The sequence below is a fragment of the Lactuca saligna genome, chromosome 5, assembly GCF_052625555.1.
Source record: "Lactuca saligna cultivar CGN05327 chromosome 5, ASM5262555v1, whole genome shotgun sequence".
NCBI lineage: Eukaryota > Viridiplantae > Streptophyta > Magnoliopsida > Asterales > Asteraceae > Lactuca > Lactuca saligna.
Window position 1 is genome coordinate 27,325,197 of NC_136421.1, and position 72,089 is coordinate 27,397,285.

At 40.4% G+C, this 72,089-nt stretch overlaps 1 protein-coding gene across 1 annotated transcript; it reads left to right on the top strand.

Moving 5' to 3' along the window:
- Positions 1-22,188: 22,188 nt before the first annotated feature.
- On the top strand, positions 22,189-23,982 carry LOC144997434 (uncharacterized). Its single transcript, XM_078957345.1, has 2 exons — positions 22,189-22,415; positions 23,277-23,982. The coding sequence occupies exons 1-2, from the start codon at positions 22,254-22,256 to the stop codon at positions 23,850-23,852; spliced, it is 738 nt and encodes a 245-aa protein (XP_078813471.1). The 5' UTR covers positions 22,189-22,253; the 3' UTR covers positions 23,853-23,982.
- Positions 23,983-72,089: the final 48,107 nt, after the last annotated feature.

Consider the following 72,089-nt stretch of genomic DNA (forward strand, 5'->3'; position numbering starts at 1 on the left):
CGGTCAAACCCTAAAAGTCAACCACTTCGTGTCATAAGTCAATGTCATTATTTCTTATTTTTAAGAAAAATAATGTTCGTTTGATTATTTTAATATTATTTTTAAGCGAACGGGTGTAAGAAAGTGTCGTCTCGGGTTTTGATTCTTGAAAACCACAAACACTTCGCGTATTAGAAACACCCGACCAAACATTTATGTTTGGGTCGAAAAATCATCCAAAAATCCGTAAACTCATGCTTATACATGAGTTTACTCCTCATTTGTGTTTACTCCCCAAAAGTGAAAAAGAGTAAACTCCAAGTTTTCTCTCAAGTATCATCCAAGATTTAATTCCAAATCTTTAATCTAGTAAGTGTTTCTAGCCTTTCAATTTGGTATATCACTTAATCTAGTGATTGTACATCCTTTAATCCATTCATTTATGTGTTTTGATTAGTTTTTCCAAAACACCAAGAACACCAAGAGCACACACTAAGTGTTCCTGGCATTTTAGCTCAATTCAAGCTTCCCAATGCAAGTACTTCTATCCTAGAGTCATTTTAAGCTAGCTATGCATGTTTATACCAAGGAAATATGTCAAGAACACAAGGATATGAGTGTTCACGGTCCAAGAATGTTCTTGGGCCGTAAACACCCTAAAATGCACCAAAGTGTGCATAAGTCCCAAATCTAAGCCCTAGTTGATGTATAGAACATCCTTGACATGTTTAAACCCTTCCTTCTTGTGTTTAAGCCTTGAAAAAGCACCAAAACCCCCCAATTATATGTGTTTACGGTTTAGGGATGTTCCAAAACCGTAAACACCCCAAAAAGTGGGTAAATGTCCATTTAAAGTCCCATACTTGGTTCTTATGGCTAAATCTAACCTAGACTAGTGCCATCATTGAACTAAGGACTTGAAAACCCCAAATACCATAAACTTAGGAGTTTAAGGTAGTAAACTCATGAGTTTAAGGTAGTAAACTCATGAGAAATGGTCCTTAGACCGTAAACTCCATTTAGGAGTGTTTTGATGCCACACAACACTTCGGTAACAGCCCGGAATTTCAGGTATTGTTATAATTATGTTTTTGGGGTGTTTTAAGAGGGGACTCGGCGAGTTGCAGCCAGACTCGCCGAGTAGGACCGCAGACTTGGTCGCGGGTTTGCGACTGGACTCGACGAGTCCAGATATGGACTCGGTGAGTCTGCGCTGTTCAGCGGAAACCCTAGCCGTTTGGTTTTGGGACGTATAAAATGACTTATAGGCCGTCATTGTCCGTTTTTGCCTACTGAGAAGAACCCTAAATCGGTTGTGTGCATCTAGAGCAAGATTGAAGGTCGTTGGTGACCTTGAAGAAGTTGTTGTGCAAGGAAGAGAAGGGTTTTGGCTAAAGGAACAGCAAGGGAGTCACGTTCTGAAGATTGGGGACACAGAGAGTGCATTATTCAGGTAATAATTCGGTTCATTTTCTGATATGTTGATGTGTGCATGGATTTAGGGTTTATGGAACCCTTTTGTGGCTAGATTGGATGTTACCCTTGTTCCCCAAGCGATTGTAGCCCTGTATTAGGACCTTTAGAGGTCCAGAATGTCCCATGCTTGTATATTTCGGGAATCAATAGAGGTTTTGGATTGGAATCCTTATGCCTTAAGTTAAAATGTAAATTATAAGTCTTGGGGTGTAGCATGAGCACCTAAATGAAGGCCTTAAGTGATGGACCAGCTTAGGAGGACCAGACCTATGAATGGTCGGGACAATACTAATCTCAGGAAGCAGTTTGATCGACTGCATGGCATGGACTCGCCGAGTCCAATGAACAGACTCGACGAGTAGCCTGGAGATTAACTGGGACTCGTCGAGCTGTTCTTCAGACTCGGCGAGTGGAGTCAGGGTGGCCCCGCAATTCTTCCACGAGGAACTCATCAAGTCAAGAGAGATACTCGACAAGTAGAAAGGGAACATCAGGAAGTTATGAGGACGTCTAGACTCGCCGAGTCGCCATAGCACTCGCCGAGTCCGGTCAAGTTGACCGTTGACTGTTGATCGTTGACCGTTGACCAGGGTTGACCTACATGTGATTTCTTAGGGTCAGTTGTCTTGCAAGATAAAAGTGTTAACAAGGGATATATGATATTATAGGGAGTTTGTAGCTCGGCGGATCGAGTACGAGTGATTTCAGGGGTTGCTAGCTTTCGATATTTACGAGGTGAGTCTTCTCACTATACTGTACCCGGAAGGGTTTGACTGTGTGACCGGAAGGTCGGATATGATATGTGTTATACGTGCTATAAATGTTAAGATAATTGCTATGCGTGCTATGTATGTTTATATGGGCCGGAAGGCAATATGTTATGTGATCGGAAGTCGAATATGATATATGATATATGTGCTATATGTGGTAAGCTAAATGTATTATGTGCTGTGTATGTGTATGGGCCGGAAGGCAATATGTTATGGGCCGGAAAGCAATATGTTACGGGCCGGAAGGCGAATATGTTATGGGCCGGAAGGCGATTATGTTATGGGCCGGAAGGCGTTGTGATGTGGACCGGAAGGTCAGGGCCTGGAAAGGCGTATATGTGTAAGTGGTATATTGGGGAACTCACTAAGCATTTATGCTTACAGTTGTTATGTATGTGTTTCAGGTACTAGTGAGGACCGTGGGAAGGCGTCGGTGTGATGCGTACACACTGTTCGATATTTTGAGATCTTGGGGATTTTATGATTGTATTTTGACATAAAACTTGGAATAATTATATTTAATTGAATAAAGTCACTTTATTTGAAATGAAAATTTTGTTTGAAAATTTGCATTGTTACAATTGGTATCAGAGCCTTTGAAACAACCCAAAAATACGACCCAAAAATTTCGTTTTTCGATATAATCAAAACCATAATCAGTGTGTCATATAATAAAACCATACGTGATGCATTCCAACATAATAGAAAACACTGTGCGGAAACTGTATCATACTACGGCAAATCAAAACAAACTAAATCAATCCCAGGCTAAAAGCTAAAGCTGTGGTGTGTGCGATGCCGTCACCCCGAGCTCTTCCCTTTGCTTGCGGAAGTACCTGAAACCAAAACTGAAACTGTAAGCACGAAGCTTAGTGAGCTCCCCCAAACTACCACATACCATACAATAACATATAAACACATATTGGGCCTTGCCCACTGCATCGGGCCGAAGCCCGGAAACTGCATCGGACCGAAGTCCGGAACTGACCGGGACCTTGTCCCCTGCATCGGACCGAAGTCCGGAACTAACTGCATCGGACCGAAGTTCGGAACTGACTGGGACCTTGTCCCCTGCATCGGACCGAAGTCCGGAACTAACTGCATCAGACCGAAGTCCGGAACTAACTGCATCGGACCAATGTCTGGAACTAACTGCATCGGACCGAAGTCCGGAACCGACTGCATCGGACCAATGTCCGGAACTAACTGCATCGGACCGAAGTCCGGAACTGACTGACTGAACATGGCATAGCATAACACATCAACTAGCATAAACACATATACGACATACTACATCGGGCCGTAGCCCGGAACACATAATACTTAACGCATAAAACATAGCACACAAATCATGTTCGAGCCACGAAGGCATCGAACATACTAGCTACTGCATCGGACCTAAATCCGGAAATTAGGGTTTCATGATATTAGGGTTTTCCAAACCCTAATTAGGGGTTCCAACCCAATCACAACCCAATAGGCCAAAAATCTAAGTCCTTAGATCCATTAGGGTTTCATTAGGCCCACTAGGGTTTCATTAGGCCCACAAGGGTTTCATTAGTCAGGCACCACCCACTACCATCTCGGGTAGTGGTGGTCAACGACAGCTCACGGCGGCAGCCACCACCTCACGATGATGGTTATGGTTCTAGTCCATTTTTTTCCAAGCATCCCATAAGCAACTAAGCATAAGCAAAAGCACACCGCCACCCAACACGGAGGCTGGTGGCAACACGAGGCGGCAGCCACCACCTCACGGTGGTAGTTATGAGATTTCTTTATTATTCTGGTCACTAATTACAATTTACAATGCTTTAACCCAAAAATAAACACACACAAAAATAGATAAACACACACACAACCACTCTTATGGTGGTCGGTGGTGGTAGATGGTGGCAGCCACCACCTCACGATGGTGGTGGTGGCTTTCTTGGTTTTTCGGCCACACAAAACACACTCTATCTGTTCACAAAATGACCCTAGCCACCCACCTGGTGGTGTAAGGCGACAGCGGAGACCCAAGAAAATGGACAGCAGCAGTACTAACGTTGACAGCAACGGCTAACGACAATAGCGGCTAATTGGAAAGAAAAGGAGAAGGACGGTGGTGTAGCAGCAACAAACCATAGAATAGAGAGGTTTTGCTACGATATCAACCACATTCCAGCTCCTCCAGCCTCTCTCAACGGCCACAATGATCCTTCCCGTCGGCTCTTGTTCTTCGCCGGCAACGGATGTAACGATGGCAGTCCTCGAATTTGTGGCTTTCGGCTTCGTCGGGGGCGGCGATACAACAACGACACTGTAACACCCATAAAATTCAAGCCATTTTTAAACTTTTCAAAAACATTTAAAACTAATAGTTATTACAATTTTTTTTTCTAAATAGTATATATCAGAGTTTTCCCATAAATTATAACAAAATATGAGGAGTTGTACGATCACGCCTTCGCTGAAACAATAACTGAAACTATAAGCCCGAAAGCTTACAGATCTCCCCCAAAATACCCATACTCACAGTAATACACATAGAACCATATACATCATACTATAGGTCCAGTCAACCATTGGGTTGGAATATCCCAGGACCACAACCAACATGTTGGAATGCCAACATACTATGGGTCCAATCATCCTCGAGATGGAACACCCCAGGCCCACAACCAACAGGTTAGAATTCCCACATACTATGAGTCAATTAATCCTCAGGATGGAATACTCACGGTTCACAACCAACAGGTTAGAATGCCCAGGTCTATTGGCCTCCGCACAAACCAGGTAAGCCTCAACCGCCAAACAAACATGTGCATATATATATATATATATATATATATATATATATATATATATATATATATATATATATATATATATGCACATGTTTGTTTGGCGGTTGAGGCTTACCTGGTTTGTACGAAGGCCAATAGACCTGGGCATTCTAACCTGTTGGTTGTGACAACAACTGGTCTAACGGATCATACCACATAACACATAATACCATCCTAGCTACCAGGATACCGATCTAACAGATCATACCATATACTGCATAATATTATCCTACCCTCTAGGATACCGATATAATAGATTATACCACATACCACATAATATTATCCTACTCTCTAGGATACTGATCTACCAGATCATACTAGCATAACATACCAGATGACAATCCAAAGGGCCGACCTTGGTGCCTTAGACCCTTAAGTATAGTGAGGATAACTCACATTGCAACTGTCGACTGGAAATAGAAAGTTCAACTCTCGAATCACTGTCACGAACTTCACTACCTATATCCAACACATCACAAGGTTTATAAATTCCCAGATACCGCCAGAAGTCAACTAGTCAACCCTTGGTCAAAGTCAAAGTAAACTGCGAGGGTCAACAGTCCATTTTGACCTGACTCGTCGAGTGCAACCGGCTACTCGTCGAGTTCTTACATAACTCGTCCGTTCGCCGAGTCACTAGAGTGACTTGTCGAGTTCCTAAGGTTCACGGTCGAGACTCCTTGGCTACTCGTCGAGTTTTCCCCTTGCAACTCGACAAGTTCACACGCATCCAACGGTTGGGAAAAACCCTAACTGACTCGCCGAGTCAGCCTACTGACTCGCCGAGTCTACAAAAATCTTCATCGGACTCGCCGAGTTGTTTATCCAACTCGTCGAGTTTAGGACCATCTTCATATGACTCGCCGAGTTGAGCATGCGACTCGCCGAGTCCCTTAAATCCTTCATCCATACAAATGCTTTTTAGGTCATGCAAAGGTTCCATACTGCTGATCTAAGCTCTTAGGGCATGTTTATCACGTAAAGTTGAGATCTTTACGTGCATGCAAGATGATAATGGCCGAAAATAAGCTAAAGGTGTGGCTTAAGGTAAGGCAAAGGTCATAGCTTGACAAAGACTGAAACTTTATGACAAAAATGGGCTAAAGGAGTCAAGATCTGAGGTTGCAACCTTAGATCTTGACCCAAATCGGAGAACCACCGCACAAAACCTTAAAAAGGGCCCCAAACCCATAAATGAAGAGATCTACCTAAAAGAGAGCCAAGGTAACAACTTGTTACCTGCAAAATGATGTCAAGGTAGAGAAGAATCCGGATCTACAATAGCCCCTTGCTCCAAACTTCTTGAACTCCAAGCTTTGTACTCCAAAAATCCTTCTTCCAATATAAGAAGCATACAAATATAGGGAGAAAACACGAATTAGGGTTTCTGAACTCAAGGGAGGTAGTAAGAGAGGCTAAGGGGGGATAAGTGGTCCTTAAATAGGGTGCAAAACCCCAGAAACTAGGGTTTCATCCTCCAGCTCCTACTCGTCGAGTCCCTTTTTGAACTCGACGAGTAGGTCACTAAAACACGCGGACCAACCCGTTGCTACTCGACGAGTAGGGCAGCCAACTCATTGAGTAGACCTTGAAATTAATACAATTCTCACATAAACCAATACCTGAAAACCGGTGCATTACAGGCACAATCGAGTTGGGCTCGGTCGACGGCGTCCTCGTCTTTAGTGGAAATGGTGGATGGAGGTGGAAACAGTCGCACACCGCCATCATAAGTCCCGGAGCTTTTCCCCTAGGACCGTTAGTACACGTCCGGTCGTAGGGTTCATGAGGTTGTTGGCTTCGGTGGTTAACGATGGGTGTTCTAGTTTCAGCAGGCAAGGGGCGGCGGCGGTCGGTAGTGGGAGGCATAAGGGTCACCGGCGGCTGGAAGGGGAATGAGAGGTATAAGGTTGGCGGCTGAGAATAGTTCCCTAGGGTTAGGGTTTGTATTTCTTAAATACCCGGTGCCCTATCAAACTTCATTCCATAATGGCAGGAATGGTCCCTCTACATAAAAATCTTTTCAAACCAAGGCCTATAATTTACTCTTCATACCCCTACTCCAACAATTATTTTCATATTAAGTCCAACAGTTACAAAACAACCCATCCTCTACAAATTATTCTCAAATGGAGTCCATATGTTACCATTCAGCCCCTTAGCCTCCGAAATGTCTTCAAATTAAGTCACGATAATTTACCAAGTAGTCCATGCCTTCATAATTATTTACGAAACCAATCCGAAACTTAAAATTTTAACCCAAACGACTTCTAAAATTGTGACAGTTAGCTCCTCAAGACCAACAATTATTGATTTTAGGGTTATTATTCATTCATAAATTTATTTATTTATTTAATTATTTAATAAACAAGGTGTTACAATAATTTTTTTAATAAAATGAAACAAGAAATTAAAAAGGCAGATTAGTCTTTTAAGTTTAACATGGACCAATTTTACAATCAAACTATATGAAATTTACAACCAATCTAAAAAGGTTGAGGTTTAGATGAAAATCCAAAAAAAATAAATACATATCATTTTTTTGGAGTTTTGTGAAAAAAAATTACCCATACAAAATTTGAATGTAGCAACTCTCCAGTTTTATAGTATAATAATTAAATGGTGGTTCTTTTTAACCCAGTAGTGTATGGTATCCTTACGTGTTAAGTTTCTTTATGAACGTAGGAAAGCATAATTACTTAGAACATCTCTTTCTTTTATAGAAATGTGTTTCCCATGCTACTTAAGTATTTCATGCATTCATTTCTCTGCTTTCGTTTCAAAATATAAAGTAATTGTACCTAAAATAAATAAGAGACAGAGAAAGGAAAGTAGTCTTGTAGGTGGCTTTATCATTATCTTCTAAATTCAATAAATTCCGTTGAGAGTATAAAATGAGAACATAGTGTCGGCCTTTTTGATTAAAAAAGTTCGGAAAAACTATATATCGTAGCTTGATAGTTGCTAGTTATTGGAAAGACATCACTAAAAGCGAGCTAGAAGAATGACGAGGTTTGATGCAACTATTGAGAAAATTAGTTTTAGTGGTTTAAAGGATCCTCCGAAAGAAAGATAAAGGCCTCTTTGATGCCTATTCTCTGTGTCGATCTAAATCACAAATGGATACATCAATTACTTGAGAGTTAATTGGATAAATACTTCACCCCCCCCCCCCCCCCCCCCCCCCAAAAAAAAAAAAAAATAATAATAAAATAAAATAAAATAAATAAATAAATAAATAATAATAATAATAATAATAATAATAATAATAATAATAATAATAATAATAATAATAATAATAAAATAAAAAATTGCAATAATAAAAATGCAATGATCATAATATTAAATGAAAATTGAACTTGGTCATAAATTACCATTATTCCAACAATAGTTTATAAACAAAAACAAATAGTTCCTTACTCATTTCTAACATCCGTTAACTAGATCTCATCATTTTATTTAAATATTAGTATATTCACTAGTTTAAACTACTATTACATAAAGATTTACTAATTCGACTATCCAAAAGGCTCTTCGATTGGTTCTTTGACGAAAGTAAAAACTATTTGTGGAGGGTATTTTTCTTTTCAAAACCGTATTGGTGTATACAGAGAACATGAGAAAACTGATTAAGTGCAACTTTCTATATATATTTCACAAAATTATTACTCAATCTTTCTTTTCGATGTTTGCATAGAAGCAATAAGCTTTAAATTAATTAGTCTGGTGATTTTAATGTCATTATGCATTTTAAATGCAATTAGATTTAATATGAGTGCCAAAAGGAATTATTAACTGTACTATAATGTAAGTTGGATGGTGTGCAGTGCATAATTATTAGGGATGAGTATAAAACCGTATAAATCATCTGCACCACACCAAACTGCACCGCATAACGCGGTTTAGAATTTTAGTGGTGTGGTTTGTTGTTTCAAATTTTATTAAACCGCACTTTGTGGTGCCGTTTGGGATTTATAATTACAAGATTGCGGTCCAAACCGTATAGCATGTGTGTATATATATATATATTCAGAAACACATAACTAGATAACCAAATGATTATTATAGTTTATTCTTATATATCTTTAAATTTTCATTTGTTATGATTTGCATCATTGAATATAAAATCATTGAATATAAAGAACTCCACCTCTTATGTATATGTTTTTTGATTCAATGTCACAGTAAGTATTATCTATGGATTTTAATTATTGTTATTATGATATTAATTAATTCTTAATAATATTATTTTTAAAGACCCCGTATAATTATAGATCTTTTTAAAAGTGACACTATTAGTCAGATATATAAATTATACAAATGGATATTGTATCGTCGTATTAATAAACAGAGATATAAACTATATATAAAATGTTGTATGAAACTTAATTTTCCACATGTAAATCATAATGAAATGCGAGAATATCATTTTATAATTACGTATTTAAGATTAATAATATATTACATCATGTAGGCGATTTTTTCAAACCACAAAAACCGTAAAACCGTACAAAACCGTCAGCATCAAACCACACCGCATAACACGATTTATAGCTTTCGCGGTGCCGTTTGTGGTTTCCGATAAACTCAAATTGCATGTGCGTTACGGTTTGTGGCTTGGGTATAAACCGCACAAACCATACCACGCACACCCCTAATAATTATATAAGATTAGTTTGATCCCGAGATGACAATGACAAGAGTCTAGGGTTTCATGCCCGTTTGCAGAGTCTTAAGAGTTTAGTGCAACGCCATAACACGTCTTTAAAATTGAGTTCAAATTGTTGTAGGAGAACATGTTTAATGGGCGAGTTATGGTAGTTTCGTAAGTTTTGAAAACCATTGAAGTCCTATTTAAAATCATTAAATGACTAAAATTAATTCAAATATAACCCTCAATTTTGTCAAAATATATATTACCTTTCTGAAAGGAATGCAAAAGGACATCACTTGAGCATTTGTTTTCTAAACATTCATCATTATCTTTAATAAATTGGTTTTTGTTTCTGTACCTAGAATAAAAAGTGTCTTTGTGGATCGACCTATGTTGAATTTTGTGATGTGTTGTCGAACTATCAATTCGGAAAACAAACTTACACAATCAACAAACAATCTAGATTTTCATACCACCTTACCCTGTTTGTCTGTGTGCACCTACTCCAACAATTGAGTTTGTTAGTTGGGTATTTAGCAACACATCTTGTTGTCTATTTGACATCTCACTTGTTGTATAATGATAATTAATTTAATCAAAAAAATATTGTCAACACGTTGTTAGTTTAATAAAATCCTTTATGATTTAAAAGAAAAGGATCAAGTAAGTGAGTAATCATGATAACCATGTTTAAAACGGAGTTAATAAAACCACGTTGAATGTGGATTCTCTTCCACAAAACACTGAAGTTGTCTTTTAGAGCACTCGTGATTTGTTTATCTTTGACTCCATGCCACTGTACGAGTAGTAAAAACGCATTTCGTATTGTTATCCTCAAATTTAGAATTCTCTTTTAAACCAACTACAAACTTTTTAAGTCGACTAACGAATTCGTTTGGATTTTTGAGCATAGGTGAAAATGAAAGAAGTTAAATAAGAAAGGTATATTGATACGCAACTACCAATGTAACAACCAACCATTATCATTTGATTCATTTCAATAAATGGATGAGTTGATAAAATGAAATAACGATTTAAATATATAATTTCTATACATAGATAAGCATTTAAATAAATTTTGATTGATAGCCAACAGACCAATTAGCCTCTAATGGCCATAAAATCTTTTTCCAATTAAAACAAGTGGTTATTATTTTTCTATTAGCTTAGATAGTAATTAATAAGAATATTTTACCACCAATAGATATCTAAAATGTTTTTAATAAATATTTTACGTTATTAAAAATTAAAAATAATACTTTTATTACATTTTAATTACAAAATAAATTTGTCATTTGTTGAATGTATTTGCAGGATGAATTGTATTTGTAGGATGCCACTTTCTCATCGTGGTGGTGGTTGATGAAGCCCACTTTTGGGTACGCTTCTATTGAATTTTTTACAAAAAACAAAAGTTTACGTTTATTGAAAGACTTTAATAAAAGCTAAAAAAAAAAAGATACACGTTTTGCTGTTTAAAATATGAAACGACGGAATCGCAAAACTCAAGAACATAGCAATTGTGTTTTTGAAGATTTTTTTTTCTCAAAAAAAAACTTATTATAGATCTTAAAACCGAATAAGTTATAATTATTTATATTAAAGATTCTTACATTTTGATAGCCTAGCAGTATCCGGTGTTGCCCTCCCTGCTTGAAGTCGAATATATATATATATATATAAAAGAGTTATATGGAAAATGAATGATTACGGCAACACATATTTGAAACAATAAAAAAATGACAACACATCACTTCCACAATAACTTCCAAAATACATTACTTGTGAAGAAAAAAATGGATACGTGTCATTTGATTATTGGTTCCGATAGATGTTGCCCTAATTATTTGTTTTCCATAGAACTCATTCATATATATATATATATATATATATATATATATATATATATATATATATATATATATATATATATATATATATATATATATATATATATATATATATATATATATATATATATATATATATAAACTTTTTTTATTTAAAAAAACATCATTTTTTAATTTTATTTTTGTTTTTGTGAAGGTTAGCAGTAATCTTTCCATTGGAATTGAAGACATTTTGTTTTTCCGAAGAAACCCAACATTTGACAATCTTTTTTTCGTTTTGACTCATAATGTCTATGTTTTTGTTTTTGTTGGCACTTATGGTGTTCTTGATGAGGAGGATAGAGGTTTGATTGTACATGAGTTTGCTAATTCAGAAACTAAAAGTTTTGTATCTACTAACTTAGGATGGAATATCACAAATAGCTTTGTGTATATGCTAATTTGATGATTCAAGATTCTGTTTGAGTTATTGGTGAAATGCGCTTATAGTTTGATTTCTGTATCACGCATTGCATATTTGTACACTGTTTTTATTGATGTTTAGATATTATGATGTCATAAGACGATACTCTTGTCTTTTGCAATGTTTCCCTGGATGTTTGAAGCTTGGTGTTTAATGAGTTTTAAAAAAAGAATAGTCAATAGAGTTATGTCCTTTTAGTTAAACGTATTGGTTTCTTTTTGTTTAACATTAATATTTACAATATTGTCTAACACTCTAACCCACTATTTTAAAATGTGCTTAGGTTGGTAGCATTTACTTAGTGACCGTGAAGATTGAGAATCATACGTATATTTAGAAGACCTTCATATAATTATTCTTGAAATAGAAACTAACATTTAGCGATTACATTATTTCTTGAGTTAAATATTATAATCATCATACAAACTTTTTAACAACATACATTTTTTTGTTAAGACAATTTTAAGATTGAGATTTTTTTTCCGCAAATTGTTTACTCAGTTGATACCTAAAAATCATTTTATAAGTATTTCTACCATTCTATTTCAAACTGCTCATACAATGTGAGTGATTCATAAAATTAAATAAAAACTAACTTTTTGTATGTCAGTGGAAGCAACGGTTATCAAATCAAGAACTTCTACATAACCATTATCAACTAGTGTCATACTGGTCCGGTGAACAGGTAGACAAAATATGATTGAAAGTTAATTGCTTAATCTATTAAGCATTTTAATGGGTTCAAAATATGATTGAAAGTGTGGTTCACACAAGATACAACAACATGAAAACATTTCAATACAAATGGGGGAGGGGTAAAATGATCCGAAATCATTAATATCAATTAGGAATTTATTATAATTGTAAAAAAGTAATACATATATTTTGCTTTTTAAAGAACATTGTTAATTATGGTAATAAAAGGACGGGTTATTAAAGATAAATCAAGAACTAATAAAATAAATGAATCCTCTGGTTTTATTCTATTATTGCGTTTGGATGAGAAGGGTAAGAATGAATCGGTTATATAAGTACTTTTATAACTCAATGTACCACATCTGTATTTTTTATAAAGATAAAATAATTAACTATTTAAGCATTGTACTTTCGAATATAGCATCATATTTTAAAAAAATTATGTTTTTTTTTCTTATTCATATTTTCTTTGGCAACAGATAAGCATTTCAATACAAAGGGGGGAGGGGGGAGGGGGGAAGGGGGAGGAGGGGTAAAGTGGTCCAAAATCATAGATGATGCAGGAGGGGTAAGTGGGTAGATATGAGTATATACCTTAATGGATAGTTTTTTCACTTAATGTGAAAGGGATAAAATTGTTGTCATATAGAGTGATACTTCTCTTTGGTCTGTATCAAAGCCACAATAAAGTAGAAAAAGGGTAAAATAGTATTTTTATAACAAAACTTTAATTTAAAGAACCAAAAAGCAGAAGTACATCTCCTCACCTGTAATATAATATAAATTCTCACAACATAACTTCAAACACTCGTAAATCTTGTTTCTCACATGGAATTGCAAGTTCAACAATAATTCTGCACTCAAATATTATAAATAATTAAAAAGAACAAATGATTAGCATGTAGGATTGAACAAATTAGTGCCAATGAAAACACAAGTTTTGCTAACAAAACCTGCAAAGCTACTTTTATTAGATATGCAAGTACTTTTATAAATCAATGTATCACGTATGTATTTTAAATAAAGGTAAAACAATTAACTATTTAAGCATTATACTTTCAAATATAGCAACATATTTAAAAAAAATTATGTTTTTTTCTTATTCATATTTTCTTTGGTAACAGATAAGCATTTCAATAAAAATGGGGAGAGAATGGGTAAAATGGTCTAAAATCATAAATGATGTATAAGGGGTAAAATGGTCCAAAATCATTAAAACGAATTAGGAATCTGTTATAATTTTAAATGGTGATTTGTAAAATCTACTTTTTTTTGTTTGTCTAATAATATATTTACCATTCATTTCTAAATCTTCATTTTTTTAATTTGTTGTTTTATTTTCTTATTTAACCATTGTACTTTGAAAGTACAATGGTTTAATAAGAAAAAAACATATATTTTTTTAAATATGAATTAAAATTAAAGTATGATGCTATATTTGAAAGTACAATGCTTAAATAAGAAAAAGTAACATAATTTTTATTGAAAATAAGCTAAATGCTATTATTTCCAACAAACAACTTTCATTACTAAGTGCTTAATATATTAAGCATTTTAATGGGTTCAAAATCTGATTGGAAGTGTGGATCAGAAAAGACAAAACTACACGAAAACATTTCAATACAAATGGAGGGAGGGGGGGGGGGGGGGAATGATCCAAAATCGAAAATGATGCAGCGGGGGTAAAATGGTCCAAAATCATTTTAGTAATTTGTTACAATTGTAAAAAAGTAATACATATATTTTGCTTTTTACAAGTTGTTGGTTAAGGTAATGAATCTGAATCAGCATCTGTTTTAAATTCCTTACTGGATTATTTGATTTTGGTTCAATATCTTCTAGATAAATTTAGTCTTTGGGTTTTTGATGCTTTGATGATGTTTTCAAGTTGGATGTTCGACTATGTCTTACAGGTGTATGATAAAACGCCTAAGAGGGATCATAATTTAAGGAAATCCTTATTCTGTTACAGAAATTTAAGTGTTTTTATTTTTATTTTTATTTTTAAGTTTAATTTCATTATATCTTTACTAAGGTAAAACAATTAACTATTTAAACATTGTACTTTCAAATATATCATCATATTTTCAAAAAAAATTATATTATTTTTCTTATTCATATTTTCTTTGGTAACAGATAAGCATTTCAGTAAAAATGTGGGGAGGAGGGGTAAAATGATCCAAAATCATAAATGATGTATGAGGGATAAAATGATCCAAAATCATTAAAATGAATTTGGAATCTATTATAATTTTAAATGGTGATTTGTAAAATCTACTTTTTTTTTGTTTGTCTAATAATATATTTAACATTCATATCTAAATCTTAATTTTTTGTTTTATTTTCTTATTTAACACTTTGAAAATACAATGATTTAATAAGAAAAAAAACATATATTTTTTAAATATGAATTAAAAATTAAAGTATGATGCTATATTTGAAAGTACAATGGTTAAATAATAAAATAACATAATTTTCTTAAAAATAATAACTAAAAATTAAAGTATGATGCTATATTTAAAAGTACAACGCTTAAATAAGAAAAAGTAATATAATTTTTATTGAAAATAAGTACAATGCTATTATTTCCACCAAACAAAATTCATAACTAAGTGCTTAAGCTAATAAGCATTTTAATGGGTTCAAAATATGATTGAAAGTGTGGACCAGACAAGATGCAACAACACGGAAAACATTTCAATACAAATTGGGGGGGGGGGGGGGGGGGGGGTAAAATTGTTTCTTAAATAATCAGAGAACAATAATGATCAAAATTATTTTAGCAAAATTAATTAAAAAAAGCATAACCAAACAACATGAATTTCATGAGGACACACACAAATAGTATCTAATAACTCCCTATATAAGAATTATGGGGAAAACCACACATTCTTTCATGAGGAAGTTAAAATTTGCTAGACATGGTATGGGTTATGACTTATGGGTATGAGATTCTGTAATTACCTTTTGAATATGCCATAAACAAACATGTTGAAGAACTTCAAATTGTAAGCCAATGGTCCACAATTGAATTTCATACTCTAGCTATGTTATTCATATCACCTGCATCAATAACCAACAATAAAAGAACCTAAAATCAAAAACAATTTCATGAAAAATTATAGAAAACTGAAAGCACAATCAAACATTTCTCTTAATCAGAGCACCATATCTACAATGTCGGTTTTTTCTAAATAAACAACCTCACCACATCAATTTCTTCTTCTATAGAAGTCGGCGTTTGACACTAAAATCCAGACGAACCTATAATCAAGAAGATATTAGACATTGAATGGGAGAGCTTCTGGCCTTTATAACATATACAAAAGTGCTCCCATTACATGTAACCTAAACTGCCTAATATAAACATTTTGCTTGATGCAAGATATACTTGTCCATTTATACACAAATCTCATGGTGCTTCTAGAGTTATTACAAAGGATTGAAGGCAAAATTTGTAGCAATGCATGTGTACATGACTTCTTAGATTATTAATAAACAATTAACTTTTCAGATTAACCAAAAGAAACATAGAGGCAATAATACAAACAGTTGGCATGCTTACTTATGAAAATTAAAAAAAAAAAACAAAAATGGAGGCTCAGATCTGTTGTAATGAAATTTGTTTTTCCTAAATCCCTCATGGCTGCAATCGCAGTTGCAATGGATGTCAATTTAGAGAGAGAAAACTCCAAAGACAAAAAAATGCCTTCCGGATTGCCCATGCTAGATTTCATCATCATTGCCTCATCGATCTGAAGTACAAATCAACATCAATAACAACAAAAAAAAAATTACACAAATGCCCTCAAATAGTGTAACATCCCAAAATACGACCCATAAATTTTTGTTTAATCATGACTAAATCATTATATCAATATCATTAAATAAAAACCCATACGTCAATATATTAAAACCATAATAAAGTATCATGAGAAAATTGTATCAAGACTGTATCAAAACATATCTACGAAAAGTTGAATCGACTCCCAGGATAAAAATTGAAGCGGTGGTGTATGCGATACCATCATCCCGAGATCTTCCTTTTACTTGTGGAAGTACCTTAAACCAAAACTGAAACTATAAGCACGAAGCTTAGTGAGCTCCCCCAAACTACCACATACCATACAATAACATATAAAGCACATACTGAGACTTACTCACTGCATCAGACCGAAATCTGATAACTGCATCGGACCGAAGTCCGGAACTAACCAGGGCCTTGCCCTTTGCATCGGACCGAAGTGCGAAAATTGCATCGGACTGAAGTCCGGAACTGACTGGGACCTTGTCCCTTGCATCGAACCGAAATCCGGAACTGACTGGGACCTTGTCCCCTACATCGGACTGAAGTCCGGAAACTGACTAAGCATAACATAGCATATCATAAACATATCAACTAGCATAAGCACATATACTGCATACTGCATCAGACCGAAGTCCGGAACACATAACACAAAACATGCTTGAATCAAAAAGACATCAAGAAATCTAACTACTGCATCAGATCGAGGTCCGGAACTACTGCTAACTAAACGGGCCGACATTATGGCCGTATACCCATTCCTACTGGAAGGAAACTCACCTCGTAACCTGGCTGTTGAATGAACTGCTCGGGAAACTGTCTGCTGCTATTCTGGTATCTCCTCGGCTACAATTTCCATAAGTACACTCAATCAAATACTGATAACTATACTGAGGATAAAATGACTATTTTACCCATGGTCAAAGTCAACCTCTTAGTCGAAGTCAACATACAGTTGACCTGACTCGCCGAGTTGGGCCACCAACTCGTCGAGTCCCTACTCTCATTTCTCGTTTCTGCTTGCTACTACTCGTCGAGTTAGGCATAGACTCGACGAGTTCCTCTTCGATACCAACACTTAGTCAATCTGCATCCGACTCGCCGAGTTGTATGAACAACTTGTTGAGTTCTCCTTCAACATATGAACACTCCGACTGTGACTCTCCGAGTTGTATGAACAACTCGCCGAGTCTGTTCTTGAGATATGAAGATTGCCTTGGACTCGCCGAGTCCCTCCATGAATGAGTCCGATCTCCGACTCACTGAGTCCACCTTTAACTCACTAGTTCCACTCAGCATAAAACATGAAAGGGGGAAAACTTGGGGACTCGTGACTCGACTCGCCGAGTCTGAAGAACGACTCGCCAAGTCTGTCGCATGCAACTTCTTTACAGTTGATTCTGCTCAAAACCAATGCATACAACTTATAGATATGGGTTCTTAAGGCTTGGTTACCATGTAAAGTTTCTAACTTTACGTGTACATATGCATGAAAAGGAATTTAAAGGCTTAGTAAGGACTAAAAGAGTAGATCTAAGGCTTATACATGAGTTAGGCTCATAAAGGTGGTAGATTTGAGCTTTTGAAGCTCAAACCTAGCTAGATCCACTGGCTATTCAACTAAATATGATTTCTCCACTACAATCAAGCTAGGAAGTCGATAAAAATGGCTTAAATGGGATTTCTAATGGAAGATCAAAAAAGAAACAGAAGAGATTCGGATTATACCTCAACAAAATTTGGATTGGACTCTAGATCTTTGCTTCTCACCTTCCCTTTTAGTCCTTCCTTCTTTCTTTTCTCCAAACTTCAAAAGATACACAAGATATGCTCAAAATGCTCAAATAATGGCTAGGGTTTGCTAAATGATGTTCTGAGGGTGAAGGAGGTGAGTTTGGGGCTCATAACATGGTTTAAATAAGGCGCACAACCCATGGATTCTAGGATTTCTTCCAGACCGGCGGACTCACCGAGTCCCAAATATGGACTCATCGAGTCGCCTACTTACATGTGCTCGAAAACCCATCCCTACTCGACGATTCGGGCTACTGACTCGTCGAGTCCCTCTTAAAACTTGAAAAAAATATATGCATTAAAATAATATACCAAGATTAGGGCGTTACAAATAGAGAGAGAGAGAGAGAGAGAGAGAGTAGTTGGTGCTGAATCGGCGTCGAAATCATCAGCTCATACTTGATCAAGGATCAAATCGCAAGAGGAGTTGCTATCAGAGAGCCTCATCACCCTTGTCGGAGTCTCATTCGCTTGAGCAAAAAACAACGTTACGCCTCAATATCCTCTCTATTTATATGTAGAGTTTGGAGAGATAAGGAGATACGAAAGAACCATGGAAGAGAACCGGGGGGGGGGGGGGGGAGGGGGAAAATTTCAGGTTAATCGCCCGTTGTAAAACGTAGGGAGAAGAAGGAGGAGGGTTATCAAAACCGATTGTTGGAACCGCAAACAACCGCCAAAATCAAGTTTATACGGACGAGATTGAAAGAATGTGGAGTTTGGATGATTGTGATTTTGAGGACGACGGTTAGACTCACCGTCGTTAATAGTGATAATAATTTGGTCATATGGACAACATTAAAGGAAACTTTAAGAAGAAACTTTGAAACCCTTCTCCAATGTAAGGAACTTCTTCTACAACCAAACAAAACCTTTGCTTTCCATTGAAAAAAAGAATTGAAACCAGTAGTCATAATAGATTGCATAACCATATAAGGTTTTAATTTTATGTGTGATTTTTGAGGTTTTGGTTGAATTTGGTTTAAATTTATAATCTTGGTATATGGTTCTTAATGATAAAAGACAAAGATGAGATGGTGAATTGGTGATGATGAAAAGGATTGGGGAAGATAAAGGAAAATACGCTATTATGTTGAGTTAATGACCTAAGGCCATACGAAGTGCTTAACGTGTGAAAGAAGGACAAATTATCACCAACACCACTCCACAAACATCAGAAAATGGTGTTCACAAGTGACTTGAAAGAATATAAAGGTAGAGAGAGATATATGCAAGTTGGCAAGTTTCTCACTATCCCACATCGGTGGGGGAAGAAACATTTTGTCGATTTATAATGTTTTTCTCTTGATAAAGCTTTAAAGTTTTTGAGTGGATCAAGAGATGGGCCAAGTTCGCACACAACCTAACCTAATGTGCGTGAAATGGCACAATTTAGGTGCATTTGGTGCTTTGCATGACACTTCGGTCGTTGGAAGCTGATGATATTTCATTTTTGGCGATGCTCAGTCCGGGTCGGGTCGGATCGGGTTTGCCCGACCAGGTCAGAGAGTTGACTAATATTGACATCATGGATGAGGAGGCAAAACCTTTTAGAATCCTTTGAAAAGATCGAATAGACTTTAAGTTTGAATTAAGAAAAAAAGCAGATAACGATATCTAATTCGAAATTCAAACTGTCACGTGTCAGTCTGAGAGAGGCCAAACATAGGCACTAGGTCCGATTTTTTGGGGCTTCTTGGATTTTGTTTCACTATAAATAGGACATCCCAGGTCCCATTTTCGACATACGAAATTTGCAGCACTTTACTTTCTTTTTAAAAATCGCAACTTTCTTCCTTTCTGAATATTTATTTTGCATTTATCGTTTTCCATAGATATTGGAAAAACGATAAATCTACATTAAATCATGAGGTTTTACGGTGCTGCTTATATCTCTAAAAGCGAAGTAATAACCTTAAATGAAATGAGATGAATTTGTGTAGGTTTCTACAAATAATATCACCTATATATCAATAAGTTGGTTTAATTTATTGTTTCATATTTAAATCTTTCCAACAACAAAACAATTTGTTTCTATTTGTTTCTTATAATCAAGTCTGATCGTGAATAATCTTTCTTAATTTTGGACAAAACTCGGTAACAATATTATTAATAATAATTGAATTTATTGTTAAAAACTTCTCAAAATTTAATCATTATTGTTTGTTTGTTTATATGAAAGCGTTTTGGATACTTAATCATAACTATTATAAATCCACTCATTTGTTTAACATTTTTAAATAATTCGTACTGATTATCAAATTGTTTAAATATCAAGTATGAATTAAACAATCTTTACTATTGACTTCGAGTTGCCACATCATCTTATGAAAGGTCTTACATGACCACTAGCCTAAGTGTTCAACGTTCATATTAAAAAAATTATAATAAACTTAATCCGATTCGGAGGAAAGTGAAGTTTAGTGGGTTGTTAGTTGCTACTCGCATTTTCTTGGTTTTTACTTTTTTTGACATTGGTTAATTGGTGTTAAAAATAATAATTCTTTTCTCATGCTGGTGTTTCACCAATACTTCCATCGAGATTTGAGTTGGTTTCCTCTTTCCATTATAACACGTGCCCACGATAAGTTTTCATTCTATTTTATTAGTAAAATACGAAACTTAACTAGAAAATATTATTTAGTTTTTTTTTTTAAATGACATATCATCTCATAGTTAAAGTGTATGATTCAAACTTGGATAATTCCATTTCAAATATATTATACTAAGTGATCAAAATAGGCCACTTTGGAGTTAAAAAAATTATTATGTTATTAATATAAAATAAATATAAATTGGTTGAACATAATCATATGATAGATGCTTTTTGTTGATTTTAACATGAAGGTCTCGTATTTTCATTACTATAAAAGACGTAATAATATTTCTCGTGACTGAGTAATTATGATATGATAAAATTATTACTATATATTTATTGGGACAATGCGATCGAGATATGTATAGCAAAATATACGAACGTGTAATAATATATAAAAGGTTAGCTAAAAAAATACCTTATTTTTCTATTTTTCCATATATTAAACAATGATTATGTAGTGATAAATGTAGGTTAATGAAGATTCTAAAATTTGTAGTTTCCAGCGGGCTTTGGATCTATAGACATTGAGATTGATGAGATTTAGGACTGAACAAATTCCTAATGAGAGGGAACCAGAACTTTATGTTCCAACGTGTGTAATTAAATTCTCAGCTATTCCCAAGAGATGCCATATGCAGATATATGCAATACGTACAATTTGACATGTGCTAAAATACAATGGCTTCATAATTCAAATACATATACATACAAATACGTCTAACAAATGCATTGAAAAACTAACAAGATGCTGTCACAAATAGATGAATATATGGACGAAAATATAGGTAAGACATATAGACAAACCCTTTTTCACCTACCATATAATTTCATTTATAATGTCCATTCTAACTTATTTATGGTATTGATTTTGACATTAACGGTTTTTCATTTTCTCTAACCAATAATACTTTCGATATTTAATTAAATACAAGGCATGTGTCTAAGTCCTAAGATTTTATCGAAAAATCGTTATGTTATTTAATTTAATTGGCATTATATGTTTCTTCAAAAAACCGAATGTAAAACCTCTTAAATACTGATTTATTTTGAAGACTAGACAACTTTCATTTGCCAACTTTTTGGGAGATTTTAAGTGTTTTTCTTTATACATATATTTTTAAAGTTTTAAGAAATTATTAATAGTGAATTACCAAAATAGCCCTTAATGCTTACGCATCAGAAATAGATCATGGAACTTTATGTCACGGGGCGGGGACCAATCCTATATATATCAACCGCCGTCCGCACACCTCCACATTCATCTTTCGTCTGTCTAAACTCTAAACCTCCGAAATATCTTCTTAATTTGGCAGGTAATTCATATTGAAATCGATCAAAAATGGAGGAAAATGTCCTCGATTTTGTGTTAGTGCCACTAGGATTGTTCCTCATGGCGGCGTATCACGTCTGGCTCCTTTATCAGATTCGTCGCCACCCTGCTACCACCGTCATCGGCATGAACGCTATCAATCGTCGATTCTGGGTGAGCGCTATGATGGAGGTATGTGTATCTATAGCTATTATCTATCATATATACTATGATTGTATATGCATGCAATGAGATCGATCTATCATCACATCTCAAATCATTCGTTTCTGCCGATTAATTAGTAATACGGATCAGATATAAAATTGGGGGAATTAGATGATTCCAGAAACACTTAGATGCGTGTATCCATTGGTATATGAATGTATGATGTGTTTACATGATGCATGTATTGCATGACGCGTGTCGTAACTGTATATTGACTTATGCATCCATGATATACACCATACATTACATTTACATATGTTTGATGATGAGAGGTTTTACTTTTAAAGCTTCAGTATCCAAATTCCAACCCCATCGTCGATCTTTATTTTTAAATAAAAAAAATGTTTTGTTATCATTTTTTACCTCAACGTTTTTGTGATGACAAATTAAAAATACGGTGTAGGATTATAAATTAAAATCATGAAAATGAAGGTGATGGAAGTTTCAAAGTGAAATAGAACTCAAAACATTTCTTTCTAATCAATTAAACCACGTTTTCTAAAACAAATTAAATAACTATATATCTCTTTATTTAATATTCACTTTAACTAACCTTTTGAATTAAAAAAAGAAAACCTGATCACCAAAATTTTGAAAAAATGGAAATATCATGTTACACATTTAATACATTTTCAATTATCATCACAAAACAAACATTTTTCTTACAAAATGTCGCAACCTTACATTTCATTACGAAAGAAAAAATGGTTTTATGACAAACATTCTATTTTCTTTAATTTGATATTGTATTTTTTTTTTTTTTTAATAATTAACTCTATTAAATAAATACGATTCGCTACTTTTTAATAAAAAGGGTTAAATTGACAGGACACGCAAAAGACTGGAGTTCTAGCCGTACAAACATTGAGAAATAACATCATGGCATCCACTCTGTTAGCGTCTACAGCAATCATGCTCAGTTCCCTAATCGCCGTCCTTATGACCGGAGGAGTTACCGGACATGGCTCCTCCGCCGCCGGAAGCATCACCGACCACCACTTCATCGGTATAACCTTCAATCAAGGCACAAAGTTCATGTCAACGATCAAGTTCTTCAGCATACTCGTCTGCTTCTTGGTATCGTTCTTGATGAACGTTCAATCGATCAGGTACTTCAGCCACGCCAGTATGCTAATCAATGTTCCGTACAGAAAGATTACGAATTTCACGAGCCACCGTCTCACGGCGGAGTACGTCGGATCCACGGTGAATTTGGGTAGTTACTTTTGGTCTCTTGGTCTTCGTGCTTTTTACTTCTCGTTCCCGTTGTTTTTGTGGCTATTTGGTGCTATAGCAATGTTTGTTTGCTGTATTTTCATGGTGTTGATGTTGTATTTTTTGGATATAACTTTTGAGCTTGGGTGGAAAGCTGATGCGATGTCGACAGATGAAGAAACTGGTTGAGGAATAGGAATAATTAATGCAATGTTCGTGGATTCAATCGAAGTTGAATCTCACATTGTGGAAGCTTATAATGTCTTTCTTCTGAAAACATACATACGATGAAGGAATAAACATAATTTACTTGCATCTATCTCATCTCGTTTTCGCTTGATCCAATATATATATATATATATATATATATATATATATATATATATATATATATATATATATATATATATATATATTAATGCATGAGCGATTTAATATTAAATGAGTAGTCTACTTGATCCACAGAAAAATTAATATGGGTTTTGTGTTGGTTAATAGAAAAAACCAGAACATATTCAAATCGTTAAGGGAGAGGAAAATCATGAAAGGGAGAGTTGATTAATTTAAGAGTCTTTCTAGTTGCTATTTGAACGAACAAGAGAATGATGGAATTATTTTTAAACTGAATTATGGAGAATTCTCTTGGAATTATTTTTAAACTGAATTATGGAGAAGAGATATGTGTGTGTGAGAGTGTGTGTGAAAGAGATAGGAGTAGAACGTAGTTAAAACAAAAAAGGTAGGGCTTTTTCTTTCCTAGATAACTACAAGAGAGGGTAAAAGTGTCGATAAATATAAATGGCAGTGGAAAGATAAAAACCCTTTACCAATTTGTTTTATTTTCTCACAACTTTATCAAGTTAAAGCTCACGAAATTGTTGAGGTTTCACATATCTTGTGAAATTTTCTTTTAGGAATGTTAGGATAAATGATTATAAATTAATCATTTTGTATGATTCATATAATCTGTTTAGTCTAGAAAACAAGCTTATGTTAGGTTGTGTTTGGTAGGTTACAGTTAGCTGATAAGTTAGTTGCAAATCAGTGTTGGGGAGCCTCGGCTCATTCCTCTTCTCGCTCTACAAAGCTCCGGTTAAGGTACTAAAAACACTTGAGAAGTTGAGATGCCGCTTCTTCTAGGGCGGGTCACTCGAGAAAAAAAAAGGTATCATGGATCGCATGGGATAAAATTTTGCCAAAGAAAAAAGACGGGGGACTTGACATTGGTAGCCTGAAGGCTCACAACCTAGCACTATTAGGCAAATGGTGGTGGTGTTTCTATTCCAGCAAACACGAACTTTGGAAAGATGTCATAAAATCAATATTTGGGAATGATGGGGGATTTAATGCCCCTTCCAGAGCTAAGAGGAAAGGATACTGTTGGGGTAGCATTGTGAATCTTCATAACTACTTGTCCAAAGATAACCTGAATCTCCGTAATCTCTTCTGAAGATCGATAGCCCTGCAGGACAACAACATGACCTGGAGCCTTGAACCCTCGGGGATATATACTGTGGCCTCTTTTAGGAGATTCATTGATGAAACAATATTGCCAAAAACACCATCTGGCTCTTAGGAATGGAACAACCTGGTCCCTGGTAAAGTGAATATCCTAGCGTGGCGAATTTGTCATAGTCGGCTACCCACCAGAGTGAATCTAAACAAAAGGGGTATTGTATCTGTGACTACCTGCCCACTATGTATGTCACACCCCCGAACCAGACGGCGGAAACGTCCAGGGGCTTGCGGGTGACTTCATCTTGAAATATCATTACAGTGAATATAATTGAAACATAAGATCATCATCATCACACATGTAATAATACAACATTCATTGTTTACATCGAGTATTGTATTTGAATATTACATGCCAAAATAGTAAGAGTATGATGAAACAAAATATCACACAATATCCATTAGTTTGTTTTGTTCATCCTGCTTCAACGGTATCCTGAGAATACAAGTTATTTTGAAAACGGTCAACATAAAAATGTTGGTGAGTTCATAAGCATGTTTGTGAAAATGATTTGTATAACTTTGAAAACCACCAGAAAATCCGATATTTTCTGAAAACTGTTTAGCGTGTTTGTGTTAGATCTTGTATTAATGCATGTATGCTATTGTTTATTTGACTAAAAAGGTAAAGAGAATGTAGAGAGAATGTAAGAGCATGTAAAGAGAATGTTCACAGACAACCCGACGTTGCCTAAAAAAAATGTAGATGTCTTCCGTAAACTTCATAACATTAATTCCTCTAAGCGAGCTGTCATAACCATACTAAATAACGACAATTTCGCCTGTCTTGGCGTCGTTGGACGCCGACGGAAAAATAGAATAAGGTTTTTGACACCCTAGACTGGCCTAGTCTAACTGTAGCGAACAGCTCAGGTGTGGGGTGTCATTCCCGTATAGATCTATACACAAATCCCCGTTCTCCCTCCAGGAGACTCTGGTTATAACTACAGGCTACGATCGTACACTTAATAGGTGCCAACCGATAAAAACTCGCTAGATCCTTAATCGAATTTACGCGAAGAAAAATGTATAAACTCATTCTAGAACCAATGATCCATGTAAGTGAACCACGAAGGCGTCGCTAAACATGTAAATCATTTCAAGGCCCAAATTGAATGAGATTATATAACATGGGCCCGAAATATATATGAGAGGACAACTAAGGATCAATTCACATACAAAGTATTTACAGGCCCAAATAGCACACGAATAGTATCCAAGGTCCGTCGCACATGTTAATGGGTTAGTGAGGCCCAATAAACATGTAAATAGTATACAGGACCTATCACACATAGAAATGGGTCATTAAGGCCCAATAACCTAGAAAATGATCAAATTAAATTCATTTTTTGGTTTATCATTGGTTTTAGTTCAAGTATTCACTAAAATAGTATAAAAAGTAGAACGCATATAAAACCCACTCCTAGGCCCAATAAACATGCAAGTGGACCACTAAGGCTCACTATACGTGTCCATTATTTTCAGGCCCAATAAGGATATGAATATCGTTTTTAACCCGTTTGTTATTGTTTTGTTTATTTTAGCTTGATTATTTACAAAGTTGATATAAAAAGCCCACTTTTTTGTAAAAATGACGTTCTTGGCTCAATAAGCCAAAAATTTACAATTAGGCCCAATTTTTGTAAGAATAACACTTTGATCTCCAATTTTGTTAAAAACTTGTGTTGATGACTACTTTGTGGTAAAAATAACATTTATAAACTCATTTTTGTCAAAAATATCATTTTTGCTTGATTTTTGTGAAAATGCACATTTTTCTGGTTTTTGGCTTTTCCGACCTAGTTTTAGAAAATTTGTAGAAAATTCATCTTAGTCGAAATTCGGATCCGTAAATTCTGGAAGTTTAGAAATCTTGTCTGATTTGTTAAAACAATTTTCTCATAATTTTTGATGGCCTCAAACTAGTGTGAAATTACTCATCTTCACAGGTTGGTCCGAAATTATTTCAAATATGATAGGCAGTTTTGTAAAATTCGCCAAAAATTGTAGAAAAATCGTATGAAAACGTGCGAGTAGTAATTTTAAAGGTATAAACCTGAATATTATCCATGTAAAACAGTTTTGAAAAATACTTCCATTTGAATGGTCAAAACAGTCCGAGATTGAACCAAAACTTTTCTGTCAAATGCTGTTTTGTGAGTTTAGTTTATAGATCTCTAACCACAACACTCATTTTTGCTATATCAAGTGTTTAAATCCAGTATATACTAGTTTACATGTATTATGTTTGATAAAACATACTTCTCTCAAGATTCATATAAAGATCCAAGTGATACACTTCAAGTTTCTTAACATATTTGTAGATTAGTGAAGAAATCACACATAATCACCAAATGTTTCAAGGAAATCACACATAATCACGCATATACACATAGATCTACACAAATCAACTTGTATTCTCCCCTAAAAACAAGTAAAAACCAAAAACAAAGGGGTATGAACTCACCTTGGGGTTTGGAAGTCGGTTATGATGAAGAAGTGAAGAGATCTCGGCCCTAGATGTGTTATGGAGATGATTTTCGAGCTCTAGGGTGCTATAAGAGTATGATTCACGAACACATGGGTGTAAGAGGAGTAAATGAGCTTAAAGATGAAGTATGACACTTGGATTTGCAAGATCTTACCACAAAATGAAGCTTGGAGTGATTCTCTTGAAGATCTTCCTTATACTCACGGTTTTCTTGAGGAAGGTGGATGGAGGAGTGTTTGAAGAAGGTGAAGATGGTGAGAGGAGTTATGATTCTCGGCCATAATCAAAAGAGAGGGAAGAGAGAGGATCAAGAGGTTAATATATAATGGTTAAGGGTGTAGATGCTTGGTTATATGTGAGTTTCTTTGCCTATATTACCATTAGATAAAACTTAGGTGGCAAGCTTACAATAATCTTGTTTTCTTCATTTTTTTTGTTTTAATTGATGTTGGGTCGAGAATGGGCTAAGAGAAATGAAAATGAAATGGTTTTGATCCCAACCTTGGCCTTGCTCGATTTTATGAAGTCTAATTATAAATTTTTGGCCCATTGGGCCCTTGGAAGTACTTACGACCCAGCATAAGATAAAGGGATGGGTTTTAGGTCCATTAGGGTTAATTAGAGTTGCTATGGTCAAATAAGGCCCATTATAAATAAGATGGATCATTCTAGGCCCATTAAATCCCAAAATACTATATCTTAATGAATGTGAGTTCAAATAGGGCCCAACTTAAGACTCTTAGCTTATTGAATTAAGTTAAGGGTTTATTGGCCCATTAGGTCCAATAAAGAATTCATAGTCCATAACAAACTTGAATCGGGATTTTTAGAGTTTCAAACTCTTTGTTGAACATGAGAGATGTATTTGAATGAGTATAAAGTATGATATTTACTTAGAGTACCAATCATTATACTGGTTGAATGATTGCATGAGAGTAGAATTTCCTAGCAAAAATGCTAGTTGTGACATCATCCCCCCGTTAGAGGGAATTTCATCCTGAAATTCTTTTGAAGGATAGGTTCATGAATGAGAGAATAGGGGAGGGAACTTCTGCTTCATCTGGTCTTCACATTCCCATGTGAATTCCGATCCACACTTGGCGTCACATCGAACCTTGACAATCGGAATGCGGCTTTGTTTTGTACACTTTACTTCCTTATCCAATACATTGATTGGTTCTTTGATGAACATGATATTCTTATTTATTTCGATCCCTTATAAAGGAATGATAAGAGTTTTGCCTGATAGGCACTTTTTCAGATTCGAGACGCTGAACACAGGGTGTACGTTGCTAAGCTCTACTAGTAGCTGCAGCCTATAAGTCTTTGGACCAATTCGAGAAAGGAACTCAAACAGTCCGATGGATCGTGGGTTTGGTTTTCTTGGCTCCTGAAGCGAATCATTCCTTTCCAAGGAGATTCCTTTAATAACACGCGATCCCCGACTCGACATCCTAATGGCTTACGCCGCTTGTCAGAATATCTCTTATGTCGGTCTCGTGATGTTTGAAGTCAAGCTTTGATTTGGATTATTTTCTCTGTTGTTTCGCAAATGGTTTCTGGTCTCATAAGAACACTGGCGAGTGATCTGCATTTATGACTATAAAGAGTTTCAAAAGGAGCAATCTTGATGCTCGTGCGATAGCTGTTATGGTATGAGAATTCAGTCAAGGGCAACTGGGTATCCCCTGACATTACTGAATTCAAACACCCAGACTTGTAGCATAACATCGAGTGGTTGAATGGTTCGTTCACTTTGACTATTGGTTTGAGGGTGGTAAGCAACGCTAATACTTAGTTATGTTCCTATAGTCTTCTGAAATGACTATCAAAGTCTTGAAGTAATCCCGTTATCTTGATCCAAGATTGTAGATACTGATACTTCATGGAGTCTCACGATCTGTATTAGCAGAAAATGGGCAGATTGGGTTAACCTATCGACGATCACCTGGGTAGCGCCCAACTCAACTCTTATAATAATAAGTTTTGTCTTTTGACTTCGAAGGTTTTATCCATCCATGCAGTGCTTTCTTCGCGATATTCTTCGGCTTGATGCTTTCAAGGCTGGTTGCAGATGTTGATAGTGTTTTGTTCTTGCTTCGCGAGTAGATGAGTATGCTATTGATGAAAATAATGAAAAGGCTGACTAGGAGTGGTTGAGAAAACTTGGTTCATAGGGTCCATGAATAGCATGGGAGCATTCGTTAGACCGAAGGGTATCACAATGAATTTGAAATGGTCGGGACGAGTTCGGAAGGCAGTTTTTGGAATGTCGTATTTTCGGACTAGAAGTTGGTGATAACCGGTTCTTAGATCTATTTTAGAGAAGTAACTAGCTCCTTGGCACTGGCCAAATAGGTCGTCAGTCTGAGGGAGTGGGTATCGGTTTTTGATAGTGAACTTATTCAATTTCCTAAAATTGATGCACATTCTGAAGGATTCGTCTTCTTGAAGAACAAGACCGGAGCTTTCCAGGGTGAGAAGCTTGGTCCGATGAATCCTTTGCGCAACAATTCTTCTCAATTGACTGGATAACTCTCGAATTTTGGCGGAAACTAACCTATAGGGTGAATTGGCAATTGATGTGGGTCCTAGTATTAGGTCGATTTGAAATTCGACCTGTCTTTCTAGAGGTATTCCCGGATGTTCTTCGGGAAATACATTCGAAAAATCGCATGCTACCGGAATACATTGTACGCTTACTTCTTCCTCGGTCTTGTCCACAATATGAGAAAGGAAAATGTAGTTCTTCTGGTGCAGGCACTTATGTGCCTTGATGCACGAGATAGGACGAGGACTTGGTGCCAGGTTTATCACCATGGATTTTTAGAGTTTCATGATTAGGAAGACGAAGGCAAACGGCCTTCTTGCGACACATAATATCAGCACGGTGGGGGCTTAACCCAACCATGCCAATTATCACATCAAAACTCCTAATATTTACTGGCATCAAATCTACTTGAAATGAATGGTTATTTAGTGTTAAGGTGTTCCCTACATAATTATCTTCGGTTGATGCAGTTTTCCCCTTAGTTATCTCCACTGTTAAGGCTTAGTTTAGCCTCCGGGGTTGTTGTTTTAGTAAGTGTTTGAATATGTTACTAACGAAGCTTCACTCAGCTTTACTATTGAATAAGAGGTAAGCGAAAGAGTTGTTAAGTGGGAACGTACCAATAACAATCGTCGGGTCTTGGACTGCTTCTCCTTAACCCAAGGTCAAGACCCTTTCTGATCCTCCTGCACCTTGATTGTTATCCTTGGGGCAACTGCGCCTGAAGTGACCGGTTCCTCCACACCTATAGCAGGTGTAACTGGTCTCATCATTGGTGTTGTTGTTAGGGTTGTTGCGATTGTTGTTGTTTTCATTTGGTTGGCGATTCTGGCATGGATAAGTTCTACAAAATTTGGCGGTGTGATTCTTCGGTTGCATTTGTTACAATGTATCTCCCGGCAGGCGCCATTACGATGGAATTTGCATTGGTTGCATTTTGGAAGGCTTCCAGCATATGGTCTTGTTGGTGCTGGTATAATAGGGGTCATGGTCGCATGAACAGCAACAACATGTTGCTTCCTTGAGAACCCTTGAGTGGGTTGTGCCTTTCTCTTACTTCCAGACCTCAGTTTCCTGCTATTAAGCTTAGGGTTTTGAGTTCCTTGATAGGTTGCCACTTGTTGGTTTCCATGTTCATTCCTTTGGATGGAGTTGTCAATGCTATTCCTACCTCCATTGGGGTTGTTTGCATTGATTTGCGCCATCACAGCAGTTACTGCCGCTGTTACAACAGCTTGGAATGTAGCAGAGTCCATCTGCAGGAGCGGTGTCTCGCGGGTGCACTTGTTATTCTTGCGGGATGGCATTTTCCTGCTTCACATTGATAATCCAGATCGTAAGTAATGATCATCATTCCTGGTTGTACTCTATAAAATTTTGCATCTTGTTGCATAATTCTCACTGTTTCCATCTACATCCCTATGATGTATTTGCGGTAGTAGGTAATCATAGATTTGGCACGATCGTCATGTCTATCCTTAGAGTATATAAGTTGTTTTGGTTTCGAGACCCTTAAGTACCTAGCGGTTTTAAGGGTTCACTTGTGCATATAGTTGAGTCTATATAGTAATATGAAATAAAGATAGCACATAATTGTTCCAGTGGTAAGTACCATCTTAGTACACGAAAGAGAGTCATGTCGGATAGTAGGGGGAGCGGAAAAGGCTGATCCTAATTGTGGCGGGAAGTGTCTGGTGGTGGTGCCGATGAAGTGGATGCACCTCGGAGACGAGCTACTTGTTGTTCGGTATCTCGTAGTCGTACTTCCCAAACTAACTGTCTCGCTCGAGAGTCTCCATTCACTTCCTGTGTTTGTATCTTGTCTCTCTCAATGGCAAACCGCATTTGTTCTGTTCGATTTCGGGTGTCCCAAGCTTGATTATCAATACCTCGGGTGCCCGCCACCATGACTGGGAGGGCCCGGTCAGCTGGTCCTCTATGACTAAGATCGAAGAGACTTCGGTTCCTATCGTAGTGTGGTCGTATCCCCTGCTGGTGATTCTATCTCCAAAGATCGTGTGCCCAAAGGGACATGGGACCACCGGGGCCCACACGATAAGTCGATGCTCTCGCTTTACATGGGGGATTGATGACATCAGATTCTGCATCCGAGTCATCATCACCATTGTCCTCTGGCTCTTCCTCTTCGAGGTCCACCATTGACTCGACGGGTCCATCTGTGAGTTCTACTTCATGTTGCTCCTCTGGGTCGAGCCACCCTGCTATTCCCTGACCAGGGAGATAGGGGTTTCTTGGCTAATGATACTTGTCTATAGTGTATTGCATGAAGGGGTATAAATACTAGAAACAAATAGCATACCAATTACTCCTATAGTAATTTAATTTTGTTTAGGTTTTGTTCTATAAGCTCTTTGGATAATTAAATGGTAAGTTTTTGATTCATTGCCCATAACAATTACTCCCGAACACATGTTGGTCGTATTTTGAATGAATGTAGTTGATCAGGCTACATTCACCCCCAATACGACTACATAACTGCCCGGGTTTAATAGCGATGTTCAAATCCTCCAAAGACTTTTACTGTTCTTGTTGTGTTATTATTCTAAAATGCACACAAAGGTATGTATTTTAATTATTATGTTCAGAGTTGTTTAGTCCCATTGTATTTATAGTTGCATATCCTGTATGATTAGATATGCTAGTTCACTATAAAGAATGCTCTGATACCAATCTGTCACACCCCCGAACCAGACGGCAGAAACGTCCGGGGGCTTGCGCGTGACTTCATCTTGAAATATCATTACAGTGAATATAATTGAAACATAACATCATCATCATCACACATGTAATAATACAACATTCATTGTTTACATCGAGTATTGTATTTGAATATTACATGCCAAAATAGTAAGAGTATGATGAAACAAAATATCACACAATATCCATTAGTTTGTTTTGTTCATCCTGCTTCAACGGTATCCTGAGAATACAAGTTATTTTGAAAATGATCAACATAAAAATGTTGGTGAGTTCATAAGCATGTTTGTGAAAATGATTTGTATAACTTTGAAAACCACCAAAAAATCCGATATTTTCTGAAAACTGTTTAGCGTGTTTGTGTTAGATCTTGTATTAATGCATGTATGCTATTGTTTATTTGACTAAAAAGGTAAAGAGAATGTAGAGAGAATGTAAGAGCATGTAAAGAGAATGTTGCCAGACAACCCGACGTTGCCTAAAAAAATGTAGATGTCTTCCGTAAACTTCATAACGTTAATTCCTCTAAGCGAGCCGTCATAACCATACTAAATAATGACAATTTCGCCTGTCTTGGCGTCGTTGGACGCCGACGGAAAAATAGAATAAGGTTTTTGTCACCCTAGACTGGCCTAGTCTAACTGTAGCGAACAACTCAGGTGTGGGGTGTCATTCCCGTATAGATCTATACACAAATCCCCGTTCTCCCTCCAGGAGACTCTGGTTATAACTACAGGCTACGATCATACACTTAATAGGTGCCAACCGATAAAAACTCGCTAGATCCTTAATCGAATTTACGCGAAGAAAAATGTATAAACTCATTCTAGAACCAATGATCCATGTAAGTGAACCACGAAGGCGTCGCTAAACATGTAAATCATTTCAAGGCCCAAATTGAATGAGATTATATAACATGGGCCCGAAATATATATGAGAGGACAACTAAGGATCAATTCACATACAAAGTATTTACAGGCCCAAATAGCACACGAATAGTATCCAAGGTCCGTCGCACATGTTAATGGGTTAGTGAGGCCCAATAAACATGTAAATAGTATACAGGACCTATCACACATAGAAATGGGTCATTAAGGCCCAATAACCTAGAAAATGATCAAATTAAATTCATTTTTTGGTTTATCATTGGTTTTAGTTCAAGTATTCACTAAAATAGTATAAAAAGTAGAACGTATATAAAACCCACTCCTAGGCCCAATAAACATGCAAGTGGACCACTAAGGCTCGCTATACGTGTCCATTATTTTCAGGCCCAATAAGGATATGAATATAGTTTTTAACCCGTTTGTTATTGTTTTGTTTATTTTAGCTTGATTATTTACAAAGTTGATATAAAAAAGCCCACTTTTTGTAAAAATGACGTTCTTGGCTCAATAAGCCAAAAATTTACAATTAGGCCCAATTTTTGTAAGAATAACACTTTGATCTCCAATTTTGTTAAAAACTTGTGTTGCTGACTACTTTGTGGTAAAAATAACATTTATAAACTCATTTTTGTCAAAAATATCATTTTTGCTTGATTTTTGTGAAAATGCACATTTTTCTGGTTTTTGGCTTTTTCGACCTAGTTTTTAGAAAATTTGTAGAAAATTCATCGTAAGTCGAAATTCGGATCCGTAAATTCTGGAAGTTTGGAAATCTTGTGTAATTTGTTAAAAGAATTTTATCATAATTTTTGATGGCCTCAAACTAGTGTGAAATTACTCATCTTCACAGGTTGGTCCGAAATTATTTCAAATATGATAGGCAGTTTTGTAAAATTCGCCAAAAATTGTAGAAAAATCGAATGAAAACGTGCGTGTAGTGATTTTAAAGGTATAAACCTGAAATTTATCCATGTAAAACAGTTTTGAATAATACTTCCATTTGAATGGTCAAAAGAGTCCGAGATTGGACCAAAACTTTTCTGTCAAATGCTGTTTTGTGAGTTTAGTTTACAGATCTCTAACCACAACACTCATTTTTGCTATATCAAGTGTATAAATCCAGTATATACTAGCTTACATGTATTATGTTTGATAAAACATACTTCTCTCAAGATTCATATAAAGATCCAAGTGATACACTTCAAGTTTCTTAACATATTTGTAGATTAGTGAAGAAATCACACATAATCACCAAATGTTTCAAGGAAATCACACATAATCATGCATATACACATAGATCTACACAAATCAACTTGTATTCTCCCCCAAAACAAGTAAAAACAAAAAACAAAGGGGTATGAACTCACCTTGGGGTTTGGAAGTCAGTTATGATGAAGAAGTGAAGAGATCTCGGCCCTAGATGTGTTATGGAGATGATTTTCGAGCTCTAGGGTGCTATAAGAGTATGATTCACGAACACATGGGTGTAAGAGGAGTAAATGAGCTTAAAGATGAAGTATGACACTTGGATTTGCAAGATCTTACCACAAAATGAAGCTTGGAGTGATTCTCTTGAAGATCTTCCTTATACTCACGGTTTTCTTGAGGAAGGTGGATGGAGGAGTGTTTGAAGAAGGTGAAGATGGTGAGAGGAGTTATGATTCTCGGCCATAATCAAAAGAGAGGGAAGAGAGAGGATCAAGAGGTTAATATATAATGGTTAAGGGTGTAGATGCTTGGTTATATGAAACGACCCAAAAATACGACCCAAAAATTTTTGTTTTTAATATAATCAAAATTGTGATCAGAGTATCATATAATAAAACCATGCGTGATGTATTCCAAAACATGATAAGATACTGTGCGGAAAACTGTATCATACTACATCAAATCAAACAACTAAATCAATCCCAGGCTAAAGCTGAGGCGATGGTCTGCGCGATGCCGTCATCCCGAGCTCTTCCCTTTGCTTGCGGAAGTACCTGAAACCAAAACTGAAACTGTAAGCACGAAGCTTAGTGAGCTCCCCCAAAATACCACATACCATACAATAACAATATCATATAAACACATATCAGGCCTTGCCCACTGCATCGGGACAAGCCCGAAAACTGCATCGGACCGAAGTCCGGAACTGACTGGGACCTTGTCCCCTGCATTGGACCAAGGTCCGGAACTAACTGCATCGGACCGAAGTCCGGAACTGACTGGGACCTTGTCCCCTGCATCGGACCAAAGTCCGGAACTAACTGCATCGGACCGAAGTCAGGAACTGACTGGGACCTTGTCCCCTGCATCGGACCAAAGTCCGGAACTAACTGCATCGGACCGAAGTCCGGAACTGGCTGCATCGGACCGAAGTCCGGAACTAACTGCATCGGACCGAAGTCCGGAACTGACTGCATCGGACCGAAGTCCAGAACTGAGCATAGCATAGCATATCATAACAACTAGCATGAACACATATACTTCATACTGCATCGGGCCGTAGCCCGGAACACATAATACATAACACATAAAACATAGTTCACAAATCTTGTCTGAGCCACGAAGGCATCAAACATACTAACTACTGCATCGGATCAAGTCCGGAAACTACTGCTATCTGGACGGGCCGGCATTGTGGCCTTAGACCCGTCCCTACTGGAAGGAAACTCACCTGAGACTGCTGAACCCTACTGATAATTCTCTGGCTGCTACTCGACAATCCCCTGATCCGCTGCTCCTCCAGCTCTCCGAGCTATCAATATACATATAACACTTAGTCTGACAGTCAACTAAGTCAACTCTGGTCAAAGTCAACCTTCCAGGTCAACCCTACTCGCCGAGTCTTCCTAAAGACTCGCCGAGTTCATAAACTCAGGGTCTTTCTTATTCGCGACCCGACTCGCCGAGTCAGTCCATGACTCGCCGAGTCCTAGACAATCTTCAACCAACTCGCCGAGTTGCTCATCCAACTCGCCGAGTCCATGCCTAACTTCATCCGACTCGACGAGTTGTTCATCCTACTCGTCGAGTTCCTCCTCATCTTCAAGCTACTCGCCGAGTCCACTCGAAGGACTCGCCGAGTCCATTCGGTTCTACATACATGCAGAGGACCTTTGAGTCATGCATGGACTCCAAACTGTAGATCCACTCTTTTAAGGTCTATTCCTTACGTAAAGTTGCAAACTTTACGTGTAGAGAAGGAGATCTAGGCAAGATACGCCATTAACTAGGGTGTAAGGCCAAGGGACTTCAAAATCGACACAATGGCTGATACTTTATGCTTCTCCAGGCCCTAAAACACTTGAATCTGAAGTAGCAACTCCAGATCCGGCTTCTAACCCAAAGTAATAACATTATGGCAAAAGAGCCCCAACAACCACACATAGATCTAGGTGCAAAAAGGGTCCAGGAACTAGTTTATTACCTCCAAGTGCTCAAAATGAACTCACAATCCCAGATCTATAGCTCCTTCTAGCTCCTCCAAGTTCCTTCTTCCTTTTCCAAGCTTTAAAGCACCTTCCAAGGCTCCACTAGGAGATATGACGGCTAGGGTTTGATATCTAGGGCTTAAGAGGGAGTAAGGAACCCCGGGAAGAAGATTAAGACATCTATATAGGCCCCAAGTCCCGAATTTAGGGTTTTCCACGCACAGACCAAACTCGCCGAGTCACCCTGGTCGACTCGCCGAGTCGGTCACTTACTCCCTGACCCGGATCCCGCTCGGACTCGCCGAGTCCCTCCTTAGACTCGCCGAGTCGACCCCTAAACTTAGGGTTTTCTTTCCTTTCTTGGTCTTCGAAACTTTGGGTGTTACAACTCTCCCCCACTTAAACTAAACTTCATCCTCGAAGTCTGCTATGGCCCACTGCCTGCGAGCTGCCTCTAAACCCAACCAACTATTCCAACACCAGCTGCCTACCCTTGCTGGCTTTTGCTCGATCCTTCCGACTAACCTTAATCCCTGCAGATAACACCTCGGGTCAACCCTAACCCTGAACATCCTGGAGACCCAACTTACTCAACTGGCAATCCTTCTGGTACTCACCGAGTACTGAACTGAGCCTATAGGGGTTCACCTCTTCCTGTCCTTGCACAAATCCCTTGCCTTCCCAAGGCAAGGTTCTATAACCAACTATTTCTCTGTAACTGTGAAGGTCCTATGCTTCACCAACTCCATCACCCCCGCCAATTCCAGTACGTGTCAATACCGCCAACAACCACCGACGCCCCTATCTGACATAACTTGGTGCCGAGCACCCCCGGTCCTTACTGACGTCTCCATATTTGGGTTACCGAACCCTACCGGTTACTACACCCCTTCGCAATCTCCTAGTCGCTTCCAGCGACTCCTGAAAATACTTCGACTATCTATAACTGTTCTATCCATTCTTCCGCTCTTACTGAAACGATGCTGCTGGGAATAGCTTGCTTATATCCCATCTGATTACTCAACTCCTACTAACTCGAGTCTTTCATCCCGAAGAAAAGCTACTTGCCTAGCTATCTTTACATGTCACTTGTACTCGGCCGAAGGCTCAACTGATCCTGCTGAGAGAGACTTGTCATTTCCACATCAACCAACTATACCGTCAACACTAGTATTCCAACTCAATTACAATACTGACCCAAAACTCCGAAACCTTTCTAACACTGAATTGTCTGCAATACCGAACCTGCCTGAAACATTAAACTGCCTGAAACGCTGATCTGGCTGAATCACTGAGCTGCCTGAGACACTGAGTTGGCCGAAACACTGAGCTGCCTGAAACACTAAACTAGCTGAAACACTGAGCTGCCTGAAACACAAAACTCAAGTCCAGCTGTGGAGTCAAGGGACTCCTCCCTTAGTCGCTTCCACGACTTCTGAATGAAATCTTCCTCAAGGACTAGTTTCCACTAGTTATCCTGTCACTGAGGCTCTAACAACCTTCCGATCCAACCGATCGGGTCCATACTTCACATCCTGACATCATCCATTCTATGACTAATAACATGATGGCTCCCAGACTAACGGTAGTCCTTAACATACCCGAACCTCAACGGTCCACTGTTACTCTGATCTCATAACTGATGTGACGATCTATAGCCAAGATTCGCTGACTTAGCCATAACTGAACCATTTGGGAAATCCGAATCTAATCCGTGGATTCCCATATTCCCACCGCTGCACCCGAATGGGTGGGAGTTACTACATTCCCGCGTTCGGCCACGCTCTCATGCTGCCACCAATCTGATAAAAGCCACGGCTACACCCGCGGATTCACAAGTCTCAAATACTATCTGGCTGCTAATGAACGCTACGGCTACCCCCGCAGGCTTACAACACTCTACTACTATCTGACTGCTAGTGAATGCTACGGCTACCCCCGCAGGCTTACAACACTCTACTACTATCTGACTGCTAGTGGATGCTACGGATACCCCCGCAGGCTTACAACACTACTAGTACCATCCCGAGGACATCCTGACTATCCCTAGTCCCGCTAGTGATTCTTCATCCCGATTTCTCAAACCAGCCCTCAGTCTTTGAATTCTACATCATCCTCGACATCTTATATCCTTGATATACTTAGTGCTTCGTCGAGGAATTCTCCGGCTTGGTTCCCAAACCAACCGTCTACTACTCTGGATACAAGAAGCTATTGTTGGGAAGTTTCCAACCTCCCAACTCCTAAATCTACGCAATCTGCATGCTGCCTCAGACACTGGCTACCAATGCTAAAACATCTCCTGCTACCCGTTCTCAGGGTCTTCATTCCGACTCTCATGCGTCCAACAGGTGGCCCTCAATCTTGGATTCCCAACCAGCTTCTAACCATCTCGATTACATGAACTAACTGCTGGGAAAAGTTCTCGAACTCCTAATTCTGAACTTCTCAATCCATCCATCACTAAGCTACTACCATTTCTTCTTAGAGGTCGCGCACTCATTCTGAGTCTACGAGACTCTTATCCAAATATACCCGGAGGGTTCTCCCCCACTTCGATCCTGCTCATCCCTTGCGGCTTCACACTCAAAAGAGATCCCGATCCTTGCTGTCATTCCATAATCATCCTGCTAAGGAACCCAAGCCTGCCATAGCTAGGGATCTAACCAATCCATTCCAACACTAACCACTCCGAACTAGCGAAACGAACCAAATCTCTCCCAACCATGCTACAGTTACTACATTCTCCGAAACCTTCTTCATAAGAGCACATCCCCTATCTACCAACCAATTCTCCGAGGTATGCAAAAGGCATATATCATAATCACAAACAAGCCACACTAACACCACACATAAGTTTATTGACATCAATGCAGCAACATAACAATAATGTTGTGAATAGTAAAATAGAAGGAAAAGAATCATACCTGCAACCTGATCTGAAGGATCCTCAAATCTCTCTGATTTTCGAACTCTACTATGGCAATAAGGCTGTCCCAACCGCTGAACGGGGCAATTCACCCTAACATGGCCAGGCTGATGACAACGATGGCATAACTCTACTTTTATTGTGCATTCATGGCGTTTGTGACCCTTCCATCCGCATCTGCCGCACTTAGACTTGCTGCGCACGCCAGCTCGTGCTCCCTTCTCCCTCGAGCAACTATCTCGACCTTGCGGGCTTCTGACACCCACCTCGACAGTGTCCGACTGCCCATCTTGCCGAACTAGACCGGAAGACCGCTTCCTCTTCCCAAGCTGACTATCCGAGTCAATCTCCCGCTCATGGGTCATAGTGACCATTTCACCCATTGCCTGGACAGCTGAGGTCCGCCTTTCAATCCTGTCGACCACACTATCGGTGATACGCCCGATGGTGTTTGGTAATTCTTCCTGGAGAACCCGCGAAACCTCTGCAGCAATCCAATCCCGCGGGGAACCCTCTTGGGGGTAAGGGGGACCACTCACTCCCGATCCCGGATGACAAGTGCTAAAAATGGGACTCCCCTTTCTGATGGATCCCTGGGATCCATCAGAATCGGGCTCTATATGAGCCTCAAACTGTCCTGAAACTGCCCCGGCCCCTAAGGCCTTAAGGTGACTGTCCATGAGCTCCACAATGGCCTCTCTAACTGAACCGAAAATCACTGGAGTCTGATCAATGATGTTGCGCATAATCTCTGCGGAAATGAAATCCCTCATCTGATCATCAAGCTGCCCGGCTCCAAAACCCGAGCCAGACCCCTCCCCTGCACCTGAACTGCCAACTGATATCTCGCGCAACGTCACCATGCTGAAAATATAACAATCCCCGATCAATTACATACTACTGCTGAGGGATCTCTCACATACTCTACTAGTTCCTTGGTTTCGCCTCGGCCCCTCTTGAATCGAGTACGGATCCTCTGCTTTCAGTAGTATGGGCCCCTACTACCTTCCACATCTATCCGTACTTTCCTCAAGAGTTACCTCAACTCCACCAAGTCCCCTTTACCCTTCTACTGATCTATGCTACTCTCATCCTAGGCTTGCCCTAGGGAACCTCTAACTCTACCCAAACAGTCCTCAGCTGCTGAAGGCCTCCTTGTAATGCCAATTAGTCACCACTTGAATACCATCACATGTGACGAGGCTCAGATAATCCTTCAAGTAAAGGACTCGTCCCTACAACGGTTGGACTCAAACGAGAGCTGCGCAGTAGGGCCAAATCCAGCACTCTGAGATTATTCAACCCTAATCACATGTGATGCGACGTATTCACCTAATGGCTAACTCCCATCACTCAGAGTCCCACAAAGCACAAAGCAAGCAGCATTCGGATAAAGGAAACATACTTAGGCAAAACAATTCTCATAACAAGAAACTGCACTAGCATACAATGCTAAGCTTATACTTTCAGGCATAGCCTACACAGGCTATCCTACTACTGTCTACTCATTACTAGCATGCAATTCTCATCAAGCTGGAACACATAAAGCAGGCACATAAGGCATCATCCTAGATTCTTAGTCCTATTCTAGCATGCTGTTTTACTGAAGCTGGAACTGAAACTGAACTGAAACTGATACTGAAACTGATATTGAAAATAATCACATAACTTGTATGGGTAAATTGGGAGTACTTACTTGAGCTCGGCTGACCGCATGCACACACCTCTATCTTGTTAAAAAAATTCTTCCTTTCTAAGTACTTTCAAAATTCTTTTTATAAAACGTTTTTATTTTAATAAAATCTTTCATTTCCCTTAGTTTGAGTTCAGATACGCCCGGAAGTGTATCCGAATCCCTCAAACCAGGGCTCTGATACCAACTTGAAACGACCCAAAAATACGACCCAAAAATTTTTGTTTTTAATATAATCAAAACTGTGATCAGAGTATCATATAATAAAACCATGCGTGATGTATTCCAAAACATGATAAGATACTGTGCGGAAAACTGTATCATACTACATCAAATCAAACAACTAAATCAATCCCAGGCTAAAGCTGAGGTGGTGGTGTGCGCGATGCCGTCATCCCGAGCTCTTCCCTTTGCTTGCGGAAGTACCTGAAACCAAAACTGAAACTGTAAGCACGAAGCTTAGTGAGCTCCCCCAAAATACCACATACCATACAATAACAATATCATATAAACACATATCGGGCCTTGCCCACTGCATCGGGACAAGCTCGGAAACTGCATCAGACCGAAGTCCGGAACTGACTGGGACCTTGTCCCCCGCATCGAACCAAGGTCCGGAACTAACTGCATCGGACCGAAGTCCGGAACTGACTGGGACCTTGTCCCCTGCATCGGACCAAAGTCCGGAACTAACTGCATCGGACCGAAGTCCGGAACTGACTGGGACCTTGTCCCCTGCATCGGACCAAATTCCGGAACTAACTGCATCGGACCGAAGTCCGGAACTGGCTGCATCGGACCGAAGTCCGGAACTAACTGCATCGGACCGAAGTCCGGAACTGACTGCATCGGACCGAAGTCCGGAACTGAGCATAGCATAGCATATCATAACAACTAGCATGAACACATATACTACATACTGCATCGGGCCGTAGCCCGGAACACATAATACATAACACATAAAACATAGTTCACAAATCCTGTTTGAGCCACGAAGGCATCAAACATACTAACTACTGCATCGGATCAAGTCCAGAAACTACTGCTATCTGGACGGGCCGGCATTGTGGCCTTAGACCCGTCCCTACTGGAAGGAAACTCACCTGAGACTGCTGAACCCTACTGATAATTCTCTGGCTGCTACTCGACAATCCCCTGATCCGCTGCTCCTCCAGCTCTCCGAGCTATCAATATACATATAACACTTAGTCTGACAGTCAACTAAGTCAACTCTGGTCAAAGTCAACCTTCCAGGTCAACCCTACTCGCCGAGTCTTCCTAAAGACTCGCCGAGTTCATAAACTCAGGGTCTTTCTTATTCGCGACCCGACTCGCCGAGTCAGTCCATGACTCGCCGAGTCCTAGACAATCTTCAACCAACTCGCCGAGTTGCTCATCCAACTCGCCGAGTCCATGCCTAACTTCATCCGACTCGACGAGTTGTTCATCCTACTCGTCGAGTTCCTCCTCATCTTCAAGCTACTCGCCGAGTCCACTCGAAGGACTCGCCGAGTCCATTCGGTTCTACATACATGCAGAGGACCTTTGAGTCATGCATGGACTCCAAACTGTAGATCCACTCTTTTAAGGTCTATTCCTTACGTAAAGTTGCAAACTTTACGTGTAGAGAAGGAGATCTAGGCAAGATACGCCATTAACTAGGGTGTAAGGCCAAGGGACTTCAAAATCGACACAATGGCTGATACTTTATGCTTCTCCAGGCCCTAAAACACTTGAATCTGAAGTAGCAACTCCAGATCCGGCTTCTAACCCAAAGTAATAACATTATGGCAAAAGAGCCCCAACAACCACACATAGATCTAGGTGCAAAAAGGGTCCAGGAACTAGTTTATTACCTCCAAGTGCTCAAAATGAACTCACAATCCCAGATCTATAGCTCCTTCTAGCTCCTCCAAGTTCCTTCTTCCTTTTCCAAGCTTTAAAGCACCTTCCAAGGCTCCACTAGGAGATATGACGGCTAGGGTTTGATATCTAGGGCTTAAGAGGTAGTAAGGAACCCTGGGAAGAAGATTAAGACATCTATATAGGCCCTAAGTCCCGAATTTAGGGTTTTCCACGCACAGACCAGACTCGCCGAGTCACCCTGGTCGACTCGCCGAGTCGGTCACTTACTCCCCGACCCGGATCCCGCTCGGACTCGCCGAGTCCCTCCTTAGACTCGCCGAGTCGACCCCTAAACTTAGGGTTTTATTTCCTTTCTTGGTATTTGAAACTTTGGGTGTTACATTATATGTGAGTTTCTTTGCCTATATTACCATTAGATTAAACTTAGGTGGCAAGCTTACAATAATCTTGTTTTCTTCATTTTTTTGTTTTAATTGATGTTGGACCAAGAATGGGCTAAGAGAAATGAAAATGAAATGGTTTTGAGCCCAACCTTGGCCTTGCTCGATTTTATGAAGTCTAATTATAAAATTTTGGCCCATTGGGCCCTTGGAAGTACTTACGGCCCAACATAAGATAAAGGGATGGGTTTTAGGTCCATTAGGGTTAATTGGAGTTGCTATGGTCCAATAAGGCCCATTATAAATAAGATGGATCATTCTAGGCCCATTAAAGCCCAAAATACTATATCTTAATGAATGTGAGTTCAAATAGGGCCCAACTTAAGACTCTTAGCTTAAAGAATTAAGTTAAGGGTTTATTGGCCCATTAGGTCCAATAAAGAATTCATAGTCCATAACAAACTTGAATCGGGATTTTTAGAGTTTCAAACTCTTTGTTGAACATGAGAGATGTATTTGAATGTGTATAAAGTATGATGTTTACTTAGAGTACCAGTCATTATACTGGTTGAATGATTGCATGAGAGTAGAATTTCCTAGCAAAAATGCTAGTTGTGACAATGTAATATCGCCGAGGAATCCGAATCACATTTATTAACTGAATGCCCAATATCACAAGAAGTTTGGAGTTGTGTACATAAATGGTGGTATATCTTCCCATTAACTTTCGGTTCACTGAATGAAATGTTTCATTGCAGAAACTTAGCGCCGGGCAGGGGTAACCTTGATCAAATTCAGGAAGCAGTCATGTTGATATACATGTGGGTGATCTGGAAGTTCAGAAACGATAGAATCCACTCGAACACATTCAAATCACATAAAATTCTGGTAAACGAAGTACAAATACTAAGCCATTTGTGGATCAACTCAAGAAGCAAACATAAAAAAAACTAGATGGGAGAAATGGTGTTGTGATCCGATAGCTGAGTGTAATAGCTGAGAAAAGGGGGGGGGGGCATGGGGCCGGGTGTGGGTTCATTGGGTTCTTATTGGTGAATTTGGGGTCCTTGGTGATGCACCTAATTACAGCCAGCGTGCGTTTGGTGTGAGTCTCTTTCATCGGGTAGACATACGTTAGGAATCGGCTGTGATTAGGTTCTGTTTTGTGATGTTTGCCTTTCCTGTGAAATCTGGGTTGTGGGATGGGGGACATTATAATAATTCTTGGTGTGCGTTTTTCTTTTTCTCCTTTTTCTGGTGTTGCATCTTACTCTGCACGTGCTGAAGAACATTGGAGCTTGAACTCGATTAAGACAACACATGTGCTGCTGACTGAAGCCGACAAAGTCGACATGGATCACGCTTCTATTGCATGAAAAAGGCAAAAGCTAAGATGGCATCTATGGTTCTGGATGGTTTCTGGATAATCTGGACAATTTTGCCCCTGTATAAAAAAAATGGTTGATCTGGAGAGATCTACAATGCATTTGACTTGCTTTCTGACGTAGCTGATGAACTAATCTGAAGAGGTAGAGCAGCTTTATCAGGTAATCAATCTATCACCCCAAATAGACAAAGCAGTGGAATAAAGATGGATATGAATCTGGAGGAAGATGCTACAATCGTAATTGAAGGATATGGCTCATGGATCAAAATCAAATTCAAAATCTCAATCGATGATTGGTAGCTGAGATACAAGCTCTATCCCATCTATGGTTAAATGCACGGAAAAGGAAAGGAAAAAATCCAAGTGTTTTGACCCAATATTAGAAGGCTATCGCAACCTGTAGGTTTCTTGTGTTTCTGTAACCTGTTCTGTTTTTGTTTTACTTCCTTTTTGTTTGTCAAACTTTTGTAATCTCTAGCCCCTGGCTAGTTTTCTTCTTTAATATCATGCCTGCCGTTCAAAAAAAAGTTAGTTTATTTTTTGAGCTTTTTTATTTTGTCATGTTTGGTAAGCAAAAAAGTAGCTTATAAGCTAGCTTTTTGAAAAACTACTTAGACTAGCTTTTTAGGAGCTTTTTTAAAAATTTCCAAATACACTCCTTAATTAATTATAGAAATAAAAATACTCTCACATGTTCTTTTATTTAATTTTATATATTTCAGTTAGTTTTACTAAATGTCATTTTTTATCAGCTAACTTTTCAGTTGTTAGTTAGTTTTTATTTAACAACTAATTTTTCAGCTATCAATTAGCTTTTCAACTAACAACTAACTTTTCAGCTAGTACGCCAAACATAACCTTAATGTATAAGCTACTTTATAAAAACACGCATCATTATACATTATGTAATTTTAACAGGTTGTTTGATAAAACTAAAAATTTTAATGTTGAATGATTTTAATATCTTAACAATTAAGATAATATAGTGTTTCTTAACCGCTCAAATGTTGTACTATTAAACACGGTGAATGATGATCAATTCATATGTAACATCTAAATATTTCGTTCAAACGACCACTTAATCGAGAAAAAAAAAGCAACCCTAACTGCATGACAAACTTATATATAATAACTGTTTTCGTAAAGGTGTTTATACACGGCTATACAATACATACAAGAATATCTACATACTAATAGTGTTGTTCTATCCATTTTTCATAATGTGTATTTTTTATTTATATAATGTTTAAAATGTAAAACTCTATATACTTTCATTATGCATTGTACAATTTCATATCATAACGACATGACCAAAACTTATAATAGTCGTTCATAGTCAAATAATATATCGAAAATGGTACTTGTATCTCTTCTTGTTTTTGCTTGATCCAAGATCTGAAGAAAGGATGGGTGATTCGAAATTAAATGAGTAGTCTACTTGATGATTTCAGGTTTGTTTTTATTTATTAAAAATTTGTTAAAAGACCAAATGAGTTAAGCCAAAAGTAAATTTAACTTTAGGTATCAAGACATTAACCCCTCATCAGTTTTTTTTTTATTTTTTATTTTTTTATTTCTTTATTTTTAATTTTTCCTTTGTTGACTATCTTCTCACATTAAATAGACAAATATTGTTGAAATTGATATATCTTTTGAGATTTGATTTTTGGAATGTAAGGTAAATCGGTCATTTTGTTAGATTATGTGGTTTATTCTGTCTAGAAAAAAACATATATTCTATTCAATCTTATTTATACAAGACTTTGTGGAAAGAGAGAAAAAACAGTCATTTCAAGTGTTTTGTGTACTAATATAATGTAAAAACTATTAAGAACTCTATTTCCAAACATCACTATCTATTATATCATTTGAGGATTAATAGACATGTGGTTTTCAAGAACTTACAACATAAACCTCACTACATAAATCCTACACTACTTTCAATAATGAATCACTCAACCTAGTCTAGAACAAGATCAAGAACAGATGATAGATCATATCAGATTACAGATAAAACCCTAAAACAAGAGCTACAAACGAGAGAGAAAAAGTGTAATGAAGTTGAACAACTGAATGAATGAATGTCCCGAACAAGCAGGTCTGGCCTTAAATACTTTGGTCAACTTCAACCCGAAGATCTGCTTGTTAACCGGGCCAAACTATGAACTGAACACTTTGTCCCCTTCAACAATTCATATGTAATCCTGTATCACCCTTTTACACTTATATTTATAAATATAACCTTATTTTAAATAACAAAATGTTAATTTGAATATTATAAAACATTATATATTTTAACAGCCCCCCTCAAACTAAAATTTTGAAAATAATTATTTAGAAGAAAAATGATCAAATAAACTCACTTTATCACTAAGAATCTCATGTTGTGAGGACACCAGAGATTTAGTGAATATATCTGCAATTTGATTAGAAGAATTAATTTAAACCAATTTAATAGCTCATTTTATAATCTTTTCCCTTATAAAATGTACATCAATTTCAAAATGTTTGGTCTTATCATGGAAAACTGGATTCATAACCAACTTAATGGCTAACTCATTATCACAAAATATGTTTACATGTACAGAAATTTTTAAACCCAATAGCATAAAGACTTTTCAGAATCCAAATTAATTCACATGACAAAGAACTTAATGCTCTATATTTAGATTCTATAGAAGAACGATATATATAGTAGATTGTTTCTTACTTTCCCAAGAAACAGGAGAGTCACCAAAAAATACTACATAACAGTTAAAGAATTTCTAGAAAACACTCTTTTAGCCTAATTAGCATCTAAAAATCCTTTTAACAAAAGTTCATTAGATTGAGACTTCAAAAAACTAGCACCCTTACCAAGACTGAATTTAAGATACCATAATAATCTAATTGCAACCTGAAGATGAAATTTAGTAGGTTTATGCATATACTGACTCAAAACATGTACTACATATGCAATATCTGGTCTGGTAATAGTAACGTAAATTAGTTTACCAATTAGCTTCTTAAAATCAATAACATTTTCCAACAAAGTATCTTTGTTGTTATCAAACACAACATTTGACTCAAGTGGAGTCTTAACAGGCTTACAACTTAACATACTAAAATCATGCAAAAGTTCCAAACAATATTTTCTTTGTGACAAACAAATACCATTTGGAACATTAACAACTTCAATGCCCAAAATATATTTTAATTTTCCCAAATCCTTTATAAGAAACTGTGATTTCAAAAACTCTTTTACTTTTGTTATTTCATTCTCATAGTTTCCAGTGACAATAATATCATCAACATATACTAACACTATAAGAATCAATTTTCCTGAAATTTTAACAAACATTAAGTAATCATTAAAACTTTGTTTAAAACCAAAACCAATCAAAGAATTACTTAACTTTTCATTCTACTTACGTGGGGCCTGCTTTAAACCATATAAAGACTTTAACAACTTACAAACTTTGTTGTCATTGTTACAATAATATCCAGGAGGTAAAGACATCTAAACATCCTCTTCGAGAGAACCATACAAAAAGCATTATTAATATCAAAATTGATACAAATTCCAATTATACTTTACAGCTAAAGTAAGAACCACACGAATAGTGACAATTTTGGCTACAGGAGCAAAAGTCTCCTCATAGTCAAAACCTGACCTTTGATTATACCGTTTAGCTACTAGACGAGCTTTATACCTTTCTATTTCACCATTTTCTTTATATTTTATTTTATAGATCCAACGACACCCTATAGGTTTTCTACTCTTAGGTAAATCTGTTATGATCCATGTATTATTTCTATATAGAGCTTCCATTTCCTTATTCATAGCTTTAACCCATTCAGGACTAAGAGAAGCTTCATAATAAGACTGAGGTTCAACAGTTTTATCAAGATCGGAGACAAAACACTTGTTTTTAGAAATTACATTTGAATAATTATGTAACACCCCAAAATCAGAAATCCAAGAAAGGAAAGAAACCCCTAAGTCAAAGGGCCAACTCCTCGAGTCCAGGGAGGAACACGACGAGTCTGAGCGGGATCCGAATCGAGGAGTAAGTGACCGACTCGGCGAGTCGGAGAATGGACTCTGCGAGTCTGGTCTGAAGAGAGAAACCCTAATCCCGGGGGTTGTACCCTTATATAAGCGATGTTATGTCCCTTCCTCAGCCTCTATATCATCCCAGAGAACATGTAAATCCTAGATTTCATGTGAACTTCCATCATTTGAGGGAAAATAGCTTTGGAGGAGGGAATCTTTGAAAGGAACTTAAAGATCAAGAGGGTTGCTTCAAAGGAGAGGTGTAAATCCGAGAACTATTTCAGTCTGTGCTCATCTTGGAGGTAATAAGTTGTTATCTTCCCTCCTTTGCATCTAGATCTATCTTGGTTATGAGTTTTGGGGATTTTATGCCATGTCTTTGAATCATTTCGAGTTGGAGCCCAAATCTGAAGTTGCTACTTCAGATCTAAGTGTATTCTGGCCTAGAAATTCATAAAGCATCAGTCTTTTGATTGGTTGTTAAGCCTCTTTGTCTTAAACCCTAGTTTGCTATGTTTTGAGCCTTGATCTCCTTAGTTATACGTAAAGTTTGCAACTTTACATGGGGAATGGACGTTGGAAATATGGATGTATGATTTGGAGCCCTTGCATGGCTTGAAAAGTCACTGAATGGATTAAGAACTGAAGCGACTCGGCGAGTCACATGGGTGGACTCGGCGAGTTGGATGAAGTTGGGCAGGAACTCGACGAGTTGGAAGAACAACTCGGCGAGTCTGTTGAAGATTGCCTTGGACTCGGCGAGTCTGTTCTTGGACTCGGTGAGTCAAGTCGCGAAACCCCAAACCCTTCAAGTTAAGACTCGAATTAGTGAGTTGAGTGGGGACTCAGTGAGTTAGACAGGTCAGGACTCGGGAATCGGTAGACTCGGTGAGTCGAGTCACGAATGAAAGGATTATGAGCTAAGGAACTCGGCGAGTCAGTAGGCAGACTCGACGAGTAGGGTTGACCTGGAAGGTTGAATTTGACCAGAGTTGACATAGTTGACTTTTGGAGATCAGTTAAGCTAAGTAATAGATGTTTTGATATTGGTAGCTCGGGAAGCTAGTGGAGCAGCGGTTCAGGGAATTGTCGATCAACATCCGGAGGGGTTACCAGCAAGTTCAACAGTACGAGGTGAGTTTCCTTCCAGTAGGAACGGGTCTAAGGCCACAATGCCGACCCGTTTAGCTAGCAGTAGTTTCTGGACTTTGGTCCGATGCAGTAGTTAGTATGTTTGATGGCTTCGTGGCTCAGACAGGATTTATGTGTTATGCGTTCCGGGCTACGGCCCGATGCAGTATGCAGTATATGTGTGTTCATGCTAGTTGATATTTTTATGTTTTTCTATGTTCAGTTAGTTCCGGACTTCGGTCCGATGCAGTTAGTCCGAACTTCGGTCCGATGCAGGGGACAAGGTCCCAGATAGTTTTTGGACTTTAGTCCGATGCAGGGGCAAGGCCCCAGTTAGTCTGGACATTGGTCCGATGTAGGGGAAAAGGTCCCAGTCAGTTTCCAGACCTCGGTCCGATGCAGTGGGCAAGGCCCAATATGTGCTTTATATGTTATTGTATGGTATGTGGTAGTTTGGGGGAGCTCACTAAGCTTTGTGCTTACGGTTTCAGTTTTTGGTTTCAGGTACTCGATTTTCAAAGGAGGAACTCGGAGAGATTGCAGCGCACACACCATAGTCAGTTAGCATGGGAATGTTTACTCTGATAATAAGATTATGTTTTGGATTAATACTCGGAAATTATGTTATGACTTATGATGCAGTTCATATAAATATGGTTTTAGTAATGTTTTAAAAGAAATTTTTAGTCGTGATTTTTGGGATGTTACAAGTTGGTATCAGAGCCTTGGTTTGAGAGATTCGGACACACTTGAGAGTGTGTCTGGACTCAAACTAAGGAAATGGTAAAAAGGTTTTCAAAATAAAAACATTTTTGAAAGGAATTTTTGGTAAAAAGGAGTTTGAGAAAAGAAAAGAGTTTTAGAAAAGAGAAAAGAATATTTAAAATTAAAAAGTAATTTGAAAAGAGAAAAAGGGTGTGGTGCATGCAATAAGTCGAGCTCAAGTCAGTACTCCCAAATTACCCATACAAGTTTATGATTATCAGTTTCAGTTTCACTTTTAGTTCCAGTTTCAGTATCAGTAGAACAACATGCTAGTATAGGACTAAGGATCTAGGAGGATGCCTTATGTGCCTGCTTATGTGTTTCAGCCTTATGAGAATTGCATGCTAGTATTGTGTAGATAGCAGTAGGATAGCCTATTTAGGTTATGCCTAATAGTATGAGTTCAACATTGTATTTTAGTACAGTTTCTTGATTATGAGAGTAGTTTGCATGAGTATGTTTCCTTTATCCGAATGTTGCTTGCTCCGTGCTTAGTGGGACTCTGAGTGATGGGAGTTAGCCATTAGGTGAATATGTCACATCACATGTGATCAGGGTTGAATAACCTCAGAGTTCTGAATTTGGCCCTATTGTGCAGCTCTTGTCTGAGTCTAACTGTTGTGGGGACGAGTCTTTTACTCAAAGGATTATCTGAGCCTCGTTACATGTGATGGTATTCAGGTGGTGGCTAATTAACATTACGAGGAGGGCTTCAGCAGATGAGGACTTTTTGGGTGGAGTCAGAGGTTCCCTAGGGCAAGCTTAGGATGAGAATAGCAAAGATTAGCAGTAGAGAAAAGGGACTTGGTGGAGTTGAGGTAACTCTTGAGGAAAGCACGGATAGATATGGAAGGTAGTATGGGCCCGTACTACTTAAAGCAGAGGATCCATACTCGATTCAAGAGGGGCCGAGGTAAAACCAGGGAACTAGTAAAGTGTGTGAAAGATCCCTCAGCAGTGGTATGTATATTGATCAGTTTTGTGATGTGTTTCCAGCATGGTGACGTTACGTTAGATATCAGTTGGCAGTTCAGGTGCCGGGGAGGGATCTAGCTTAGGCTCTAGAGCCGGACAGATTGATGATCAGATGAGGGATTTCATTTCCGTAGAGATTATGCGCAACATCATTGATCAAACTCCAGTGATTTTTGGTTCAGTTAGAGAGGCCATCGTGGAGCTCATGGACAGTCGTCTTGAGGCCTTTAGGGCTGCGGTAGTTTCAGGGCAGTTTGGGGCTCGTCTAGACCCTGATTCTTATGAAGTTCGGGGATCCATCAGAGAGGGAGATTCCATTTCTGGATTTTGCCATCAGGGGTTAGGAGTGAGTGGGGCACCTTGTCTCCAGGAGAGTCCCTTGCATGAATGGGTAGTTAATGAGGTTTCGCTAGTCATTCGCAAGGAGTTACCCAACATCATTGGACAGGCACAGGTAGGTTGACCGCGAAGCTCCAGGATCAGACAGTAGTTGTTCAGATGATGGATGGGGTCGATGAGGTAACGCATGAGCGTGAGTCGGGCAGAGAGTCAGAAAGGAAGAGGAAAACAGATAAGACTCAGGTAGCCACAGGTTCGGGCAAGAGGCCTAAGGGGCCGGATTCGAGATCGAGGGACTATCAGAGTCGCAGTCGATGCGGGAAGTCTGGTAGGACGCACGAGGGTGCGTGTAGGTGTAGAAGCGGTGGCGATGCTGGATGTTTCAAGAGCGGTCGGATTGGCCATTTTAGCAGAGATTGTATTGTTACCATCGCTCATGGGATTAATCTGATATGTTTCCATTGTAGTCAGAGGGGCCACAAGAAGGCCCAATGTCCGAGTTTGTATATAGCTGGGCAGGTGCCAGCTCCTGCCCCTGGGACTTCGAGAACCGCCAGTAGACATCATGGTCGGGCAAGGGCGCCCACGGCTTGGAGCTGAGTATTCCGGTTGATTTCAACAAGGATTCGAGCAGCACTAAAATAATGGGGGTACGTATCTTTTACCTTCCTGTCAATTATTATTCATGATATTATTGTTATTTTGATGCATTTATATCAATAAGCATAAGTGTTGGGGTATTATATTATCTGTTTGTGACTGAGTTTTATGCCATTTGCAAACCTTGGAATTAGAATGGTAAATTGGAGGTCGTTCCCTCTAGATCAGGTTACTTCAGATGCGGTGACTGTAGCATGTATGTGTAAGATTCAAGTAGTGCCTCATTACTTTCGAAAGATGTCATTCGGGTATTGATCAGTTATATCCTCAGTAGTGACGATTTAAAGCTTCTAGTGATGTAGCTAGCGGATAGTAGGGAAGTGAGTTGGAGATGTTTACCTTGAACGCAAGTTCTCAGGATGCATACACAAAAGCAAATATAGTGAAGGATTGAAGAGTGCTCGGTTAGTTAAGCAGGAATGGTTCAGATCTGGTAAGGGTTAGTTGGAGCGCCAATAGAGGTAAACGTGGGCAGGTAGCGAATTGCCCCTTTTCATGGAAGGAAGGTTGGGGAATCCTTTCGACTAGTCAGTAGTAAGGAGTTAGCCGGATCTAAGTGGGGGAGAACCCTCCGAGTATACAAGGGTAAGAGTATGCAGATCTAGAATGAGTACGCGGCCTTTGAGAAGAAAAGATAGTAGCAGCGATTGATGGATTGAGGAGTTTAGGATTGGGAGTTTGAGGAACTTCCCAATAGTTAGTTCATGTATTTGAGATGGTTAGTAGCTGGTTGGGAATCCAGGTTGGAGGACCACCTGTAGGACTCTAGTGAGTCGGAATGAGGATGTTGAGAACAGTTAGCAAGAGATGCTTCCGTGTTAGTAGTCAATAGCAGAGACAACATGCAGAGCATGGTAGAGCGGCAGGAAAGTCGAACGTTTTTTTTCACTAGAAGTCAGATAGTAGTAGAGTGTTGTAAGTCTGCGGGGGTAGCCGTAGCATTCACTAGCAGTCAGGTAGTAGTAGAGTGTTGTAACTCTACGGGGGTAGCCGTAGCATTCACTAGCAGTCAGATAGTAGTAGAGTGTCGTAAGTCTGCGGGGGTAGCCATAACATTCACTAGTAGTCAGATAGTAGTAGAGTGTTGTAAGTCTATGGGGGTAGCTGTAACATTCACTAGCAGCCAGATAGTATTAGGGAGTTGTAATTCTGCGGATGTAGTCAAAACATTCGTCAGGATAGTAGTCAGCATGAGCACGTTGTTTGGATGCGGGGTAAGTAGTAGTACCCACCAGTTCGGGTGCAGCAGTGAGGATATGGGAATCCACGGGTTGGATTTCGGATTTTGCAAATGGTTCAGTTATGATTAAGTCGACGACTCATCAGTGGATCGTCACCACACTTATGAGATCAGGGAAGCAGTGGACTGCTTGACTTCGTGTATGTTATGGGCTACCGTTAGTCAGGGAGCCATCATTTTAGTCTTGGACTTGATGATGTCAGGATTCGGTGTGGACTCGGTCGGTTGGATCGGGAGGTTGTTGGAGCCACAGTGTCAGGAAAACTAGTTCCAGAGAAAGATTTCGTTCAGAAGTCGTGTGAGCAACTAAGTGAGGAGTCCTTGGACTCCACAGTTGAGTTGGAACTCGGTGTTGTAGATAACCGAAGAATGATTGGAGACCAGGAGGGTCTTGAGATATTTTGGGAAGCAGCCATATAGCAGTTTGGTGTTTCATCCAGTTCAGTGTTTCAGCCTATTCAATGTTCAGCCAGTTCAGTGTTTCAGCTAGTTTAGTGCTTCAGTCAGTTCAGTGCTTCAGCCAGTTCAATGTTTCAGCCAGTTCAATGTTTTAGGTAGTTCAGTGTTTCAAGCAGTTCAGTGTTTCAGGCAGTTCAGTATTGCAGTCAGTTCAGTGTTTCGGATAGTTTCAGTGTTATGGACAGTATTACTATGTGTGTTGGAATGCAATTTCTAACAGTATAGTTGGTTGGTTTGGAAATGACAATTCCTTCTCAACAGGATCAGTTGAGTCTTCAGCCAAGTATAAGTAATCTGCAAGGATAATTGGGCAGGTAGCCTTTCTTTCAGGATGGAAGAATCAAGTTATTGGAAGTTGAGTAGTCAGATGAGAGATAAGCAGGCTGGTTCCAGCGGCATCAATTGAGTATGAGTGGCAGAGTGGATATAATAGTTATAGATAGTCGAAGTATCTTTAGAAGATGCTGGAAGCGACTAGGAGATTTTGATGGGGTGTAGTAACCGGTAAGAGTCCGGTAACCCAGATATGGAACAATCAATAGGGACCAGGGTGGTCTCAATTCACCCGGAAGGTGGATAAGGGACAACAGAGATTTTCTGTAACATCTGGATTCCCAGGTATATTATTTTATTCATTTATTTTTGGAGTTTGTGGAGGTACTCAGCGAGTTGGTGCTTAGACTCATCGAGTAGGGTCGCGAATTCTCATCCGGATTGATGACTAGACTCGGCGAGATCATGGGTGGACTTGGCGAGTCTGTGCTGTTTAATGAAACCCTAATCTCTCTGGTTTGAGACCTATTTAAAGGCCCTTAGGGCCATCATTTGCATCTATCAGTCCCTTGAGAGAAACCCTAGAGCACTTGAGCGTTTTGGGAGAGAGAGGACGCCATTGTTGACCTTTGAAGTACTGTTTAGCAAGGAAAAGGAGGTTCTAGCCAAGAGGAAGCAAAGGAGGTGGACATTCTATGGATTTGGACCAAAAGGGGTTATAACATGGGTATGGGTTGGATGTGGTCGAGTGTTGGCACGGTATGACCAATATTTGGTCATGTACGGGTGTTGGGCATGGGTTAGGACCAAAAGGGGTTATAATATGGGTATGGGTTGCAGGTGGTCGGGTGTTGGCACGTCTTGACCAATATTAGGTCATGTACGGGTGTTGGGCATGGGTTAGGACCAAAATGGGTTATAATATAGGTAAGGGTTGCAGGTGGTTGGGTGTTGGCACAGGTTGACCAATATTAGGTCATGTACGGGTGTTGGGCATAGGTTAGGACCAAAAGGGGTTGTAATATGGGTATGTGTTGCAGGTGGTCAGGTGTTGGCATGGGTAGACCAATATTAGGTCATGTACGGGTGTTGGGCATGGGTTAGGAGCAAAAGGGGTTATAATATGGGTATGGGTTGCAGGTGGTCGGGTGTTGGCATGGGATGACCTATATTAGCCATGTATAGGTGTTGAGCATGGATTAGGACCAAAAGGGGTTATAATATGGGTATAAGTTGAAGGTGGTTGGTTGTTGGCACGGGTTGACCAATATTAGGTCATGTACGGGTGTTGGGAATGGGTTTGGACCAAAAGGGGTTATAATATGGGTATGGGTCGCAGGTGGTCCGGTGTTGGCATGGGATGACCAATATTAGGTCATGTACGGGTGTTGGGAATTGGTTAGGACCAAAAGGGGTTATAATGTGGGTGTGGGTTGCAGGTGGTCGGGTGTTGGCACGGGTTGACCAATATTAGGTCATCAACGGGTGTTGGGCATGGGTTAGGACCAAAAGGGGTTATAATATGGGTATGGGTTGCTGGTGGTCGGGTGTTGGCACGAGTTGACCAATATTAAGTCATATACGGGTGTTGGGAATGGGTTAGGACCAAAAAGGGTTATAATATGGGTATGGGTTGCAGGTGGTCGGTTGTTGGCACGGGTTGACCAATATTAGGTCATGTACGGGTGTTGGGCATGGATTAGGACCAAAAGGGGTTATAATATAGGTATGGGTTGCTAGTGGTCCGGTGTTAGCACGGGTTGACCAATATTAGGTCATGTACGAGTGTTGGGCAAGGGTTAGGACCAAAGGGGGTTATAATATGGGTATCGGTTGCAGGTGGTCGGGTGTTGGCACGGGTTGACCAATATTACGTCATGTACGGGTGTTGGGCATGTGTTAGGACGAAAAGGGGTTACAATATGGGTATGGGAGCAGGTGGTCGGGTGGTTGCACGGGTTGACCAATATTACATCATGTACGGGTGTTGGGCATGTGTTAGGACCAAAAAGGGGTTATAATATGGTTGTTGGTTGCAGTTGGTCGGGTGTTGGCACGGGTAGACCAATATTATGTCATGTACGAGTGTTGGGCATGGGTTAGGACCAAAAGGGGTTATAATATGGTTATAGGTTGCAGGTGGACGGGTGTTGGCACAGGTTGACCAATATTAGGTCATGTACGGGTGTTGGGCATGGGTTAGGACCAAAAGGGTTTATAGTATGGGTATGGGTTGCACGTGGTCGGGTGTTGGCACATGTTGACCAATATTAGGTCATATACGGGTGTTGGGCATGGGTTTGGACGAATAGGGGTTATAATATGGGTATGGGTTGGAGCTGGTCGGGTGTTGGCACGGTATGACCAATATAAGGTCATGTATGGGCGTTGGGCATGGGTTAGGACCAAAAGGGATTATAATATGAGTATGGGTTGCAAGTGGTCGGGTGTTGGCACGGATTGTCCAATACTAGGTCATGTACGGGTGTCGTGAATTGGTTAGGACCAAAAGGGTTTATAATATATGTATGGGTTGCAGGTGGTCGGGTGTGGGCATGGGATTACCAATATTAGGTTATGTACGGGTGTTGGGCATGGGTTAGGACCAAAAGGGGTTATTATATGGGTATGGGAGCAGGTGTCGGGTGGTTGCACGGATTTACCAATTTTACGTCATGTACGGGTGTTTGGCTTGTGTTAGGACCATAAAGGGGTTATAATATGGATATGGGTTGCAGGTGGTCGGGTGTTGGCATGGGTTGACCAATATTATGTCATGTACGAGTGTTGGGCATGGGTTAAGACCAAAAGGGTTTAGAATTTGGGTATTGGTTGGAGGTGGTCGGGTGTTGGCACGGGTTGACCAATATTAGGTCATATACGGGTGCTGGGCATGGGTTAGGACCAAAAGGGGTTATAATATGGGTATGGGTTGCATGTGGTCGGGTGTTGGCACATGTTGAGCAATATTAGGTCATATACGGGGTGTTGGGTATGGGTTTGGACCAAAAGGGGTTATAATATGGGTATGGGTTGCTGGTGGTCGGGTGTTGGCACGAGTTGACCAATATTAAGTCATATACGGGTGTTGGGAATGGGTTAGGACCAAAAAGGGTTATAATATGGGTATGGGTTGCAGGTGGTCGGTTGTTGGCATGGGTTGACCAATATTAGGTCATGTACGGGTGTTGGGCATGGATTAGGACCAAAAGGGGTTATAGTATAGGTATGGGTTGCTAGTGGTCCGGTGTTAGCACGGGTCTACCAATATTAGGTCATGTACGAGTGTTGGGCAAGGGTTAGGACCAAAGGGGGTTATAATATGGGTATCGGTTGCAGGTGGTCGGGTGTTGGCACGGGTTGACCAATATTAAGTCATGTACGGGTGTTGGGCATGTGTTAGGACCAAAAGGGGTTACAATATGGGTATGGGAGCAGGTGGTCGGGTGGTTGCACGGGTTGACCAATATTACATCATGTACGGGTGTTGGGCATGTGTTAGGACAAAAAAGGGATTATAATATGGTTGTTGGTTGTAGTTGGTCGGGTGTTGGCACGGGTAGACCAATATTATGTCATGTACGGGTGTTGGGCATGGGTTAGGACCAAAAGGGGTTATAATATGGTTATAGGTTGCAGGTGGACGGGTGTTGGCACAGGTTGACCAATATTAGGTCATGTACGGGTGTTGGGCATGGGTTAGGACCAAAAGGGTTTATAATATGGGTATGGGTTGCACGTGGTCGGGTGTTGGCACATGTTGACCAATATTTGGTCATATACAGGTGTTGGGCATGGGTTTGGACCAAAAGGGGATATAATATGGGTATGGGTTGGAGCTGGTCGGGTGTTGGCACGGTATGACCAATATAAGGTCATGTATGGACGTTGGGCATGGGTTAGGACCAAAAGGGATTATAATATGGGTATGGGTTGCAAGTGGTCGGGTGTTGGCACGGATTGACCAATACTAGGTCATGTACGGGTGTCGTGAATTGGTTAGGACCAAAAGGGTTTATAATATGTGTATGGGTTACAGGTGGTGGGGTGTGGGCACGAGATTACAAATATTAGGTTATGTACGGGTGTTGGGCATGGGTTAGGACCAAAATGGGTTATTATATGGGTATGGGAGCAGGTTTCGGGTGGTTGGACGGATTTACCAATTTTACGTCATGTACGGGTGTTTGGCATGTGTTAGGACCATAAAGGGGTTATAATATGGATATGGGTTGCAGGTGGTCGGGTGTTGGCATGGGTTGACCAATATTATGTCATGTACGAGTGTTGGGCGTGGGTTAGGACCAAAAGGGTTTAGAATTTGGGTATTGGTTGGAGGTGGTCGGGTGTTGGCACGGGTTGACCAATATTAGGTCATGTACGGGTGCTGGGCATGGGTTAGGACCAAAAGGGGTTATAATATGGGTATCGGTTGCATGTGGTCGGGTGTTGGCACATGTTGAGCAATATTAGGTCATATACGGGGTGTTGGGCATGGGTTTGGACCAAAAGGGGTTATAATATGGGTATGGGTTGGAGGTGGTCGGGTGTTGGCATGGTATGACCAAAATTATGTCATGTATGGGTGTTGGGCATGGGTTAGGACCAAAAGGGGTTATAATATGGGTATGGGTTGCAAGTGGTCCGGTGTTGGCACGGGTTGACCAATATTAGGTCATGTATGGGTGTTGTGAATAGGTTAGGACCAAAAGGGGTTATAATATGGGTATCGGTTGCAGGTGGTCGGGTGTTGGCACGGGTTGACCAATATTAGCTGATGAATCAGTGTTGGGCTTGGATTAGGACCAAAAGGGGTTATAATATGGGTATGGGTTGCAGGTGGTCGGGTGTTGGCATGGGTTGACCAATATTACGTCGTGTACGGGTGTTGGGATGGGTTACGACCAAAAGGGGTTAAAATATGGGTATGGGTTGCAGGTAGTCGGGTGTTGGCACAAGTTGACCAATATTAGCTCTTGAACGGGTGTTGGGCATGGATTAGGACCAACGCGGGTTATAATATGGGTATGGTTTCCAGGTGGTCGGGTGTTGGCGCGGGTTGACCAATATTAGGTCATGTACGGGTGTTGGGCATGGGTTAGGACAAAAAGGTGTTATAATATGGGTATGGGTTGCTGGTGGTCGGGTGTTGGCACAGGTTGACCAATATTGGGTCATATACGGGTGATGGGCATGGGTTTGGACCAAAAGGGATTATAATATGGGTATGGGTTGGAGGTGTTCGAGTGTTGGCACGGTATTACCAATATTAGGTCATGTACGGGTGTTGGGCATGGGTTAGGACCAAAATGAGTTATAATATGGGTATAGGTTGCAGGTGGTCGGGTGTTGGCACGGGTTGACCAATATTAGGTCATGTACGGGTGTTGGGCATGGGTTAGGACCAAAAGGGATTATAATATGGGTATGGGTTGCAAGTGGTCGGGTGTTGGCACGGATTGACTAATATTAGCTCATGAACGGGTGTTGGGCATTGATTAGGACCAAGAGGGGTTATTACATGGGTATGGGTTCCAGGTGGTCGGGTGTGGGCACGGGTTGACCAATATTAGGTCATGTACGGGTTTTGGGCATGGGTTTGGACCAAAAGGGGTTATAATATTGGTATGGGTTGGAGGTCTTCGAGTGTTGGCACGGTATGATAAATATTAGGTCATGTACGGGTGTTGGGCATGGGTTAGAAGCAAAAGGGGTTGTAATATGGGTATGGATTGTAGGTGGTCGGGTGTTGGCATGGGTTGACCAATATTAGGTCATGTGCGGGTGTTGGGCATGGGTTAGGACCAAAAGGGGTTATAATATGGGTATGGGAGCAGGTGGTCGGGTGGTTGCACGGGTTGACCAATATTACGTCAGGTACGGGTGTTGGGCATGTGTTTGGATCAAAAAGGGGTTATAATATGGGTATGGGTTGTAGGTGGTCGGGTGTTCGCACGGGTTGCCCAATTTTATGTCATGTACGGGTGTTGGGTATGGGTTAGGACCAAAAGGGGTTATAATATGGGTATAGGTTGCAGGTGGTCGGGTGTTGGCACGGGTTGTCAAATATTAGGTCATGTACGGGTGTTGCGCATGGGTTTGGACCAAAAAGGGGTTATAAAATGGGTATGGGTTGCAGGTGGTCGGATGTTGGCAGGGGTTGACAATTATTAGGTCATGTATGGGTGTTGGGCATGGGTTAGGAGAAAAAGGGGTTATAATATGGGTATGGGTTGAAGGTCGTAGGGTGTTAGCACACGTTGACCAATATTACGTCATGTACTGGTGTTGGGCATGTGTTAGGACCAAAAGGGTTTATATTATGGGTATGGGTTGCAGGTGGTTGGGTGTTGCCATGGGTTGACCAATATTACGTCATGTACGGGTGCTGGGCATAGGTTAGGACCAAAAGGGGTTATAATATGGGTATGGGCTGTAGGTGGTCGGGTGTTGGCATGTGATTTCCAATATTAGGTTTTGTACAGGTGTTGGGCATGGGTTAAGACCAAAAGGCGTTATATTATGGGTATAAGTTGTAAGTGGTCGGGTGTTGGCACTAGTTTACCAATATTAGGTCATGTATGGGTGTTGGGCATGGGTTTGGACCAAAAGGGGTTATAATATGGGTATGTATTGCACATGGTTGGGTGTTCGCATGGGTTGACACATATTGGGTGATGTACGGGTGTTGGGCATGGCTTAGGACCAAAAGGGGTTATAACATAGGTGTGGGTTGCACGTGGTCGAGTGTTGGAACGGGTTGACCAATATTAGGTCATGTACGGGTGTTAGGCATGGGATACGACCAAAAGGGCTTATAATATGGGTATGGGTTGTAGGTTCTCGGATGTTGGCATGGGTTGACCAATATTAGGTCATGTACGGGTGCTGGGCATGGGTTAGCACGAAAAGGGGTTATAATATAGGTATGGGTTGCAGGTGGTCAGGTGTTAGCACAGGTTGACCAATATTAGATCATGTACGGGTGTTGGGCAAGGTTTAGGACCAAAAGGGGTTATAATATGGGTATGGGTTGTAGGTGGTTGGGTATCGGCATGGGTTGACCAATTTAAGGTTGTGTACGAGTGTTGGGCATGGGTTAGGACAAATAAGGGTTATAATGTGGGTATGGGTTGTAGGTGGTCGTGTGTTGGCACAGGTTAACCAATATTAGGTAATGTACGGGTGTTGGGCATGGGTTGCAGGTGGTATGGTGTTGACAGGTGTTGACAAATATTAGGTCATGTACGGGTGTTGGGCATGGGTTAGGAACAAAAGGGGTTATAATATGGGTTTGCGTTGCAGGTGGTTGGGTGCTGGCACAGGTTGACGAATATTAGGTCATGTATGGGTGTTGGGCATCAGTTAGGACCAAAAGAGGTTATAATATAGGTAAGGGTTGCAGGTGGTCGGGTGTTGGCACAAGTTGACCAAAATATGTCATGCACGGGTGTTGGGCAAGGGTTAGGGCGAAAGGGGTTATAATATGGGTATGGGTTGCAGATGGTCGGGTGTTGGCACGGGTTGACCAATATTAGGTCATGTACGGGTGTTGGGCATGGGTTAGGATCAAAAGGGGTTATAATATGGGTATGGGTTGCATGTGGTCGGGTGTTGGCATGGGATGATCAATATTAGGTCATGTACAAGTGTTGGAGGTGGTAGGGTATTGGCTTTGGATGACCAATATTAGGTCATGTACAAGTGTTGGACATGGGTTTGGACCAAAAAGGGTTATAATATGGGTGTGGGTTGCAGGTGGTCGGGTGTTGGCACGTGTTGACATATATTAGGCCATGTACGGGTGTTAGGCATCGGTTAGGACGTAGAGGGGTTATGATATGGGTATGGGTTGCAGGTGGTCGGGTGTTGGTGTGGGTTGACATTTATTAGGTCATGTACAGGTGGTAGGCATGGTTTAGGAATAAAAGGGGTTATAACATAGGTATGGGATGCAGGTGGTCGGCTGTTAGCACGGGTTGACCAATATTAGGTCATGTACGGGTGTTGGGCAAGGGTTAGGACAAAAAGGGGCTATAATATGGGTGTGGGTTGCAGGTGGTCGGGTGTTGGCACGGGTTGACCAATATGGGGCCATGTATGGGTGTTGGGCATGGATTAGGACAACAAGGGGTTACGATATATGTATGAGTTATAGGTGGTAGGGTGTTGGCTTGGGATGACCAATATTTGGTCATGTACAGGTCTTGGGGATGGGTTAGGACAAAGAGGGGTTATAATATGGGTATGGGATGCAGGTGGTCGGGGGTTGGCATGGGTTGACCAATATTAGGTCATGTACGGGTGTTTGTCATGCGTTAGGACCAAAAGGGGTTATAATATGGGTATGGGTCTCTGGTGGTCGGGTGTTGGCATGGGTTACGACCAAAAGGGGATATAATATAGGTATAGGTTGCAGGTGGTTGGGTGTTGGCACGGGTTGACCAATATTAGGTCATGTACGGGTGTTGGGCATGGTTTAGGACCAAAAGGGGTTATAATATGGGTATGGGTTGCAAATGGTTGGGTGTTGGCTAGGGATGACCAATATTAGGTCATGTACTGGTGATGGGCACGTGTTAGGACCAAAAAGCGTTAAAATTTGGGTATGGGTTGCAGGATGTCGGGTATTGGCTTAGGTTGACCAATATTATGTCATGTACGGGTGTTGGGCATGGGTTTGGACCAAAAAGGGGTTATAAAATAGGTATGGGTTTCACGTGGTCGGATGTTGGCAGGGGTTTACAACTATTAGGTTTTGTACGGGTGTTGGGCATGGGTTAGGACCAAAAGGGGTTATAATATGGGTATGTGTTGCAGGTGGTCGGGTGTTGGCACGAGTTGACCAATATTATGTCATGAACGGGTGTTGGGCATGGGTTAGGACCAAAAGGGTTTATAATATGGGTGTAGGTTGCAGGTGGTTGGGTGTTGGCACGAATTGACCAATATTAGGTCATGTGCGGGTGTTTGGCATCGATTAGGACCAATAGGGGTTATAATATGGGTATGGGTTGCAGGTGGTCGGGTGTTGGAACGGGTCGACCAATATTAGGTCATGTACGGTTGTTGGGAATATGTTAGGACCAAAAGGGGTTATAATATAGGTATGGTATGCAGGTGGTCGAGTGTTAGCACGGGTTGACCAATATTAGGTCATGTACGGGTGTTGGGCAAAGGTTAGGACCGAAAGGAGTTATAATATGGGTATGGGTTGCAGACGGTCGGGTGTTGGCATGGGTTGACCAATATTAGGTCATGTAAGGGTGTTGGGTATGGGTTTGCACCAAAAGGGGTTATAATATAGGTATGAGTTGCAGGCGGTAGGGTGTTGGGTTGGGATGACCAATATTAGTTCATGTACAAGTTTTGGGCATGGGTTAGGACCAATTGGGGTTATAATATGGGTATGGGTTGCAGGTGGTCGGGTGTTGGCATAGGTTGACCAATATTAGGTCATGTACGGGTGTTGGACCAAAAAGGGGTTATAAAATGGGTATGGGTTGTAGGTGGTTGGATGTTGGCTGGGGTTGACAATTATTAGGTCATGTACGGGTGTTGGGCATGGGTTAGGACCAAAAGTGGTTATAATTTAGGTATGGGTTGCAGGTGGTCGGGTGTTGGCACGGGTTGACCGATTTTACGTCATGTACAAGTGTTGGGCATGTGCTAGGACCAAAAGGGGTTATAATATGGGTATGGGTTGTAGGTGGTCCGGTGTTGACACGGGTTGACCAATATTAGGTCCTGTACGGGTGCTGGGCATGGGTTAGGACCAAAAGGGGTTATAATATGGGTATGGGTTGCAAGTGGTCGGGTGTTGGCATGGGATGACCAATATTAGGTCATGTACATGTCTTGAGCATGGGTTACGACCAAAAGGGGTTATTATATGGGTATAAGTTGCAGGTGGTCGGGTGTTGGCACAAGTTTACCAATATTAGGTCATGTACAAGTGTTGGGCATGGGTTTGGACCAAAAGGGGTTATAATATGTATATGGGTTGCAGGTGGTCGGGTGCTGGCACGGGATGACCAATATTAGGTCATGTACAGGTGTTGGACTAGGGGTCATAATATGGGTATGGGTTGCAGGTGGTCGGGTGTTGGCGTGGGTTGACATTTATTAGGTCATGTACAGGTGCTGGGCATGGGTTAGGACTAAAAGGGGTTATAATATAGGAATGGGATGTAGGTGGTCGGGTGTTCGCACGGGTTGACCAATATTAGGACATGTACGAGTGTTGGGATAGGGTTAGGACCAAAAGGGGTTATAATATTGCTGTGGGTTGTAGGTGGTTGGGTGTTGGCACGGGTTGACCAATATGAGGTCATGTACGGGTAATTGGCATGGGTTAGGATAAAAAGGGGATACGATATATGTATGAGTTGTAGGTGGTAGGGTGTTGGCTTAGGATGACCAATATTTGGTCATGTACAATTTTTGGGCATGGGCTAGGACAAAAAGGGGTTATAATATAGGTATGGGTTGCAGGTGGTCGGGGGTTGGCATGGGTTGACCAATATTAGGTCACGTACGGGTGTTCGGCATAAGTTAGGACCAATAGGGGTTATAATATGGGTATGGATTGCAGGGGGTCAGGTGTTGGCATGGGTTGACATATATTAGGTCATGTACGGGTGATGGGCATGGGTTATGACCAAAAGGGGATATAATATAGGTATAGGTTGCAGGTGGTCGGGTGTTAGCACGGGTTGACAATTTTTAGGTCATCTACGGGTGTTGGGAATGGGTTAGGATCAAAAGTGGTTATAATATGGGTATGGGTTGCATGTGGTCGGGTGTTGACACGAGTTGACGAATATTAGGTCATGTACGGGTGTTGGGCAAGGGTTAAGACCAAAAGGGGTTATAATATCGGTATGGGTTGCAGGTGGTAGGGTGTTGGCTTGGGATGACCAATATTAGGTCGTGTACTGGTGTTGGGCATGGGTTAGGACCCAAAGGGGTTAAAATATGGGTATGGGTTGTAGGAGGTCGGGTGTTGGCATAGGTTGGCCAATATTAGGTCATGTACGAGTGTTGGGCATGGCTTTGGACCAAAAAGGGGTTATAAAATAGGTATGGATTGCAGGTGGTCGGATGTTGGCAGGGGTTGTCAATTATTAGGTCATGTATGGGTGTTGGGCATGGGTTAGGACCAAAACATGTTATAATATGGGTATGTGTTGCAGGTGGTCGGCTGTTGGCACGGGTTTATCAATATTACGTCATGAATGGGTGTTGGGCATTTGTTAGGACCAAAAGGGGTTATAATATGGGTATAGGTTGCAGGTGGTCGGGTGTTGGCATAGATTGACCAATATTAGGTCATGTGCGGGTGTTGGGCATCGGTTAGGACCAATATGGGTTATAATATGGGTATGGGTTGCAGGTGGTTGGGTGTTGGAACGGGTTGACCAATATTAGGTTATGTACGGGTGTTGGCATGGGTTAGAACCAAAAGGGGTTATAATACAGGTATGGGATGCAGGTGGTCGGTTGTTAGCATGGTTTGACCAATATTAGGTCAAGTACGGGTGTTGGGCAAGGGTTAGGACCAAAAGGGGTTATGATATGGGTATGGGTTGCAGGTGGTCGGGTGTTGGCACGGGTTGGCCAATATTAGGTCATGTAGGGGTGTTGGGCATGAGTTTGGACCAAAAGGCTTTATAATATAGGTATGAGTTGCAGGTGGTAGGGTGTTGGCTTTGGATGACCAATATTAGGTCATGTACAAGTGTTGGACATGGGTTAGGACCTAAAGGGGTTATAATATGGGTATGGGTTGCAGGTGGTCGGGTGTTATCACATGTTGACCAATATTAGGTTATGTACGGGTGTTGGGATGGGTTTAGACCAAAAATGGGTTATAAAATGGGTATGGGTTGTAGGTGTTCGTATGTTGGCAGGGGTTGGCAATTATAAGGTCATGTACGGGTGTTGGGCATAGGTTAGGACCAAAAGGGGTTGTAATATGGGTATGGGTTGCAGGTGGTCGGGTGTTGGCATGGGTAGACCAATATTAGGTCATGTACGGGTGTTGGGCATGGGTTAGGAGCAAAAGGGGTTATAATATGGGTATGGGTTGCAGGTGGTCGGGTGTTGGCATGGGATGACCTATATTAGCCATGTATAGGTGTTGAGCATGGATTAGGACCAAAAGGGGTTATAATATGGGTATAAGTTGAAGGTGGTTGGTTGTTGGCACGGGTTGACCAATATTAGGTCATGTACGGGTGTTGGGAATGGGTTTGGACCAAAAGGGGTTATAATATGGGTATGGGTCGCAGGTGGTCCGGTGTTGGCATGGGATGACCAATATTAGGTCATGTACGGGTGTTGGGAATTGGTTAGGACCAAAAGGGGTTATAATGTGGGTGTGGGTTGCAGGTGGTCGGGTGTTGGCACGGGTTGACCAATATTAGGTCATCAACGGGTGTTGGGCATGGGTTAGGACCAAAAGGGGTTATAATATGGGTATGGGTTGCTGGTGGTCGGGTGTTGGCACGAGTTGACCAATATTAAGTCATATACGGGTGTTGGGAATGGGTTAGGACCAAAAAGGGTTATAATATGGGTATGGGTTGCAGGTGGTCGGTTGTTGGCACGGGTTGACCAATATTAGGTCATGTACGGGTGTTGGGCATGGATTAGGACCAAAAGGGGTTATAATATAGGTATGGGTTGCTAGTGGTCCGGTGTTAGCACGGGTTGACCAATATTAGGTCATGTACGAGTGTTGGGCAAGGGTTAGGACCAAAGGGGGTTATAATATGGGTATCGGTTGCAGGTGGTCGGGTGTTGGCACGGGTTGACCAATATTACGTCATGTACGGGTGTTGGGCATGTGTTAGGACGAAAAGGGGTTACAATATGGGTATGGGAGCAGGTGGTCGGGTGGTTGCACGGGTTGACCAATATTACATCATGTACGGGTGTTGGGCATGTGTTAGGACCAAAAAGGGGTTATAATATGGTTGTTGGTTGCAGTTGGTCGGGTGTTGGCACGGGTAGACCAATATTATGTCATGTACGAGTGTTGGGCATGGGTTAGGACCAAAAGGGGTTATAATATGGTTATAGGTTGCAGGTGGACGGGTGTTGGCACAGGTTGACCAATATTAGGTCATGTACGGGTGTTGGGCATGGGTTAGGACCAAAAGGGTTTATAGTATGGGTATGGGTTGCACGTGGTCGGGTGTTGGCACATGTTGACCAATATTAGGTCATATACGGGTGTTGGGCATGGGTTTGGACGAATAGGGTTATAATATGGGTATGGGTTGGAGCTGGTCGGGTGTTGGCACGGTATGACCAATATAAGGTCATGTATGGGCGTTGGGCATGGGTTAGGACCAAAAGGGATTATAATATGAGTATGGGTTGCAAGTGGTCGGGTGTTGGCACGGATTGTCCAATACTAGGTCATGTACGGGTGTCGTGAATTGGTTAGGACCAAAAGGGTTTATAATATATGTATGGGTTGCAGGTGGTCGGGTGTGGGCATGGGATTACCAATATTAGGTTATGTACGGGTGTTGGGCATGGGTTAGGACCAAAAGGGGTTATTATATGGGTATGGGAGCAGGTGTCGGGTGGTTGCACGGATTTACCAATTTTACGTCATGTACGGGTGTTTGGCTTGTGTTAGGACCATAAAGGGGTTATAATATGGATATGGGTTGCAGGTGGTCGGGTGTTGGCATGGGTTGACCAATATTATGTCATGTACGAGTGTTGGGCATGGGTTAAGACCAAAAGGGTTTAGAATTTGGGTATTGGTTGGAGGTGGTCGGGTGTTGGCACGGGTTGACCAATATTAGGTCATATACGGGTGCTGGGCATGGGTTAGGACCAAAAGGGGTTATAATATGGGTATGGGTTGCATGTGGTCGGGTGTTGGCACATGTTGAGCAATATTAGGTCATATACGGGGTGTTGGGTATGGGTTTGGACCAAAAGGGGTTATAATATGGGTATGGGTTGCTGGTGGTCGGGTGTTGGCACGAGTTGACCAATATTAAGTCATATACGGGTGTTGGGAATGGGTTAGGACCAAAAAGGGTTATAATATGGGTATGGGTTGCAGGTGGTCGGTTGTTGGCATGGGTTGACCAATATTAGGTCATGTACGGGTGTTGGGCATGGATTAGGACCAAAAGGGGTTATAGTATAGGTATGGGTTGCTAATGGTCCGGTGTTAGCACGGGTCTACCAATATTAGGTCATGTACGAGTGTTGGGCAAGGGTTAGGACCAAAGGGGGTTATAATATGGGTATCGGTTGCAGGTGGTCGGGTGTTGGCACGGGTTGACCAATATTAAGTCATGTACGGGTGTTGGGCATGTGTTAGGACCAAAAGGGGTTACAATATGGGTATGGGAGCAGGTGGTCGGGTGGTTGCACGGGTTGACCAATATTACATCATGTACGGGTGTTGGGCATGTGTTAGGACAAAAAAGGGATTATAATATGGTTGTTGGTTGTAGTTGGTCGGGTGTTGGCACGGGTAGACCAATATTATGTCATGTACGGGTGTTGGGCATGGGTTAGGACCAAAAGGGGTTATAATATGGTTATAGGTTGCAGGTGGACGGGTGTTGGCACAGGTTGACCAATATTAGGTCATGTACGGGTGTTGGGCATGGGTTAGGACCAAAAGGGTTTATAATATGGGTATGGGTTGCACGTGGTCGGGTGTTGGCACATGTTGACCAATATTTGGTCATATACAGGTGTTGGGCATGGGTTTGGACCAAAAGGGGATATAATATGGGTATGGGTTGGAGCTGGTCGGGTGTTGGCACGGTATGACCAATATAAGGTCATGTATGGACGTTGGGCATGGGTTAGGACCAAAAGGGATTATAATATGGGTATGGGTTGCAAGTGGTCGGGTGTTGGCACGGATTGACCAATACTAGGTCATGTACGGGTGTCGTGAATTGGTTAGGACCAAAAGGGTTTATAATATGTGTATGGGTTACAGGTGGTGGGGTGTGGGCACGAGATTACAAATATTAGGTTATGTACGGGTGTTGGGCATGGGTTAGGACCAAAATGGGTTATTATATGGGTATGGGAGCAGGTTTCGGGTGGTTGGACGGATTTACCAATTTTACGTCATGTACGGGTGTTTGGCATGTGTTAGGACCATAAAGGGGTTATAATATGGATATGGGTTGCAGGTGGTCGGGTGTTGGCATGGGTTGACCAATATTATGTCATGTACGAGTGTTGGGCGTGGGTTAGGACCAAAAGGGTTTAGAATTTGGGTATTGGTTGGAGGTGGTCGGGTGTTGGCACGGGTTGACCAATATTAGGTCATGTACGGGTGCTGGGCATGGGTTAGGACCAAAAGGGGTTATAATATGGGTATCGGTTGCATGTGGTCGGGTGTTGGCACATGTTGAGCAATATTAGGTCATATACGGGGTGTTGGGCATGGGTTTGGACCAAAAGGGGTTATAATATGGGTATGGGTTGGAGGTGGTCGGGTGTTGGCATGGTATGACCAAAATTATGTCATGTATGGGTGTTGGGCATGGGTTAGGACCAAAAGGGGTTATAATATGGGTATGGGTTGCAAGTGGTCCGGTGTTGGCACGGGTTGACCAATATTAGGTCATGTATGGGTGTTGTGAATAGGTTAGGACCAAAAGGGGTTATAATATGGGTATCGGTTGCAGGTGGTCGGGTGTTGGCACGGGTTGACCAATATTAGCTGATGAATCAGTGTTGGGCTTGGATTAGGACCAAAAGGGGTTATAATATGGGTATGGGTTGCAGGTGGTCGGGTGTTGGCATGGGTTGACCAATATTACGTCGTGTACGGGTGTTGGGATGGGTTACGACCAAAAGGGGTTAAAATATGGGTATGGGTTGCAGGTAGTCGGGTGTTGGCACAAGTTGACCAATATTAGCTCTTGAACGGGTGTTGGGCATGGATTAGGACCAACGCGGGTTATAATATGGGTATGGGTTCCAGGTGGTCGGGTGTTGGCGCGGGTTGACCAATATTAGGTCATGTACGGGTGTTGGGCATGGGTTAGGACAAAAAGGTGTTATAATATGGGTATGGGTTGCTGGTGGTCGGGTGTTGGCACAGGTTGACCAATATTGGGTCATATACGGGTGATGGGCATGGGTTTGGACCAAAAGGGATTATAATATGGGTATGGGTTTGAGGTGTTCGAGTGTTGGCACGGTATTACCAATATTAGGTCATGTACGGGTGTTGGGCATGGGTTAGGACCAAAATGAGTTATAATATGGGTATAGGTTGCAGGTGGTCGGGTGTTGGCACGGGTTGACCAATATTAGGTCATGTATGGGTGTTGGGCATGGGTTAGGACCAAAAGGGATTATAATATGGGTATGGGTTGCAAGTGGTCGGGTGTTGGCACGGATTGACTAATATTAGCTCATGAACGGGTGTTGGGCATTGATTAGGACCAAGAGGGGTTATTACATGGGTATGGGTTCCAGGTGGTCGGGTGTGGGCACGGGTTGACCAATATTAGGTCATGTACGGGTTTTGGGCATGGGTTTGGACCAAAAGGGGTTATAATATTGGTATGGGTTGGAGGTCTTCGAGTGTTGGCACGGTATGATAAATATTAGGTCATGTACGGGTGTTGGGCATGGGTTAGAAGCAAAAGGGGTTGTAATATGGGTATGGATTCTAGGTGGTCGGGTGTTGGCATGGGTTG

Coding starts and splice junctions, on each gene's coding strand:
- LOC144997434 (XM_078957345.1), top strand. CDS start 22,254: ATGGAGGAAAATGTCCTCGATTTTGTGTTAGTGCCACTAGGATTGTTC. Junction 22,416..23,276: donor GGGTGAGCGCTATGATGGAG/GTATGTGTATCT, acceptor TTAAATTGACAG/GACACGCAAAAGACTGGAGT.